The sequence below is a fragment of the Zingiber officinale genome, chromosome 1B (assembly GCF_018446385.1).
Source record: "Zingiber officinale cultivar Zhangliang chromosome 1B, Zo_v1.1, whole genome shotgun sequence".
Lineage (NCBI taxonomy): Eukaryota > Viridiplantae > Streptophyta > Magnoliopsida > Zingiberales > Zingiberaceae > Zingiber > Zingiber officinale.
The window spans coordinates 122,282,840-122,354,928 of record NC_055986.1 but is presented as its reverse complement, the minus strand read 5'-3'; the positions used below and the strand labels follow the sequence as shown (position 1 = coordinate 122,354,928).

General features: G+C 37.9%; 4 protein-coding genes, 1 long non-coding RNA gene and 1 other non-coding gene across 8 annotated transcripts; 3 read left to right on the top strand and 3 right to left on the bottom strand.

The window, feature by feature from the left end:
* Positions 1-8,308: 8,308 nt before the first annotated feature.
* LOC122041625 (protein ABIL2-like) lies at positions 8,309-20,194 on the bottom strand. The gene is made up of 5 exons (XM_042601379.1): positions 20,162-20,194; positions 9,043-9,128; positions 8,797-8,947; positions 8,486-8,606; positions 8,309-8,334 (listed from the first exon to the last, which is right to left on the bottom strand). Exons 1-5 carry the CDS (start codon positions 20,192-20,194, stop codon positions 8,309-8,311), a joined length of 417 nt encoding a protein of 138 aa, XP_042457313.1.
* A 14,429-nt stretch (positions 20,195-34,623) lies between these two features.
* LOC121993575 (protein ABIL2-like) lies at positions 34,624-37,358 on the bottom strand. Of its 3 annotated transcripts, none has more exons than XM_042548094.1 (11): positions 37,085-37,358; positions 36,854-36,997; positions 36,559-36,641; positions 36,316-36,466; positions 36,042-36,141; positions 35,774-35,872; positions 35,634-35,678; positions 35,499-35,535; positions 35,302-35,411; positions 35,111-35,214; positions 34,624-34,805 (listed from the first exon to the last, which is right to left on the bottom strand). In XM_042548094.1, the coding sequence occupies exons 2-11, from the start codon at positions 36,959-36,961 to the stop codon at positions 34,647-34,649; spliced, it is 996 nt and encodes a 331-aa protein (XP_042404028.1). In that variant the 5' UTR covers positions 36,962-36,997; positions 37,085-37,358; the 3' UTR covers positions 34,624-34,646. The 3 variants fall into 3 exon arrangements, with proteins under 3 accessions (XP_042404028.1, XP_042403986.1, XP_042403941.1); XM_042548052.1 differs by having other exon boundaries at positions 34,624-34,817; positions 36,854-36,989; positions 37,085-37,357; XM_042548007.1 differs by having other exon boundaries at positions 34,624-34,817; positions 37,085-37,356.
* A 2,033-nt stretch (positions 37,359-39,391) lies between these two features.
* On the top strand, positions 39,392-40,962 carry LOC121976130 (transcription factor MTB1-like). Its single transcript, XM_042528141.1, has one exon. It carries the CDS (start codon positions 39,525-39,527, stop codon positions 40,857-40,859), a length of 1,335 nt encoding a protein of 444 aa, XP_042384075.1. The 5' UTR covers positions 39,392-39,524; the 3' UTR covers positions 40,860-40,962.
* A 13,769-nt stretch (positions 40,963-54,731) lies between these two features.
* On the bottom strand, positions 54,732-56,345 carry LOC122041607. Its single transcript, XM_042601359.1, has 5 exons — positions 56,268-56,345; positions 56,068-56,207; positions 55,388-55,553; positions 55,125-55,293; positions 54,732-54,952 (listed from the first exon to the last, which is right to left on the bottom strand). The coding sequence occupies exons 1-5, from the start codon at positions 56,343-56,345 to the stop codon at positions 54,732-54,734; spliced, it is 774 nt and encodes a 257-aa protein (XP_042457293.1).
* A 4,400-nt stretch (positions 56,346-60,745) lies between these two features.
* LOC121976123 lies at positions 60,746-62,892 on the top strand. Its single transcript, XR_006110552.1, has 2 exons — positions 60,746-62,069; positions 62,603-62,892. It is a non-coding gene; the product is annotated as an uncharacterized LOC121976123 (long non-coding RNA).
* On the top strand, positions 62,275-62,366 carry LOC121994938. The gene has a single exon (XR_006115819.1). It is a non-coding gene; the product is annotated as a small nucleolar RNA R24 (small nucleolar RNA).
* Positions 62,893-72,089: the final 9,197 nt, after the last annotated feature.

The following is a 72,089-nucleotide window of genomic DNA, read 5'->3' as shown; positions in this document are numbered from 1 at the left end:
TCTTGGATATGGGAGCAACCACCACCGACTAGACAAAACCTTTTATGGAAAGCTAATATTTAATTTCCTAAAATAACTTTAGGTTAACCGAAAAGAACAATCAAATCACAAGGAAAAAGAAAACAAAAGAACACAACATCGAAAAACATATTCGAAATACTAGAATCGCATGCCTCTTGTATTTGGTATTATTTCCAAAAATAACTAGTATGATGCGGAAAGAAAAATTACTAGTTATACCTTTTAGAAAGACCTCTTGATCTTCTACCGTATCCCTCTTCTAACCTCGGACATTGTGTGGGCAACGATCTTCCGAGATGAGAAACCACCAAAGCACCTTCTTCTCCTTTCTTCAAGTTTCGGCCAAGCACTATGCTTCCAAGAGATGAAGATCTTTTTCCACCAATCAAGCTCCAAGGGATGTAAGCTTTCTCTCCTTCTTCCTCAAGCTAAAATCCGCCACCACTTGATCTTCAATGAGGGAAGAGGTCCGGCCACAAGAGAAGAAGAAGAGAAGAGAGGTTGGCCGGCCACAACACCAAGGAAAAGAGGGAGAGAAATAATAGAGGTTGTTCACCATGAAGCCTTCTCTACCCCCTCTTTTATAATCCTTGGTCTTGGCAAATAAGGAAATTTAATTAAAAACTTCCTTAATTCTTTTGTCATGAAAAGGAAAATTTTATTTTAATTAAAATAATTTTTCTTCTCACTTAAACATGGCCGGCCACTTATTTCCTCAAATCAAGGAGAGTTTTAATTAAACAAGAATTAAAACTTCCTAATTTGTTTCCAGAAATTTATAAAAATTTCTCCAATAATTTTATCCCTTCATGATTGGTTTATAAAAAGGAAATTTAATAAATTAAAATCTTTCTTTTAAACATGTGGATAAAAAGAAAGTTATCTCTAAAAATTAAAATCTCTTTCAATCTACAAATAAGGAAAGATATCAAATCTTTTCTTAATCTTTTGTAGAAACTTATAAAAGAGAATATTTAATTTTTAAACTCTCTTTTAAATCATGAATATGTTTAAAAAGGAAAGTTTTCTTAAAATTTAAAATCCTCCTTTAATCAACAAATAAGGAAAGATTTCAAATTTTAAACTCTCTTTTAATCATGTAGATGATTTACAAATAAGGAAAGTTTTTACCAAAAATTAAAACCATCCTTTTAAACTACAAATAAGGAAAGAGATTAATCTCTTCTCTTAATCTTTTGTAGAAAGTTATAAAAGGAAATTTTAATTTTTTAACTCTCTTTTAAAATCATGATATCCACATAAGAAATAATTTTAATAAAAATCCTTTTTAATATTCTAGTGGCCGACCACCTAAGCTTGGGACCCAAGCTTTGGCCGGCCACCTACATGGCTCATCCACTTGGACTTGGCCGGCCCTAGCTTGGGTTCCAAGCTAGCTTGGCCGGCCCCATTGGAAGAAGGTGGGTATGCGGTGGGTATAAATCTCTATATACTAGAGGCTACGATAGGGACCGAGAGGAGGAATTGGTTTTGGTCTCCCGATGAAATTAAGCATCCCGTGTTCGCCCCGAACACATAACTTAATTTCATCAATAATAATTCATTCCACTAAAGAACTATTATTGAACTACCGCACCAATCCCAAATTACATTTTGGGCTCCTTCTTATTATGAGTGTGTTAGTCTCCCTGTGTTTAAGATAACAAATGTCCACTAATTAAGTAAGTTACTGACAACTCACTTAATTAATATCTAGCTCCAAGAGTAGTACCACTCAACTTCATCGTCATGTCGGACTAAGTCCACCTGCAGGGTTTAACATGACAATCCTTATGAGCTCCTCTTGGGGACATTCTCAACCTAGATCACTAGGACACGCTTCCTTCTATAATCAACAACACACACTATAAGTGATATCATTTCCCAACTTATCGGGCTTATTGATTCATCGAACTAAATCTCACCCATTGATAAATTAAAGAAATAAATATCAAATATATGTGCTCGTTATTATATTAGGATTAAGAGCACACGCTTCCATAATAACTGAGGTCTTTGTTTCTTTATAAAGTCAGTATAAAAGAAACGACCTCTAATGGTCCTACTCAATACACTCTAAGTGTACTAGTGTAATTATATAGTTAAGATAAACTAATACCTAATTACACTACGACCTTCCAATGGTTTGTTCCTTTCCATTTATGGTCGTGAGCTACTGTTTATAATTTATAAGGTACTGATAACATGATCCTCTGTGTGTGACACCACACACCATGTTATCTACAATATAAATTAATTGAACAACTACATTTATCATAAATGTAGATATTTGACCAATGTGATTCTTATTTCTAGATAAATGTTTATACCAAAAGCTAGGCTTTTAGTATACACTCTAACAGTTACTCTTTGAAAACATAAAAATCTTTTCCAAGACCAAAAGGAGGTCAAGTGTTAAGGTAGCACATGACATTGGTATGGGAGGTGTTACCAAGGACAAGGGAGAGTCATCCAAGGCTAATAAGAAGGAATATGCTAGGGTAGCATATAACTATAGCAAGGATGAGGTGTCCAAGATTAAGGAAAAGAAGAAATTAACCAAAGACAAGGTGTCAAAGGTTAAGAAGGTGAGTTTAGTAGGCCAAGTGTCACCCGAGGTGCACCGAAGTGGCCTAGCCATAGTGGATAAGTCACCAAGGGAGGTGACTAAGATTAAGATTTCTAAGGATAGGAAGAGCCTTTGGGGCCCATGATAGATGAGTTATCAAATGTACCAATTGGTTAGGAGACAAACTTAAGTCTCTAACCTAGTGGGTTGGCACAATTGGGGTATGTTTCATGTATGAAAATATGATATTGGGGGTCATATTGCATAAAAATTAGTTTTTGATGTATATATGTCATATAAACCCATTCTAGGGAAGTAGTGTGGTTTAGTATGGGCAGATACATCAAGAGGAAGCCAAAACTAGGACTTTAGGTCAATGTTCAATTGAACTATTTAGCTAGTTTTGAATTTTATGTCAATATTGGGATCTGTGATAAATATATTTTTATATATATTTTTCCCAAGTAGACATGGATAAAATAGACCTCTCCACAAAATTTGAGATTTTTTGGAGGTCTGTAGATTTTTTGGCGCATTTATGAAAATAAATAAAAAGGTTGATTTTTGTCCAAAAAGAGTACTAGTCGACTGGTACAGTTACCAGTCGACTGGTAACAGTGTTTTTAAGCATATAATGTCTCTGTATGCTCATTTTGATGAAGGCAGTCGACTGATTCCGATACCAGTCGACTGGTAACAGTGTATTTCGAACACAAAAGGTTCTGTGAGTGGAAATCGAATGGGTCAGTCGACTGGTACCTAGTTCAGTCGACTGATACCAGCCTAAAAGTGTTTTTCAACATTGTTTGTGATCGTGTCAACTCGTTTAAATATATGAGATCTATGGGGGATAAATACATGAGTTTAGGGTCAATTTGGATGACAAGTCTTCAACAATTGGGGTATTGTTGTAGCTCTTTTTGATGTATGGCAAAGGGGGAGAAATTTAGGTTTAAGTGGGGAACCTACACACCTTTGCAAGAAATCCTAGCAAGGGGAGCTTAGGTGAAGGGGGAGCGATTGTTCAGGCAAAGGGGGAGAAGTTTAGCTTTACGAGAAATCCTAGATCAAGGGGGAGCTTAGGTGAAGGGGGAGCCTAGGGTTAGGTTCCATGATTTATGCATGTGTAGATTTTATGTTTACTCACATTGTTATTGCATTTATGTTTCCCTAACTTAAACAGGTTGCCAAACATCAAAAAGGGGGAGATTGTTGGAGCAATCTAGGTGCCCTAAGTTTTGATATTTGAGCAAAGGTTTAAGTTAAGTTTATTGTTGTATTTGATATGCATTGTGAGTGTGCAGGATACATGTACAATAAGGAAAGTCCAAGTGTAATCTTGGCAGAGGAGAAAATTCCAAGGATGAATCTTGGCGGTGTAAGTCCAAGTATGTAGTCTTGGCAATGTAAGTCCAAGTGTGACTTGGCAATGGATGAAGTCCCGGAGGTGAGGAGCTTCTTGGCAAAGGAAGACTCGACAATAAGGACAAGGTCGAAGGAAGCTCCAAAAGGCAAGACATGAAGGATGGGGAGACATCTTAGGGATGCGAGACTGATGGAGGAGGCTAGAAGGCTAGGTCTAGGTTGGTCGGGCGATGACGAGTGCTGAGTGATTGTACTCGGGGCGAAATCTTATGGTTTTAGGTTTCACTGTAGTAGTACTGTAGCGACACCGTAGCAGCATGGTTGCGACACTGTAGCAGTCGACTTATTACTGTAGCAGTCGAATATACACTGTAGCAGTCGACTGGTAGTCAACCGTTGGATAACGGTCAGCTTCACTTAAAGGACCAGTCGACTGGCAGCGGGAAAACAGCTTAGTGTTTTTCTCTTGAGCTCTATTTAATAGAGCTCGGGGTGCTTGGGCTTGATTGACGAAATAGACTTGGTTAAAGCCTATTAGAGTCTCCCAAGCCTTCGTGTGATCGGTGTGCTTGTATTCAAGTGTTTGTGGCGAGGTTTCTCCACCGACAAGGAGCTTGAGCTAGCCGGAGGTTTTCCGGGGAATCATCCACCGACGGATCAGGATCATCCACCTTACGGACAACCGTGGAGTAGGAGCTTTATCTCCGAACCACGTTAAATCAACGTGTTAGGTTTACTTTCTCTTGTTAGTATTTGTTTTTGTATTTCCGCTGTGAACTAACATTATAGGAAGCGATTGATTTGGGTGAGATGCTATTAACCCCCTCTCTAGCGAATGTCAAGGTCCCAACAGGACGTGAACTCGTGTTGGGCGATGCTCGGGGAGATGTCGGACAGTTCATGCGTCGACCATGCAAACACATCATGGTTCTGTTGGAGACAAGCGATTAGCTCGGCCTCCAAGTCGGACGATATGAAAGTCGTTGCCTCCGCTCGACTGGGATGGATATGCACTTCCTCTTTCTCTTCATAGTCTAGGGTAGGAGGCTTTTCAGTTATGGTGTTTACCTCTAGTCGGGGGGCTTTTCGAGCGAACTTGGCCTCGGTCTTGATCATCTCCACATAGCAGCGCCGCGCGACCAATTGGTCCCCCCTTGACTTCTCTAACCCGGCCTTCCACCGGGAACTTGATCTTCTGGCAATAGGTTGACACTACTGCTCGGAACTCATTAAGGGTCGGTTGACCCAGAATGACGCTGTACGCTGAAGAGGCATCCACCACGATGAAGTTCGTGGTCCCGGTTCTCCTGAGCGGCTCTTCCCCCAACGAGAAGGCGAGCCTGATCTCTCCGACCGGCAGAACCTCGTTGCCAGTAAACCCATACAACATAGTTATCATTAGCAGTAGCTCGGCTCGGTCGATTTGGAGTTGGTCGAAAGAATTCTTGAAAATGATATTCACCGAGCTACCTGTGTCAACAAAAATTCGGTGAATCATGTAGTTAGCGATTACCGCTTGGACGATGAGGGTGTCATCGTGGGGGATCTCTACTCACTCAAGGTCTCGGGGTCTGAAGCTGATTTCGGGCCCTCTTGCCTTTTCTTTGCTGCAGCCGACTGCGTGAATTTCCAACCATCGGACGTATGATTTTCTAGCTTGGTTGGAATCTCCGTTGGTCGAACCTCCGGCGATGATGTTGATTTCGCCTCACACAGTGTTACCTCTATTCTCCTCCTCCTGAGCGGACAGTCTACTCCGCTCGTGTTTGGCTCGGGCGGAGTCGACGCTTCTCCTATGGGGCTGATGCAGTGATCTCCTTGCGCCCTCTCGTTGTCCGACGTTTTGATGCCCGTGTCGCCAATCAAAAGAGGGAGACCGGCGGCGATAACTCCTGGGCGCTGGTTGGGTGACCGAATTGAATCCGTGACAATCGCGAGTGTTGTGAGTTACTGACTGATGGAAGGAACAGAACATAGGGGGTCCATATATTTCCTTTTGGTTTTGGGCGCTCGGAGGCCACGTGCTGAATGGCGTGTGGCCTTGCTTCTTGATGCGGTCGTGTTCTTTCGACTCGGGGTCCTCGTGGTAGCTGATGGTTGATCGACGACCTTCGTTCGGTCGACGCCGGTGGTTCGGATGGCGTTTCCTTCTTTCTGGCCGCCTGGGCCTCCTCCACGTTTATGTATTCGTTGGCCTTCTTCAACATATGGTTGTAGTCTCGGGGCGGCTTCCTGAAGAGAGATCGGAAGAAGTCCCCCTCCACGAGCCCTTGCGTGAAAGCATTCATCATGGTCTCGGACGAGACTGAAGGGATGTCCATCGCCACCTGGTTGAAGCGCTGGATGTAAGCTCGGAGGATCTCCCTAGGCCCTTGCTTCATAGAAAACAAACTGACGCTCGTCTTCTAATAGTGCCTGCTGCTCGTGAAGTGGTGAAGGAAGGTCGTTCGGAAGTCTTTAAAGCTTCGGATCGACCCGTCCGACAGCCTCTAAAACCAACGTTGTGCCGAGCCGGACAGAGTGATGAGGAAAACTCGACATTTGCCCCCGTCAGTATATTGATGGAGAGTAGCGGCATTGTCGAACTTACGGAGATGGTCGTTCGGGTCGGTCGACCCGTTGTACTCTCCGATCGCCAAGACAGCATAGTGTCTTGGCAGCGGATCTTGCAGAATTGCCTCGGAGAATTGACAGTTAATCCGCTCGGGAGAAAAGTCAGCTTGGGGCGCTTTGCCCTTCCTTGCGTCCTAAACGGGAGCTTCATCTGAAGAAGATCCCCTATCCTGATTGGCATGAGCAATCTCCGAGGGAGTCTGGAACAGTGCCCGGTGGAATAGAATGGGCGTGGGTGGGGCCTCTCCATGAGTGTTGGTCGGCATTTTATTCTGCCCCCAAATGGAGAGCTGCTCTGGTCGGCCCCAAAGCCGAGGTCGCTTGCTGGGCGAGCCGATGGACTAGCGCTTTCTGCTGCTGCTGCTCGATTATTTTTGCCGCTCGTGCCTGGATGAACGTGTCGAGCTCCTCTTGAGTGAGCGTCACGGCGTGCAGTCGTCCAGCTTCTTTCATCTTCTCGACTCGGATGCAGGCATGTTCCCACAGACGACGCCAAATTTGATCATGTCCGAAAATCGAGACGATGGATGCTGGGGATATGGCGCTCTTGCTGACTTTGTACGGGCCTCCGAGTGACGTGCACATGCAACCACAAGTCGTTAGTGCCAAGCCGGGGAGAGGTGCCTCGGCGATGACCCTCCGACACTCAAGTCAGAACACTGGCGACGAGATAAAGAAGTGGAACAGGAAGCAGCGTAACTGTGGCTACAGTAAAAAGATTGCACACCTCCATCGAAGCTTGGGGGTCCTTATATAGGGCCCCGGAGATGCGCGTGCATGCTTCTTAAAGCATTCCATGAAGAGACATGTCTGAAAAAGTACCTCTGACGCCATACCTCAATAATCCGAGCGTATCTTGACAAGACAGTGGAAGCTTCTGCCGTACGATTCTCTGTCTGACCATGCCGCCAACCATGCCATCTGTCGATGACACGAGTCCCTAAGAGGATGGCGATCAATCCTCCTTTTGTCTGCTAGCGGGTCGAGCGAGTGAGTCGCCCGGTCCACCTTCTATCTACCGGTGCCGAGTGAGATGGCCGCTCGGCCACTTCAACTGTCTGGTCTGGCTGTTTTGTTTATGGGCCGAGTGGAACAGTCGCTCGGCCAGACTACCACCGTCCAGTGCTCGGATATCACTCGCTTGGTCGTGCTGCTTCGCCGGTTACCATACGGTCTTCGGTTGAACGGGCTCGCCTCTCGGCACATGCCCAGCCGCTCGACACATGACCTGCCGGTCGGCGCCTGCCTTGGCGATACTGAGTCTTTAAGCATCGGAAGCTCGGTGCGAGACCGAGCTATGATAACGTCGAACCGACCCTTCCTTAGTCCGATCAGCTTATGGGGTCCCCTGGCCGGACGCTAGCCTGGGGGCGCTATTTTGACCTTCCACATGGCGCAGACCTTCTGCGGGGCAGGGCCCCACCTTACCACCGGATCAATGATGTTGATCAACAATTGAAATATTGATTATGAATGAACTATTAATCTTCCCCTGTATCTTGGCCACTTATATTAATAGTTAGTAGTCATCCGTGTTTTTTCCTCTTCCGTATTAACCTAGAGACGGATTGACGGAGGCGCTGGACCAGCAAATCATCTTTTTTTGCCACGTGAATGAACGATTAATGATTGATATTTATTGGAACACATCAAAGTTTACCAGATTCAAACTTGGGTGATTCAATGTTCTTCTTGGCAGTATTATGGATTTCAATCTTTGGCATTGCATATTTTCCAGATTCAGGATGGTTGGACCAGTGGACCTCCTACACAATACAATCAAACCAAACAGGAAACATGTAGAATCAGAATCATGGATTTGTCGCTAACGATGACTTTGATGATAAGTTGCAAGTTTTTACTATTTGGGCTGGTCAGCTAAAGGTATGGAGGTATAAACTATTGAATCAAACTAACGTAGAAGGAAAAGAGACTTGCCAGGTAAAACATATCGTTTGTGGTATCTAGGAGTTTTGATTACCAGAGACTGTTGAGTTAGCCCTTCGCGATCGACAAGTTCTTGAGTCGTTCGAAATTTCTGTGATTGACATAGAGAAGTACATCAGGTTTAATTTGTTAAAGATCCAAATTATTTGTAGCCTCTTTCTTTTTCAATCTGGTTCACCTTAAACAACACTTAAATAATTAGTCTATTACGCTGTTATGAAATATGCTGATCTAGAATTCAATTTCTTAATGAAACCATGGAGTGAAGATTCAAACGACACCTGTTCGATACTTGAAACTCGAAATTCTGCTACAGAAATAGCATCAACCTTCTCATTCAGAACACCATTTACCTTGTATGAAACTGATCCAAGATGGTCCACAGTGTTAATCAATGCCTTGATAGCATAGTCTTTCAAGGTGTTGACCACACTGCCAATGCCAAGCATCGTAGATTTTGATTCAGAAGAAAGAAGACAAGTTATTAAAGAACGTTTAATGAGTAATCAAGGAATGCATGCATCTACAATTGTTTGTAGTCATCAGTGATGTATGACAACTCAAAATACTCAGCAACAGAGTACAATTGTCTTCTTACTGCTTCACCACTTATCTGGAGTAGGAATTATTTCTGACTAAAAAGTATATTTCTTTTAGTGTTTTATTTTAATAATTATGGAAACCTATTGGTAACCACTAAATTAAATATTATGATTTATGGATGAGTCTTGATGTAAGAGTGAGTTTACGCTTCACCACTGTTTGTTTCTTTTACATTATACTTGATCCAGCGAAAAAATTGGGAACTTGAAGCTTATGATTTAATGCCATTGAGTTGGATTAACTCAGGTTTAGGGATATTTTTTGTATTACTATGTTGGCCGAGAGATTTCATTTGTTTTCTTAGGTTGGAGATGATGTGCAACATAAAATGTGCAATATACGATTCCTAGCTATATATCTTAGACTTTAACCTATATTTTGAAATACTAATAAATGATTAAAATCGATCGTTAAGGGTTGCGAAAACATTAAAGATATTTAACAAGTTAACAATAAAATTTGAAGAAATTTCGAAAACGAAGATTGACACCGGGATGAAGAGAAAATTTGCGAAATTATATTTTTAACTCTTCTACAACTTACCCAGTCACGTATCTACCGGTCCTACCAATTAACGAGCGAGTATTTCATAGTCCAGCCATAAAATTGTTGACGTCAGGTCGTCACTTCCTTCATCCTCAACTGCTCGACGCGCAGGAGTTTCCAGGAGCACCATCAAACTATACACAAGAAACTTCTCGTACACCCCACCCTCTAATACCATTCGACCTTAATGATGGTCCCATTGATATAGAGCTTGCTACTGATGGGGTGATTGAATACAAATATTTCGGTAAATTAATGATGTTTTTTTAATAATGTACGATTGGGGATTATAATCATTATATTAGTGCGCTCTCTGGCCCCTCTCTCTATCTCTCTCTGGGCTGCACCCGGCGAACGAGCGAGCGGCTGCACGGTGTCTTCGACATTGGGCGTCGGCAAAAGAGCGAGCGGCGTGTCTTCGGAGTTGAATGAAAGCATCTTGATCCTATTTCATCCTTCATTTTCTTCGTCTGTTTCCCGTTGATACAATATTCCCTAGATCAAGATTAATTTAATTAATTAAGTTTGAGATGACTCAAGTTTAAATTTAGATATTTGGATTTGATATTTGATAATATATGGAGACCGGACAATCATTCATTTGGGGAGATTATTGATACAATTTTTCTCTGGTCAAGGTTGACCAGTTAGATGTGAAGAAAAGTCAAGTAGGTCAAGACTGACTGAATACTTTACTGAGAAGTCCTGGTGAGTGAAGCCAGGCAGAGGAGAAGTCCTGGTGAGTGAAGCCAGACAGTTGAAAAATCCTGGTGAGTGAAGCCAAGTAAAAGACCTAGTGAGTGAAGTTAGGTGAAAGTCCTGGTGAGTGAAGTCAGGCAGATGTGAAAGACCTAGTGAGTGAAGCTAGGCAGTATGAAAATCCTAGTGAGTGAAGCTGGGTGAAAGTCTTGGTGAGTGAAGCTAAGTAGTATGAAAATCCTAGTGAGTGAAGCTGGGTGAAAGTCTTGGGGAGTGAAGTCAGGCAGATGGGAAGTCCTAATGAGTGAAGTTAGGCAGAAGGGAAGTCCTAGTGAGTGAAGCCAGGTATGTGGAAATCCAGGTGGGTCAAGGTTGACCGGACACCTGGTGTTGAGAAATCCAAGTAGGTCAAAGGGTTGACCGGATACTTGGCACGAGGAGAAAAGTCCAAGTGGGTCAAAGGAATTGACCGGACACTTGGTGAGGAAGTCTTAGCAGATCGAGGGTGACCGGATGCTAGGCATGATGCCCCAACAAGTCATGGTTGACCAGATGTTGGGTTTCAGGGGCTTGAGACTTGATTAGGGCAATTCAAGCTGATTCAATCGATCAACCAATCGATTGGTTCATGCCCAATCGACCGGTTAATCGATTGGGTGTGTCCCGCGACAAACTCTCTTCCCAATAGATCGGTGGATCGATTGGGAAGCTGGGGTTGTCGCACAAAAGCCCTCCTAATCGATCACCCGATCGATTGGGAGCCTCCAATCGATTGGGTGATCGATTGGGAGCCTCCAATCGATCGGGTGATCGATTGGAGCGCAGGAAATCGCGCGAGAACCTTGAATCGATCGGGCAATCGATTCAGGTAATTTCTAGAGAGCACAGAGGCGCTCTGGATCGATCGGTCGATCGATCCAACGCCTCTCTAATCGATTGAGAGCAATCCAATCGATTGGGATTCGACCGTTGACGTTGGATAAAGCCGTTGCGAGCATTTTCTTTAGGAGCTCTTCTCATACCTTCGCCTGATTCCTTCTCCGACATACAGTGATTTCTCCACAGAGCTCACCGCCAGTTCTTGAAGCTTCTTGGAGCAAGGTGTTCTTGCACTTCCAAGGTCAAGAGGCATTCCAAACAAGAAGGGGAAAGCAAGCTAGGGTTTCTACCGTGTAAATCTTATAAGGTTTATTGTTTTATCAGCTTGTAGTTTGTTATTCTTGTGTATCTTTGTGTGTGAGTCCTGTACAGGCTTTTCCGCCTTTGGTAATTACCTTAGAGGAGTGTTTTCATAGTGGAGAGTGCGTGTCATGTGTGAATCCTTGGATTAGTCACCTCTTCTTGAGGTGGATACCAAGTAAATCCTTGTGTTAGCGTTGTAATTGTGTTTCTTGTATTTTCCGCTGCATATCATCACCAAGAAGCAAGCAACGACGAGCACGACGTGCTATTCACCCCCTCTATCATATTTCAACCCTAACAAGTGGTATCAGAGCAAGGTCGCTCTTCATCAGAATCATCGCCGGAAGGGGCAACAAAGCTAGAGGGCAAAGAAGTTGGAGCAAAATTCATCAAGTCAAATAATTCATCAAAGGCTCAACTTCAAGATGGAATTCCGAGATGGACTTTGATTCTACACGAGGGTGCATCCACCATTTACTATGACGAGCTTCGATTCTTGGAAATCAAGGATCAAAAATTTTCTTATGATAGAGATAGAGCAATGATTTGCTCTAATGGAAGGCTTCGAAGCTCCAAGAAATTCAAAAGGCAAGATCCTCAAGAAGAGCAAATGGAGCCAAGAGCAAATTCAAAGGAACAAGGCAAATGACAAAGTGACCAAGCTATTGGTCAATTTATTGCCAAGCAATATTTTGGCTCAAATTGGAGAATTCGAGGATGCCAAGTAGCTTTAGAGCAAATTGACAAAGATTCATGAGATCCCCTCCATTGTACCAAGTCAAGAAGAATTCAAAGAGGGTGACTCAGTGGATCAAGGTCAAGAGCAAGAGGACTCCGAAGTTGAGAGATGCTCAACTTCTGAAGAGGAAGTCGAAGAAGCCTCATCTTCAAAGGAATGCAACGAAAAGAGCAAGGAAGGAGCATATTCCTTATTCCATGTACAAGATGAAGATGAAAAAGCCTCAACCTCTAGGATTGAGGGGGGAGAGACCTTCATTGACACCGGATCAAGAAGAAGGAGAAGCTTCTACTTCTAGGTCAAGTAGTGGAGAAGAAGATGATGCATCCTCCAAAAATCAAGAGACGTCAAATGGAGGATCAAGTGTCATCCCTACACATGAAGGTATAATTATTTCAATTAAAAATAAAAAACATATTATATGTTTTGAGTGTAGGGAACATGGGCACTACAAAAGTAAGTGCCCTAAATTGGCCAAGAAGAAGGGTCAAGTGACACCTAAGGGTAAGGAGAAGCCCAAGGAGACCGTCCCCACAATAAAGAAGAGTAAGGAGCACATTGTGTGCTTCTTGTGTCAACAAAAAGGACATTATCGGAGTCAATATCCAAAGGAGAAGAAGACAGTTAAAGTGAAGGGAGGAAGCACAAGTCAAGGGGGAGCTTCCAAGGTAAAACCCAAGGTATCATTTATTGAGCCTACCCCTTTAAATAATGGTAAAAAGCATGCTAGCTCTAATTTATTTCATTTTAATGCTATTTACCAAAAAATAGAAAGCATGATAGCATTAAGGAAAAACATGTAGCTCTTCATGCTAAAACTACCATACCTAAGGTTAGGAAGGTAGATAAAAATTTAGGCAAGAACTCTAAGGATTTTAATTATAAGCCTAAAAATAAAAATGCTCAAGGACACAATGAAAAACCAAAATCTAGGGATTTATGGAAAGAAAATCAAGTCTTGAGGTCAAGACTTGATAAAATGGAAAAGACCCTAAAAAGGATGGAAAATATCCTAAAAGGGCAAAATGAGCATAAACTAGGTCTAGGAAAACAACAAGAGTCATCCAATGGTCATAAAGGTTTGGAATACAAGCCTAAAATCAAAAAGGATGTGTCTTCTTACCATAGAGTTCCATATAGCTATGGAACCAAGTCTAGGTCTAGTGGTCAAGTCAAAAATACTAGGGAAGTTATCCCTGTTGGTTGCTACTCGGAAAACCTATAGGTTCCACTGTACAAAAATTTTGTACAAAGGTCTGAACCTTTTCCTAGCTACCATGTGTTCTTTTAAATTAAATTTTGGATCGCCTGCGGAACTTAACACGTTTGATCCAAAACTTAATCTATTTGTTCTTTTAGGTTTTGACTTGGATCTCCTGCGGAACTTAACACGTTCGACCCAAGTCTCCTTAAGTTATTAATTCCATTAAATATTAATTTCCATAAAAGGTTCCCAGTACTGACGTGGCGAGGCACATGGCCTTCTTGGATATGGGAGCAACCACCACCGACTAGACAAAACCTTTAATAGAAAGCTAATATTTAATTTCCTAAAATAACTTTAGGTTAACCAAAGAGAACAATCAAATCACAAGGAAAAGAAAAAAACAAAAGAACACAACTTCGAAAAAACATATTCGAAATTCTAGAACGTAAGCCTCTTGTATTTGGTATTATTTCCATAAATAACTAGCATGATGCGGAAATAGAAATTACTAGTTATACCTTGTAGAAAAACCTCTTGATCTTCTACCGTATTCCTCTTCTAACCTCGGACGTTGTGTGGGCAACGATCAACCGAGATGAGAAACCACCAACCACCTTCTTCTCCTCCAAGCAAGGTTCGGCCACAAAAGAAAAGCTTCACCAAGGAGAAAAACCAAAATACTAACCAAGCTCCAAGAGATACTAGCTTTCTCTCCTTCTTCTTCTTCTCCAAGTAGTATCCGGCCACCACAAGAGCTCCAAGGAAGGGAGAGAGGTTCGGCCACCACAAGAGGAAGAGAGGGAGAGGATGGCCGGCCACACCAAGGAACAAGAGAGGGAGAGGAATAATAGATGTTGTGTCTCTTGAAGGCACCCTCACCCCTTCTTTTATATTCCTTGGCCTAGGCAAATTAGGATATTTAATTACAATAAAATTTCCTTAATTTTCCTTGACATGAATTAATTGAGAAAAATAAAACAAAATTTTCCAATTAACTTGAGATGGCCGGCCACATCATTAGAAAACAAAAGAGGACAAGTTTTAATCAACAATTAAAACTTCCTAATTTGTTTCCGGAAATTTTAAAAAATAAAATTTCTCTTTAAAATCTCTTCATGGTTGATAAAAGGAAATTTCTATAATTTTAATTTTATCAATATGTGAATAATTTTTAAATAAAAAATAAAACATCTCTCCAATCTACAAATAAGGAAAGAGATCTAATCTCTTTCTTTAATCTTTTGTAGATCTTTTACAAGAGAGATATTTTAATTTTAATTCTCTTTAAAATATATCTTCCACATAATAATAAAAATTAAAATTAAATTTCTTTTTAATTTTATTTGGCCGACCCTACTAGCTTGTTCCCAAGCTAGCTTGGCCGGCCCCCATTGGGTGGGTATAGAAGGTGGGTATAGGTGGGTATAGAACTCTATAAATAAGAGGCTACGATAGGGACCGAGAGGAGGAATTGGTTTTGGTCTCCCGATAAAATTAAGCATCCCGTGTTCACCCCGAACACACAACTTAATTTTATCAATGATAATTCATTCCACTAGAGAACTATCATTGAACTACCGCATCAATCCCAAATTACATTTTTGGGCTCCTTCTTATTATGAGTGTGTTAGTCTCCCTGTGTTTAAGATATCGAATGTCCACTAATTAAGTGAGTTACTGACAACTCATTTAATTAATGTCTAAGTCCAAGAGTAGTACCACTCAACCTTATCGTCATGTCGGACTAAGTCCACCTGCAGGGTTTAACATGACAATCCTTATGAGCTCCTCTTGGGGACATTATCAACCTAGTATCTCTAGGACACAGTTTCCTTCTATAATCAACAACACACACTATAAGTGATATCATTTCCCAATTTATCGGGCTTATTGATTCATCGAACTAAATCTCACCCATTGATAAATTAAAGAAATAAATATCAAATATATGTGCTTGTTATTATATTAGGATTAAGAGCACACACTTCCATAATAATCGAGGTCTTTGTTCCTTTATAAAGTCAGTATAAAAGAAACGACCTCAAATGGTCCTACTCAATACACTCTGAGTGTACTAGTGTAATTATATAGTCAAGATAAACTAATACCTAATTACACTACGACCTTCTAATGGTTTGTTCCTTTCCATTCTGGTCGTGAGCTACTGTTTATAATTTATAAGGTACTGATAACATCATCTTCTGTATGTGACACCACATACTATGTTATCTACAATATAAATTAAATGAACAACTACAAACAAATGTAGATAATTAGACCAAATGTGATTCTTTATTCATAATGAATGTTTACAAAGCTTAGGCTTTCAGTATACACTCCAACAATCCCTAAGAGTATTTTTGTGACAAATGTGACTAAGACTTCAAAGAAGTTTAAGAAAGTCACTAACAAGGTCACAAGGGAAGAAATCCCTAGAGTTGACCTAGAAAAGGTGACCAAAGCTTCTAAGAAGCCTAACAAGGTCATTAGGAAGGTATCTAGGGAAGTTATCCCTAGTGAGTACCTAGAGCATCCAAGGAGCACCAATAGGTTTTGGGTTCCTTGGAGCATTTTCTCTACCCCTTAGATGAGTTAGAGAGTGTCAACTCTAATTTAAAGGGTAGTTAACCCAACTTTGATGAAGTTGATACTCAGAGAACATTTTCAAAGTTATTATTAACCTTTGAAAATGAAGTGGACTTTCATTTACTCTTTAAAAGAGCAAAATGCGCCATAATTTGAAAATTTTGATTTTATTTTAAATTGGCACAAATTGGGAAAGCATAAGAAATACCAAGTTGGGATTTTGGTATTTTCTTAGAGATTTAAAGGTAAATCTAAGCCTTAATTTAAAGTTATTACTCTTTGAAAGAGTAAAATGTGCCAAAGATTTGAGGATTATACTTAATTTTAATTGGCACAATTTAATCATGGGATAAAAAAATGTCAATCTGGATTTTGGCATTTTCATGAGTAGATAAGGGGCAATCTAGGTTAATTTTAGATTTAGCTAAGGATTTAAGGACACTTAGATAGATAATCTATATACTTTATTAAGCTAAACTAACATCCTTTGTTTGCCCATCACATGCCATGACATCATTTTTGCATTCATGTTTTATTATAAAAAACAAAAAAATATCATGTCATGTCATACATGCATAATGTAGTTATAGCAATTTTTTTTTTAAAATTATTCATTTTGATGTATGCTATAACTCATCATGCATTATTTTTAATTCCTTGTAATTAAGGACAAATGACATTCATTAACAAGTAACATCCTTGGTGGATATTCAAAATTCTTAAAAATACCTAGATAGAAATGCATGATCTCTAGTTTAGGACAAAACCAAACTTTACATCTCACAAAGACTTATAAGGTGACTTGTATGTGCTTTAGTGCACATTAGATACAAGTGAGATGTTAGGACAATGAACAAAACTCAAGATGTTGATTTAGTGAATTCTTTTGAGTTTTAGGTTCATCAAAACACATAGTTATGTGTTTTCCAATCATTGGGAAAGCTAATGTACAAGTCATGTGCATTTAGCCTAAAGAACATGGTTGGATTGGTTTTGAAAATGATTTCAAATACACTTTGGAAAACCTTAGTGAAGACTATCTCTTGATAGTAATCATCATTGAAAAGTTAGACACAAACTTGAAGAAAATACTAAAGTTTTTGCAAGTTTTCAAGTTTGTGTCAATCTTTAAAAATAGGAAGTATTTTCTTAGAAAACTATTTTTCCTTGATAGTGTATACCCTAAGTAATGTCTACACAAATTTTCATGTTTTTTAGAATTTTGTAGAATTTTTGGGAAGTTTCTGAAGTTCGCTGAAATTAACCTTCAAAAAATCAAGGCTTCAATCGATCACTCGATCGATTGGAATGCCTCAATCGATCGGGTGATCGATTGAGAAGGCAGATATCACGAACAAAAACTCGGTGGATCGATCCACACTGCTTCAATCAATCCATTGATCGATTGAAGTGTTGAATTTGGCTGGAAAAGCTTGTTTTCAGTATTTTAGACCATTTTTAGTCTAGGTAACCATTCCTAACCCCTTGGAATATATTTGTATATATTTAGGGGGAGTTTTCATGATGAAAACAAGATTGGATTAGTTAAGGAAGACTAAGTAGAAGTTTAGGTTGAGGTTTGGTTTCATTATTGAATTTTTGAACCTTAAAACTTCAAAATTTTGGGTTTCCTAAAGATTTAGGGATTCCAAGTCATTGTTGGTGCAATGACAGAAGTTACGTGCATGTCTTTAGGGGGATTTACTCTTTAAGGACATGGAATTTATTTTTCGACACCATTAAAGATGGTTAAACATTCGTTTAGAAAAATAATGCTCAAGGTTGAGCGTTGAAAAATAATGGAGAGTGGATATCTTCATTGTGGGGTTATGGATGCTCTAGGATGAGCATCATAACGTGGAATAATGCTCTAGAGTGAGCATTTAATACAGTGAAGGATATGAGACCTTCATTGTAGTGTTGTGTCCAACAAGTGAAGTTGTGAACAACAATGAATAACTCTTCAGGGGGAGAGTTCTTTTGGATGTGTGCCAATAGGGGGAGAATGTAGGGTTTAAGTTAGACCTTCATTACCTAAAGAGGGAGGTTGCCCTCTAGGAAAGGGGGAATATGAAGGAAACCCTCATTTATACTTTGGCATGAAATGAAGTTTGAGGCTATGGGATTAGCCTAACTTAAAGGTATTGTTAAACATCAAAAAGAGGAATATTGTTGGTGTAATATTCCCTTGGTCAAAGTTGACCTGGTTGACTAAGCTTGAGATGACTCAAGTTTGAGTTTGGATGTTTAAGTTTCGATGTTTGACAATACATGGAGACTGATAATACATAGAGATTGCAGGAGCAATCGTTCATTTGGGGAGATTGTTGGTACAATTCTCCTCTGGTCAAGGTTGACCAGTTAGATGTAAAGAAGAGTCAAGTAGGTCAAGACTGACTGGATACTTGACTGAGAAGTCCTGGTGAGTGAAGCCAGACAGAGGAGAAGTCCTGGTGAGTAAAGCCAGGCAGTTGGAAAATCCTGATAAGTGAAGCCAGGTGAAAGACCTAGTGAGTAAAGCTAGGTGAAAGTCCTGGTGAGTGAATCCAGGCAGATGTGAAAGACCTAGTGAGTGAAGCTAGGCATTATGAAAATCCTAGTGAGTGAAGCTGGATGAAAGTCCTGGTGAGTGAAGCTAGGCAGTATGAAAATCCTAGTGAGTAAAGCTGGGTGAAAGCCCTGGTGAGTGAAGTCAGGCAGATGGGAAGTCCTAGTGAGTAAAGCTAGGCAGAAGGGAAGTCCTGGTGAGTGAAGCCAGACACGTGGAAATCCAGTTGGGTCAAGGTTGACCGGACACCTGGTGTTGAGAAGTCCAAGTAGGTCAAAGGGTTGATCGGATACTTGGCACGAGGAGAAAAGTCCAAGTGGGTCAAAGGAATTGACCGGACACTTGGTGAGGAAGTCCTAGTAGGTCGAGGGCGACCAGATGCTAGGCATGATGTCCCAACAGGTCATGGTTGACCAGATTTTGGGTTTTAGGGGCTTGGGACTTGATTAGGGCAATTCAAGCTGATTCAATAGATCAACCGATCGATTGGCTCATGCTCAATCAATCGGTTGATCGATTGGGTGTGTCCCGCGACAAACTCTCCTCCCAATCGATCGGTGGATCGATTGGGAAGTTGGGTTTGTCGCATAGAAGCCCTCCCAATCGATCACCCGATCGATTGGGAGCCTCCAATCGATCGGGCGATCGATTGGAGCGCAGGAAATCACGCGAGAACCCTGAATCGATCGGGCAATCGATTCGGGTGATTTCCATAGAGCACAGAGTCGCTCTGGATCGATCGGTCGATCGATCCAAAGCCTCCCCAATCGATTGAGCAATCCAATCGATTGGGATCCGATAGTTGGCACTGGATAAAGCCGTTACGAGCGTTTTCTTTAGGAGTTCTTCTCATACCTTCGCCCGATTTCTTCTCCGACACACAGCGATTTCTCCACAGAGCTCACCGCCAGTTCTTGAAGCTTCTTGGAGCAAGGTGTTCTTGCACTTCCAAGGTCAAGAGGCATTCCAAACAAGAAGAGAAAAGCAAGCTAGGGTTTCTACCATGTAAATCTTGTAAGGTTTATTGTTTTATCAGCTTGTAGTTTGTTCTTCTTGTGTATCTTTGTGTGTGAGTCCTGTATAGGTTTCTCCGCCTTCGGTAGTTACCGTAGAGGAGTGTTTTCATAGTGGAGAGTACGTGTCATGTGTGAATCCTTGGATTAGTCACCTCTTCTTGAGGTGGATACCAAGTAAATCCTTGTGTTAGCGTTGTAATTGTGTTTCTTGTATTTTCCGCTGCATATCATCACCAAGAAGCAAGCAACGACGAGCACGACAAGCTATTCCCCCCCCCCCCCCCCCCCTTCTAACATATTGTCGACCCTAACATCCTCCTCTTTTTTTCTTAACGATTCTCCCGAGGTTTCAGGAAGTAGAGTTGGGTGTCACCATACCGGTTGACAAAGGAGCGAGCGGCAGCATTGCGTCTTCGGAGTTGAATGCAAGTCTCTTGAGCTTCCTATTTCATCCTTCGATTTCTTGGTCTGTCTCCCCTTTTATTCTCTCGAGGTTTCAGGAAGTGGAGTTGGGTGTCACCATGGCGGGCGACAAAGGAGCGAGCGGCCGCATGGCGTCTTAGGAGTTGAATGTAAGTCTCTTGCGCTTTAGATCTCGTCCTTCGATTTCTTCTTTTGATTTCTTTTCTTCTTCTTTTTGGATAGCCATATGGCGTCTTTGGAGTTGGGTTTAAGTCTTGTGCTTCCATTCGATTTCTTTTTCTTCGTCTTTAATAAATTATAGATTCTTCTTGTGAGGTTTCAGAAAGCGTTTTCGGAGTTAGGTGTAAGTGTCTTAGTTGCCTATTACGATTTCTTCATTTGTTTTCCCCTTTTTTTTCTTATAGTTTCTCCTGAGGTTTCAAGAAGCGGAGCTGGGTGTCACCGCCGTGGGAGACAAAGGAGCGAGCGGCCGCATGATGTCTTCGGAGTTGAATGTACGTCCCTTGTGCTTCAGATTTCGTCCTTCGATTTCTTTTTCTTCTTCTTCCTCTTTTTCTTCTTATGGATGACCACATGGCGTCTTTGGAGTTGGGTTAAAGTCTTGCGCTTCCATTCGATTTCTTTTTCTTTGTCTTTATTAAATTATGGATTCTTCTCGTAAGTGTCTTGATCTTCCTATGACATCCTTGCCTTCAATTTCTTCGTCTGTTTTCCCTTCTTTTTTTCTTATAGATTCTCCCGAAGTTTTAGGAAGCGGAGTTAGGTGTCACCATGGCGGGAGGCAAAGGAGCGAGCAGCCTCATGGCGTCTTCTGAGTTGGATGTAAGTCTCTTGCGCTTCAGATTTCGTTCTTCGATATTTTTTTCTTCTTCTTTCTTTTTCTTCTTATAGATGGCCACATGACGTCTTTGGTGTAGGTGTCTTGATCTTCCTATTACATCCTTCGATTTCTTCGTCTGTTTTTCTCCCTTTTTTTCTTATGGATTCTCCCAAGGTTTCAGGAAGCGGAGTTGGGTGTCACCGCGGCGGGAGACAAAGGAGCGAGCGGTCGCATGACGTCTTCGGAGTTGGGTGTAAGTCTCTTGCGCCTCCTTTCTCTTCTTCCGTTTTCTTCTTTTGTTTTCTCCTTCTTTACTTATTGTTTCTTATCGATTCCTGTTAAGGGTCCAGAAAGCCTGTTGGGAGATGGGTGTCACCATGGGGGGCGATAAAGGAGCGAGCAGCAGCATAATGTCTTCGGAGTTGGGTGTCACCATGGCAGGCGATAAAGGAGCGAGCAGTAGCATAATATCTTCAGAGTTGGGTGTAAGTCTCTTCTTCATATTTATTTTTCTTATATATTCTCGTTGAGGTTTTGTTGTCGAGCAAGCGCAGTAAATGTCTGAGAATTCGACAGAAGACGCCAAGTTCAAATTACTTCGAAGTCTTCGAGACGAGCACAATCGATTAGTCATGAAATATAATGAGGAGCATGCCGAGCCTCTTAAAAAATATGCCAAACTGTATGAACCCCTTTATGAGAAGGTATTATCTCTCTCGATATATATATATATATATATATATATATATATATATATATATATATATATATATATATATATATATATAGAGAGAGAGAGAGAGAGAGAGAGAGAATATATATATATATATAGAGAGAGAGAGAGAAAGAAATGTTAAGCTACGGACCATTATTTACGGATTGGTACGGATTAAATGTCATGTCATTATTTTATTAATTTTTTATAAAAAAATTTCTCTTTCTTTTTTTGTTTTTTTCTTCTGCTTCGTTCATTCTCGATTCGCCGAGAACCAGTTCACTGCGCCACCGGCCATCTGGCCACCGCCGACGGCCTCCGGCCGCCTGGACCCACCCATACTATAGGCCAAGGGGTGAACCCGTCGGGGATCGCGGCTGCTGCCGCTGCCCACCGCCGAGTTGAGAGGGGATCTAGTCGCGCCAGATTCCGGCGAGATCGCGGCCGGATTCCGGCGCGATCGTGGCCGGAATTTGGCGCGATCGCGTCCAGTCGCGAGCGCGTCCGGAATCCGGCTGCGATCCCGCCGGATTCCGGTCGCGATCGCATCCAAAATCTGGCGAGATCGCGGCCGGATTCCGGACGCGCTCGCGACTGGACGCGATCGCGCCAAATTCCGGCCACGATCTCGCCGGAATTCGGCCGCGATCTCGCCGGAATCTGGCACGATCGCGTCCAGTCGCGAGTGTCCAGTGGCGAGCGTCCAATCGCGATAGCGTCTGGAGTCCGGCCGCAATCGCCCCAGATTTTGGTGGGATCACGGCCGGATTTCGGCGGGATCGCGGCCGGATTCCGGCGGGATCGCGGTCGGATTCCGGAGCGTCCGGAGGCAGTGGGTCAGGCGGCCGGCAGACAGGCGGGTGGCAGCGGCGACGAGGCGCGGTTGCTTCGTTACAGCGAGAAGAAGAAAAAAATTAAGAAAGAGAAAATATTGTATTAAAAAAAATAATATAATATGACATGTCAGTTGGTCCGTAGCAATCCGCAGGATAGAGTCCGTAGTATAACAATCCTATATATATATATAATCCTGATATGTTGCGCGCCGTATAGTGCGTGACTATGCGCGCGCAGCATATCAGATTTTTTTAATTATTTTTTATTTATTTTGAATTAAAAAAATTAATAATTCCTTATATAAATTCATAATATATAAATATATCATCTAAACATATTACAATACTCTATAAATACTTAAATTTATTTCATTTTAAAATTTTCTTTTTACTAAACACTATAATCTAACTGGGAAGCCTAACCTTAGAGATAAAATCTTTAAAAAAAATAGCTTGAAAATTATAACCCAATTGAGAAGCATGAACCTAAAATAAAATCTTAAAAAAAATATTTTAATTAATTTTTTTAATTCAAAATTTAAAATAATAATAATAATAATAATAATAATAATAATAATAATAATAATAAATAACATACGATATATTATTGTTTTTAGTTTTTACTTTTTTAAAAAAATTAATATTTTCTTATATAAATCCCTAATCCTGAATATATCCTCTAAACATATTTCAATACTCCGTAAATACTTAAATTTTTTATTTTTTATTTTTTCTTTTTACTAAATACTATAATCCAATTGGAAAACCTGAACCTAGAGATAAAATCTTAAAAATAAAATTATCTTATAAATTATAACCCAATTGAGAATCATCAATCCTAAAATAAAATTTTAAAGAAATATTTTAATTATTTTTTAATTCAAAATAAAAAAAACAAAGCTGATATCCTGCGCGACGCGCACAGTCGCGCAGGATATCAGATTTGTATATATATATATATATATATATATAGTATTCTTATTTATTTCTATTCATAACAGAGATATGAAATTGTTAATGATGTGTCAAATTTTTGGCTCGTTGTACTCCAATCTGTTGAAGCGACGGGCAAGGAGGTAATTCTACTATGTAAATTATCTTTAATTTATCAGTTATTATTATTATTATTTTTTACAGTTGCTTATATGTATTTGTTATTTAGATTTCTGACGGGGATGTACAAACTCTTGAGTATCTAAAAGATATCAGATATATTCAACTTGACAGAGATGTTGGATATAATTAGAAATAAAAAATTTTCTTTGCTCCGAATCCGTATTTCTGGAATTTGGTATTAACAAAGATTTATAATTCTGTTGTCCCGGAGACTGCAACACGAGATCCATTTTTAGAAAATTCAATCGGGTACATTTATAAATATTGTTTTGGTTAATTTTTTTATTATTATAATTTTTAATTGAATTTCTAGTATTTGTTTTTTAGTACTGAAATACAATAGCTTCGAGGTAACTCCTTGACTGAGAAAGTGACCACAAAAATAAAAAGAGGTGTGCCACAATTCAAAATGGAAAAAATGTGCCAATTTTTTTGATATATATATTGATATATAATATTCTTATTTATTTTATTTATAACAGAGATATGAAATTGTTAATGATGTGCCAAATTTTTGGCTCGTTGTACTCCAATATGCTAAAGCAACGGGCAAGGAGGTAGTTCTACAATGTAAATTATCTTTAATTTATCAGTTATTATTATTTTTTTTTACAGTTGATTGTATGTATTTGTTATTTAGATTTCTAACGAGGATGTACAAGCTCTTGAGTATCTAAAAGATAGCAGATATATTCAACTTGACAAAGATGTTGGATATAAATTAGAATTTTTGTTTGCTCCGAATCCATATTTCCGGAATTCGGTACTAACAAAGATTTTTAATTTTGCTGTCCCGGAGATTGCAACACGTGATCCATTTTTAGAAAATTCAATCGGGTACATTTATAAATATTGTTTTGGTTAATTTTTTTATTATTATAATTTTTAATTGAATTTCTAGTTTTTGTTTTATAGGACTGAAATACAATGGCTTCGTGATAAATCCTTAATAGAGAAAGTGACCACAAAAATAAAAAGAGTTGTGCCACAATTCAAAATGGAAAAATGTGCCACTTTTTTCGATATATACACACATATATATATATTTTAATATATAGTATTCTTATTTATTTATATTCATAACATAGATATGAAATTGTTAATGATGTGCCAAAGTTTTGGTAAGTTGTACTCCAATCCGCTGAAGCAAAGGGCAAGGAGGTAATTCTACAATGTAAATTATCTTTAATTTACCGGTTATTATTATTATTTTTTTACAGTTTCTTATATGTATTTGTTATTTAGATTTTTGTCGGGATGTATAAGCTCTTGAGTATCTAAAAGATATCAGATATATTCAACTTGACAAAGATGTTGGATATAAATTAGAATTTTTGTTTGCTTCAAATCCATTTTTCTGGAATTCGGTACTAACAAAGATTTTTAATTTTGTTGTCCGGAGACTGCAACACATGATGCATTTTTAGAAAATTCAATCGGGTACATTTATAAGTATTGTTTTGGTTAATTTTTTTATTATTATAATTTTAAATTGAATTTCTAGTTTTTTTTTAGTACTGAAATACAATGGCTTCGAGTTAAATCCCTGACAGAGAAAGTGACCACAAAAATAAAAAGAGGTGTGCCACAATTCAAAATGGAAAAATGTGCTAGTTTTTTCTTTATATATATATATATATAATTGAAAATGGAAAATTGTGTTTTTTTTCTCTCTCTCTATATATATATATATTCTTATTTATTTCAATTCATATTAGAGATATCAAATTGTTAATTTTGTGCCAAATTTTTGGCTCGTTGTACTCCAATCTGCTGAAGTGACGGGCAAGGAGGTAATTCTACAATGTAAATTATCTTTAATTTATCAGTTATTATTATTAATTTTTATAGTTGCTTGTATGTATTTGCTATTTAGATTTATGACGGGTGTACAAGCTCTTCCGTATCTAAAAGATATAAGATATATTCAACTTGACAAAGATGTTGGATATAAATTAGAATTTTTGTTTGCTCCTTATCCGTATTTCTGGAATTCGGTACTAACAAATATTTTTAATTTTGCTGTCCCGGAGACTGCAACACACGACCCATTTTTAGAAAATTCAATCGGGTACATTTATAAATATTATTTTGGTTAATTTTTTTAGTATTATAATTTTTAATTGAATTTCTAATTTTTATTTTTTAAGACTGAAATACAATGGCTTCGAGGTGAATCCTTGACAGAGAAAGTGACCACAAAAATAAAAAGATGTGTGCCACAATTCAAAATGGAAAAATATGCCAATTTTTTCTATATATATATATATATATATATATATATATATATATATATAGTATTCTTATTTATTTCTATTCGTAACAGAGATATGAAATTGTTAATGATGTGCCAAATTTTTGACTCGTTGTACTCCAAGAAGCGACGAGCAAGGAGATAATTCTACAATGTAAATTATCTTTAATTTATCAGTTATTATTTTTTTTTTTTTACAGTTGTTTGTATGTATTTGTTATTTAGATGTTTGACGGGGATGTACAAGCTCTTGAGTATCTAAAAGATATCAGATATATTCAACTTGACAAAGATGTTGGATATAAATTTGAATTTTTGTTTGCTCCTTATTCGTATTTTCGGAATTCGGTACTAACAAAGATTTTTAATTTTGCTGTCCCGGAGACTGCAACACGTGATCCATTTTTAGAAAATTCAATCGGGTACATTTATAAATATTGTTTTGGTTAATTTTTTTATTATTATAATTTTAAATTGAATTTCTAGTTTTTGTTTTTTAGTACTGAAATACAATGGCTTCGAGGTAACTCCTTGACAGAGAAAGTGACCACAAAAATAAAAAGAGATGTGTCACAATTCAAAATGGAAAAATGTACCAATTTTTTCGATATATATATATATATATATATATTTATATATATATAGTTTTTTTTATATATAATATTATTATTTATTTCTATTTATAATAGAGATATGAAATTGTTAATGATGTGCCAAAATTTTGGCTCGTTGTACTCCAATCTGCTAAAGCGACGGCAAGGAGTTAATTCTACAATGTAAATTATCTTTAATTTATCAGTTATTATTGTTTTTTTTACAGTTGCTTATATGTATTTGTTATTTAGATTTCTGACGAGGATGTACAAGCTCTTGAGTATCTAAAAGATATCAGATATATTCAACTTGACAAAGATGTTGGATATAAATTAGAATTTTTGTTTTCCCCGAATCCGTTTTTCCGAAATTCGGTACTAACAAAGATTTTTAATTTTGCTGTCCCGGAGACTGCAACACGTGATCCATTTTTAGAAAATTCAATCAGGTACATTTATAAATATTGTTTTGGTTAATTTTTATTATTATTATAATTTTTAATTGAATTTCTAGTTTTTGTTTTTTAGGACTGAAATACAATGGCTTTGAGGTAAATCCTTGATAGAGAAAGTGACCACAAAAATAAAAAGAGTTGTGCCACAATTCAAAATGGACAAATGTGCCAATTTTTTTGATATATATATATATATATATATATATATATATATATATATATATATATATATTTTAAAATATAGTATTCTTATTTATTTCTATTCATAACAAAGATATGAAATTGTTAATGATATGCCAAATTTTTGGTTAATTGTACTCCAATCTGCTGAAGCGACGGGCAAGGAGGTAATTCTAAAATGTAAATTATCTTTAATTTATCAGTTATTATTATATTTTTTACAGTTGCTTATATGTATTTATTATTTAGATTTTTGACGGGATGTATAAGCTCTTAAGTATCTAAAAGATATCAGATATATTCAACTTGACAAAGATGTTGGATATAAATTAGAATTTTTGTTTGCCCCGAATCCGTTTTTCCGAAATTCGGTACTAACAAAGATTTTTAATTTTACTGTCCCGGAGACTGCAACACGTGATCCATTTTTAGAAAATTCAATCAGGTACATTTATAAATATTGTTTTGGTTAATTTTTTTTATTATTATAATCTTTAATTGAATTTCTAATTTTTTTAAAAAAACTGAAATACAATAGCTTCGAGGTAAATCCTTGACAGAGAAAGTGACCACAAAAATAAAAAGAGGTGTGCCACAATTCAAAATGAAAAAATGTGCTAGTTTTTTCTTATTTATTTCTATTCATAACAGAGATCTGAAATTGTTAATGATGTGCCAAATTTCTGACTCGTTGTACTCCAATCTGCTGAAGCCACGGGCAAGGAGTTAATTCTACAATGTAAATTATCTTTAATTTATCAGTTATTATTATTTATTTTTACAGTTGCTTATATGTATTTGTTATTTAGATTTCTGATGGGGATGTCCAAGCTCTTGAGTATCTAAAAGATATCAGATATATTCAACTTGACAAAGATGTTGGATATAAATTAGAATTTTTGTTTGCTCCTTATCCATATTTCCGGAATTCCGTACTAACCAAGATTTTGGAATTTGCTGTCCCGGAGACTACAACAAATGATCCATTTTTAGAAAATTCAATCGGGAAGATTTATAAATATTGTTTTGATTAATTTTTTTATTATTATAATTTTTAATTGAATTTATAATTTTTGTTTTTTTAGGACTGAAATACAATGGCTTCATAGTAAATCCTTGACAGAGAAAGTGACCAAAAAATAAAAAGAGGTGTGCCACAATTCAAAATGGATATATATATATATATATATATATATACTTGTACTATGTTATATTCATTTTGAAGACTATGTTATATTCAATTTTAAGTTAGTTACCCATTTAACTAAATTGAATATAACATATTCATAAAATGTGAATTATCACATAATGCATTCTGAATTGTAGCGTGAAACAAAGGCATCCCTCTTTCCTTCCATACAACGCCTAAAGTAAAAAATCGATATCCCAATTTTTCTATGTGCCAAATTTTTGGTTCGTTAATTATGTGCCAAATTTTTGGTTCGTTGTACTCCAATCTGCTGAAGCGACGGGCAAGGAGATAATTCTACAATGTAAATTATCTTAATTTATCAGTTATTATTATTTTTTTTACAGTTGATTATATGTATTTGTTATTTATATTTCTGACGGGGATGTCAAAGATGTTGGATATAAATTAGAATATTTGTTTGCTCCGAATCCATATTTTCAGAATTCGGTACTAACAAAGATTTTTAATTTTGCTGTCTCGGAGACTGCAACACGTGATCCATTTTTAGAAAATTCAATCGGTTATAAATATTGTTTTGGTTATTTTATTATTATTATAATTTTTAATTGAATTTCTAGTTTTTGTTTTTTAGGACTGAAATACAATGGCTTTTATATATATATATATATATATATATATATATATATTTTGACATATAGTATTCTTATTTATTTCTATTCATAACAGAGATATGAAATTGTTAATGATGTGCCAAATTTTTGGCTTATTGTACTCCAATTTGCTGAAGCGACGGGCAAGGAGATAATTCTACAATGTAAATTATCTTTAACTTATCAGTTATTATTATTTTTTTTTACAGTTGCTTTTATGCATTTGTTATTTAGATTTCTGACGGGGATGTACAAGCTCTTGAGTATCTAAAAGATATCATATATATTCAACTTGACAAAGATGTTGGATATAAATTAGAATTTTTGTTTACTCCGAATCCGTATTTCCAAAATTCGGTACTAACAAAGATTTTTAATTTTGCTGTCCCGAAGACTGCAACACGAGATCTATTTTAGAAAATTCAATCGAGTACATTTATAAATATTGTTTTGGTTAATTTTTTTATTATTATATTTTTTAATTGAATTTATAGTTTTTGTTTTTTAGGACTGAAATACAATGGTTTCGAGGTAAATCCTTGACAGAGAAAGTGACCACAAAAATAAAAAGAGGTGTGCCACAATTCAAAATGGAAAAATGTGTCAGTTTTTCGAATTCTGTGTTATTGTTGTCCACAGATCCTTTGACACAAACACCATAATTATAAGTTAATCTCCGTGAATCTCGTTGTGCCACGTGGAATTTAAGACCATTAACATAGTAACCAGAATACACCTTTATTTTACAAAGGGGTCCTGATGCAATATTCATTATCCTATCATCTTATACATTTGATATTCTACGGTCTTTCACCTATAAAAATAAGTAACATATATTTTAGTACACTTCTTAATAAACATGAATTTAAAATTTTCACAAATTTTCTAACTTACATATGTTTGAAACCACAATGCAAATTCGGTCTCTAACTTTGTAGCTACCTCACTTGCACCAATTGATGGGTTTTGTAGATATAATTGTTGTTCGTATAAGCTGAGAAAATAAGTAATTATATTAAAATTGGGATATCAAGCAAAATAATTAAACGAAAAGGATAAATGTTTAATTTAAGAAGTTAACTTACTTTATGTATGGTTTGACCTCTTCACAATTTAAGAGTATATATGTTCTTACAGCATGATATTCTTCCTCGGTTAATCATCTAGCAAGCGATGCACCCATTAACTTACTAGGAAACTTAAAAATAGAAAGCATCGATGGATCTATCGGCTGACAAGCATCATCAGAATTTCTAGGACACTTGTGATGTCTTGTTTGCACACTATCAACAAAATAATTATATGAGCAGAAAGAAGATGCTTCTTCTATTAGATAAGCATTGCATATTGACCCTTCAACTCTTGCTTTGTTACGAACATTATTTTTTAATTTCCTCAAAACCCGTTCAAATGGATACATCCATCCGTACTGCTCAGGACCTGCTATTTGTGCCTCGTAGGGTAAATGTACTGGTAGATGTTCTATTGAATCAAAAAAACTTGGTGGGAATATGCGCTCCAGTTTACATAATATGAATGAAATGTCTGTTTCTAGCCGAAGCATATCATCTATCGTAATACACTTTACTGTCAAATCTCTAAAAAATAGACTCAATTCAGTGAGTGCTTGCCAAACATTTTGAAGAAGCAAGTCATGGAAAACTACTGGAATAAGTCTTTGCATAAATACATGACAGTCATGACTTTTCATTCCAAACATCTTTAATCTATTCATATCCACGCAACGAGCCATATTTGAGGCATAACCATCTGGAAATTTGATTTCTTTCAACCAATTACATAAAGCTTGCTTGCCATCTTTGTCTAATGTATAACAAGCCTTTGGAAATCTATTAGTTATTTCATCTTGATGTAACTTTGGTCTATTGACTAGGTCTTTTAATTCCTCCCGTGATTTTGCAGTGTCTTTAGTTCTTCCAGGCACATTCATCACAGTGTTAAAGATATTATCGAAGAAATTTTTCTCAATATGCATAACATCTAAATTATGTCGAATAAGCAGATACTTCCAATACGGTAACTCCCAAAAATACTCCTTTTCTTCCAACCACAATTGCACATGCTAACAATATATTTATTTATCTCATCAAAACCAGATTGTGATACTGGTAGAAATCCATAACTATCAATTTGCTCAATGATTTGTTCACCTGAAGCATGGAGTGGAGGGGGTTTTCTTATTACAACATTTTTAAAGAAATTTTTCTTATTTCGCCTAAGAGAGTGATCAAGTGGTAAAAATTTACGATGATTATCAAACCATGACACCTTCCCACTGTAAGGTAATGAAAATGCATCAGAATTAGTCATGCAGTGTGGACATGCTAATTTACCAGCCGTGCTCCAACCCGATAACATTGAGTATGCTGAAAAATCACTGATCGTCCATAATAATTCAGCATGCAATCTAAAATTAGTTTTGCTTGCAACATCATAAATCACCGACCCTACATTCCATAATTCATTTAACTCGGCAATCAGGGGCTGTAAGAAAACATCTATCTTCTCTTTGGGATTAGTTGGATTAGGAATAAGTACTGTAAAGAACATAAATTCATCTTTCATACACATCCATGGCGGTAAATTGTACGGTGTTAATATAACCGGCCAAGATGAATATTGTTGTCCTGACTGTCCAAATGGCTGAAATCCATCTGCAGAAAGTCTCAATCTCACATTACGTGGTTCCATTGCAAAAGAAGGAAATGCAGCATTTAGATGTTTCCATGCAGGTGAATCAGAAGATGACACATTATACCTCCATCGTGCTAATGTTCATGATGCCACGTCATATGGCAAGCTGTAGCAGCAGATGCATACAAACGTTGAAGTCTAGCAGTTAACGGAAAATAATACATCACTTCCCAAGCTATTTTTTTCTTCTTCTGCCCTAATATGCGAGTACCATGCTTATAACGAGGGTGTGTACAGATTTTGCATTCACGCAGATCATTGTCTTCATTCTAAAATATCATGCAGTTATTTATACAACAATCAATTTTCTCCACAGGCAAGCCTAAACCTCTGATAAATTTTTTTGTACTGTAAAAACTATCCGTCATGATATTATCAGCAGGAATCAATTCTGACATCAACTGACAAATGTCGTCGTAACATCTTTCTGAAAAATGATATTCTGCTTTCATATTTAATAACCTTGCAGTAGCTGATAATTGAGAATGACCAGAGGGAATGTCTTTCCACACTTCTCTTTCACTAGCCTTTAACATTTCAAATAGTTGTTGATATTCAGGTGTTGGTGTTTTATCTATATTGGAATAATCAACTGCAGCATTCATCGTATCATGAACCATTGATTGCATTGCAATATCAATATTAATTGATGCTTCAGGAGCGGTAACAGTTGTCCTAGATGATGAACCACCAGAAGGTCCAATTGGTTCATATAAATAAGGCTCTCCGTGACAGTACCAATTGTAGTAATTTGGCACAAAATCGTTTCTACATATATGCATTTTTACAGTATCCTCATCACGGAAAGCTCTATTTTGACATTTTTTATGATTGCATGGACACCGTAACTTAGCACCATTCATACATTCCGGGTGACTTTTAGCAAAGTTCACAAACTGTTCAACTTCAGCAATAAAATAATCTCTGATAAATCTTTTTTCTAATCGATTGTACATCCAAGCTTTGTTCATAGACATTTTCACCTAAAACTAATATATTGAGAACTAAAAATTAACATAGATTAAGATACTAACACAAAACAAACAAACAGAATATATTATGTTATAAATTAACATACTAACATAACATATTTCTAAATTTAATCATGTTAAATGACATACAGTATGATTTAGTAAATTTTACCTGAAGATGTGTAGGTCAACTGGACAAGAGCAGCAAATGCTAACTGTTTACAAAATAAAAATATTTTAGCTAAAAAATTAAGACAATAATAACTCTCAAGTTGCTCGTAGCACCAGCAGCCAACCGCTGGCCGGCACAACCGCCATCAGCTAGCTGCCAGCCAGCACAACCGCTAGCAGCCCGCTGGCGGCCGATGACAACTGGCACAGCCGCAGGCGTAGGCGGCCGACGACAGCCGGCACAGCCGCAAGCAGGCGCAGGCGACTGTTGGCCGGCGCAGAAGGCCGCAGTCGGCCGCTGGCGGGCGCAAAAGGCTGCAGTCAGCCGCCACCGGCCGTTGGCGGGCGTAGAAGGCCGCAGGCGGTCGCCGCCGTAAAAACCCACTGCGGCCGAGGAAGCCCACTGCAGGCACGCGCCGCCGCTTGTGGGCGCAAGCCGGCGGCAACTGCCGATCGCCGGAATAAAAAGGAAAAAAAAACAAAACCTAACCTGCGATCGGGATTGGGAGAACGAAGAAGTGTCGGTCGGCCGCGGGCGTGAGGGAAACAGCGATCGAGCCTAGGGTTTTTTTAGGGAGTGTTGCAGACGGAATATGAATTCCGTCGGTATACTTAATTTTTACCGACGGAATGAGTTATTCTGTCGGTAAATTCCTTGGTTCACCGACAGAAATCTGAATTCCGTCGGTAACACAACGACTTACCGATGAAATGAGTCATTCTGTCGGTAAAAATTAAGTATACAGACAAAATATGAATTCCGTCGATATTCCCGTCGGAAATACTCGGTTTTTTTTTTTTTTTTTTTTTTTTTTTTTGTAGTGGTCAGTGTTGAAAACGATCATAATTTCTATATGATGGGGAAGCATTACAACATCGGGTAAAATTTTATTTTATTTTTTCAAAATGTAAATTTTATTTACATAGAAATAATATATATATTTTTTATTTTACAGGAATACGATAAGAAAGAAAATCATTCCTTATGTTTTTCTATCCTACGAAGCTAAAAAATTAGCACACAGTAGGAAAGAGGAGGATGACTAGCGCTTCAAGAAGAGGAGCAACCGGGTGAGGAGTTTGCATGTAAACTTTGAACTTTCTCTTTTCTGGTTAGGAGTTTGCATGGATATGTGAGAATGTCATTGGATGACGGTAAAGATAGAAAATCCTAACTCACTACGAACCCGTTGCAGTAATCTGTCAGTGTGATTGATCCAAGTATCCAACCCAACAACCTATTATAACAAACACTCCACCAGACCACCACCCAAACCTGCCTCGTTTGATTTTCACTAGCAACCCACCTAATATTAAAACTACTTTCACAAAGGGTTCCTCTCTGTCCAACAAAAGAAATATTCCTAATTGAACAAGGACTCACAAGATATCGAGAACTCCAACACCTTAGGAAGCTCATAAGATTTATAAACGAAAACCCTATTCATACGTAAGCATCTTGACCTTAGGAGCTCAGCTAGATGCTGAACGTTATCCTACCTTCCAACAAAAGAAACCACTCATAAGATCTCACCTTAGTATCCTTAATTAACCTCACACTTCACATGTTCTTCCCTCTTGATCTCTTCGATCACGAATTCACCCTCCCACCCAATGGTATCTATCTCTTTCTCTCTCACTCGATGTCCATCACTCTTTATTTGTTTCTCGATTTCTATGCTTATTCTTGTGTAATAGTTTGAGTAAGTACAAAGGTGGACCTCTAGTGCAGATCTCTTTGCTTTGTGTTTACCGACAACTGAAGTAGGACGCTTCTATTGTTGCGTGAACATGAAATGAATCATTTCGTTTCACGATACGCTCATGATGTGAAGGATTACTGCTCATGATCTAGTGCAGATCTTTGCTTTGTTTTTAAACTGCTTTACATGATATAACTTTAAGTATGTTTCACAAACAAAATTTGAGGTAGAAAAAATGCAAATATTTGATTCAATATTCCTCTAAATAATTATAAATTGTATCATCTTTTTTGGATTTGCGCCTGCTGAGCAGGGTCTTAAGCAATTTTTTGCCTCTGCTTGGATTCTGCTCGGTATCTTTTTGGTCATTCCTTTCAGCATGCAGCTTCATTGATATTGATTTCTTAGTCTGTGAAGGATACTGCAGAAAAAGAAAAATTAAACATTATATTGCAAAGAAATTTGAACAAACAACAAAGAAAATGTTCATTTCGATGTAATTGTGGGGACGAAACATTAATTTTTAAGAAAACAAGCCAAACAACTTTTAGCAGAGAATAGCATGGGAAAATATTACTTCCATGGCATTTCGCAAAGTTTCTCAAGTTATCAGCACATGATTAGGTTCCCATTTTAAGGCTCCAAAACGAACTATGAAGAGTTCAAGTGCGTGCCAGAATCATTTTAAGTTTTAAAATAGTGGCATTTTGATACCTGTTGCATGCTGAATGATGAGTTGAGAGTTTTGGGTCTTATTGCAAGCGATCCAGACCTTGCTAATGGATTAGACACTGGAACTGGGGATGGTGCTCTTTTATCTGAATTTGGAATTAGAAACATATTGTAAGTCTCAACTAATTTCTGTCAGCTGAATTTGATCCAAAGGATGTAATCTGAACTAGTACCAGGACTGAAGTATTTTCCAAAATGCTGTGAAGGCGAAGGAGAACGGAGTTTCCGAGGAGATACTGAGCGTGCTCGTACGGAAGGAGATTTCGACATGGTTTGCGTCTTCCTGGTTAATGCATTTCACAGGAACCTCAAATTTGTAGGAGTGCAAGCTCATGTTTTTAGAGTTAAATTAAAAATCTGATACGAGTACCTAAGTGAAGGTGCTTTATCCAGTGTTGGTTTTTGAACTGTAGAGATGGCAAAGATTGGTTTAATCAGCAGTTGGAAAGTTAATAGTGAATGAACTATTAATGTTTGATAATTGTTGTAGCACATCAAACTTTACCAGATTGTAACTTGGCTGATTCAATCTTCTTGTCAGCATTGTGGACTGTAGAGATGGTAAAGATGATGATCAGCAATTGAAATATTGATTGTGAATGAACTATTAATGATTGATATTTATTGGAACACATCAAAGTTTACCAGATTCAAACTTGGGTGGTTCAATGTTCTTCTTGGCAGCATTATGGATTTCATACTTTGGCATTGCATATTTTCCAGATTCAGGCATGGTTTGACCTCCTACACAATACAATCAAACCAAACAAGAAACGTGTAGAAATCAGAAGCATGGATTTGCCGCTAACGATGACTTTGATGACAAGTTGCAAGTTTTAATTATTTGGGGTGGTCAGCTAAATGTATGGAGGTATAAACTATTTAATCAAACGTAGAAGGAAAAGAGACTTGCCAGGTAAAACATATCGTTTGTGGTATCTAGGAGTTTTGATTAACAGAGACTGTTGAGTTAGCCCTTCGCGATCGACAAGTTCTTGAGTCGTTCGAATTTTCTGTGATAGACATAGAGAAGTTTTGTTAAATATCCAAATTCTTTGTAGCCTCTTTCTTTTACAATCTGGTTCACCTTAAACAACACTTAAAATAGTCTATTACGCTGTTATGAAATATGCTGATCTAGAATTCAATTCCTTAATGAAACCATGGAGTGAAGATTCAAATTACACCTGTTCGATACTTGAAACTCGAAATTCTGCTGCAGAAATAGTATCGACCTTCTCATTCAGAACCCCATTTACCTTGTATGAAACTGATCCAAGATGGTCCACAGTGTTAATCAATGCCTTGATAGCATAGTCTTTCAATGTGTTGACCACACTGCCAATGCCAAGCATCGTAGATTTTGATTCAGAAGAAAGAAGACAAGTTATTAAAGAATGTTTAATGAGTTAATCAAAGAATGCACCTACAATTGTTTGTGGTCATCAGTGATGTATGACAACTCAAAATACTCAGCAGCAGAGTACAATTGCGCCTTCAAATTCTTCAAGTCCTGGAGATAAAAATGCAAAACGCTAAGATCAAAAAAAAAAAAAGAAAGAAAGAAAGAATTATACTCCATCTCATATCAAAAACTGAAATTGCATTTGATTCTATATCACCATTTCTTCAAACAGTAAGGAAACATCAACACCTTCAGCAAGATCACACTTAGAATTAACAAATCCAAGAAATCGACTTTATCAAAGAGACAAAAAGTGGAACCTTGAGGCTATCCGAGAAGAGCAGGCTTTGCTCCATGGAGAGCTCATCAAAAGTGGACCCATCGAACTGGCAATAATTCAAGGAAGCAGATGGATAAATGGCCTCCATGGATGAATCAAAATTTGGCCGCTGCTACCTGCAACCCTTTCCGCAAGAAGAAACACAGGTCTCAGCACCATTTCTGCAGACACAAGAGACGGGATGAAGAAATTTAACGACTTTGTGACTCACCTTTGTCAATCGTGTGAATTGCAATGATGAAGAGGGAAGAGGAGATGGCAGAGCTACAGTAAAGAAACCGGTACTGCGACTTCGCCCAATCAAAGCATCAATCCAAGCGAAAAAGAAGGGGAACTGAATCAGATTGAGCGCTTCATTCTGCTAACTAAACTGACGAACGCTTCGTGTCGTAATTTGTTGCAGGAACCGAGGCGGATTTGGTTGTCGTTCTGTTCTGTTTTTAATCTCGGGGTTCAATTCGGAGTGCAATCACTTGCCGTGAGCTCACCCTCAGGATATTCTTCCGAGTTATTTCGATATTTGGCTCGAAGATTTATCGGGAGAGGCAGGGTCGGACCAGTGATTCGGCGTTAACGTCACGGGCCGGTGAGCGTAAACGCCGGACACGCCTTCATCATGTTTCGGTCGTCCGCGGGTGGAATTTGGGGAACATCAATCACGGCGAGCACGTCGGGGGCATGAAAGAAGCGACCCCACCGGTTCACGCAACTGGTGGTCCCCTTGTCTAATCATTATGCCTACAGGTGGGACCTCCAATTAACATAACGCTGACATATATCGATTTTTTTTAAGTAAAAAAAAACAAACAAAAAAAAGGAGGTTCTTGGAGTCGTAAGTCGTTGGTCACCGTTCTTGCACGACTCCGCCATTACTAATTGAATTGACACAGCAATTTGTTTAATTATTTGTCAATTATTTTGAAGACTTTTGTGTCATCTACTCTGTCTTCTTTAAGAGTTTTGTTTTTAAAAAAAAAAGCCGGGTATTTAATTTTTACGAGTTGATTAGTCTGGAGATAACAGTCAGCTCCTATATTTTACTCATCAAATAAATTCAGGATTTTACTCAAATAAATTCAAGTATGATGATTTCTAATATAGCGATCTAGTATCACCAGTAATTTAATTGTCATAGATAGTCATATATTTGCTAGCAGACCTATAGCAGCTAACCATCCATAATTAATAAAGTCAAATAATTAATCAAAAAATTAAAATAAAAATGGAAAAAAGAGAGGCTAAATTAAATCATGATTTGTCATTGTCTCAACTAACTCATTGATGATATGTTAATCCAATCAAATGACAGAAGATGAGGCAAATATCTGGATAATGAAAGACATCTAGATTGACCCAGCCCAATTTTTGAGGCCTGCTAAAGGCCCACTAAAGTTGAAAAGCAAGATCAGACAAATAACAATTAGGTTTATTCCTTCAGTCAACAGAACAGAAGATTTTTTTCAAGTCATGGTTCATGCACGAAACTCATTCGAGGCACGTGAAAGAATTTCTATGCGTGCACGAAAATTCAAAAGTCAACGGATTTGATGCTCACTAATTTATTAACTCCCCTCAAAGTCAAGTCGTTCGACTGATTTAAATAAATTAAGTTGTATTTAATAATATGTACAGAAAAAAAAACTTAAGAAAAAATTGAAAATGATCCTTAAATTTTTTCTTAAGTTTCCATATTATTACTCTTTTATATAAAAAGTAAAGTAAAAAAAAAGAATACGAATTAAATTAAAAGGATTATTTCTAACTGTGTACAATATTTTGACTTCACATTTTTTGAATTGGCGATGTTGTAATTCAGATGCAATGGACAAAAATTGGCGCACGTGAAAAAAACCGACCCGATTCGAATTCGGTTCACTGAATCTCGTGCAGGGAGTTGGCGTGGTCTGAATTGGTGCGTGCATCGATGAAAAAAATAAAGTAGATTCAGTTAATTTACATGTAGCCGTCACAGATTTAATATCATTAACGAATTGAAAATTGGAACATGTGTAACATATAGCTAATATAATAAAATAATATATCTCTAAAATAAAATAAAATAACAATCTGGCAAATGATACAAAGATGAAAGATGTCATACTTTAAAAAAAAAAAAAAACAAACCAACCATCGAATAATCAGATTATAATATTCATCGGATAACATTCGTGAATTTCCAAAATAATATGTACCACGCTGCGAATCGTAAACCCATCGCCGTCACCCTGAATTCTACCTGCTTTAATTCACGGGCCAGGCGCTCCCTCGTGATGGGGCCCGCGTGGATCATGAGTGTGGTTACAACTTTAGTGACTCCGCAGATTCCATGGTCACAAATCCAACGAGGCAACGACTCGAAAGCAACTGATGCCTTGCAGTGTATCGACAATATTTTGTTATATAAAATTTTAAATTAAAATTAAAATTAAAATTTCTGATTTATTTTTTGTAAATTGTAATTCCCCTTTCGTCGGAGCCAATCAACTGTCTGCCAAAAGATGTTTAACTGTATCGACAAGTTTTTTGAGGTCCCATCGTCCTCCTTTTTATTTCGACTGTGTACGCAGTTTGTTCCTTAATCTGCGTGACGAAATCCACGTTTCTCCAGATTGGGGATATTTCCGCATTGGTAGTTCGAGTTGGAGACGAAGATGAGGTGGTCCGACGAGGATCGGGCGGCGGCTGCGGCCGTCCTCGGCGGCCGCGCTTTCGAGTACCTCCTCGACCCCCGGCGCGTGTCATCCTCCGACCACCTCGCCGTCGAGGACGGTGTGGTGGAGATCCACGCCAAGCTCCGGGAGCTCGTTGAGGGCCGCGGCTCGCCCTGGACCTGCTGCGTCTTCTGGCAAGCGGCCCGGTCGCCGGAGGGCGAGCTCATCCTCGGATGGGGAGACGGTTGCTTACGCAACCTCGATGGCGGGCAGTGCCTCCAGCTGGACGCTGCTCGACAGAGGAAGCGGGTGCTGGAGCGGCTCCACGAACTCTACGGCGGCGGCGGCGAGGAGAACCGCGCGGTCGAGCTAGACCACGTGGCGGACGCGGAGATGTACTTCCTGGCCTCCATGTACTTCTCGTTTCCCTGCGGCGAGGGAGCGCCGGGGAGGGCTATGCTCACGGGGAAGCACGTCTGGATCGGGGAGGCGGAGCTCGGATGCTGTGACTACTTCGTTCGGGCATATCTCGCGCGGTCCGCGGGGTTCCGGACCGTCGTGCTGCTTCCGTTCACGACCGGCGTGCTCGAATTGGTCTCCACCGACGAAATCCCGGAGGACCCCGAAGCGTTAAAGAGGATTAACACTCTGTTAACCGCCGGACACGACGGCTCCACATCCGCCGCAAGCGCCGCCGCTTCTTCTTCGACGAAGGGTCCTAAAAAAATCTTCGTCGGCGATTTAAACGAGACGCTGATGGAGAATTTAGATCTGTTCCACCAGGACAGCTCTGGCAACCTCAATGCAATTCCGACAGCGGAGGAGGAACGGAGGCCGAAGAAGAGGGGACGGAAGCCAGCGAACGGGCGGGAAGAACCGCTGAACCACGTGGAGGCGGAGCGGCAGAGGCGCGAGAAGCTCAATCAGCGGTTCTACGCGCTGCGGGCGGTGGTGCCCAACATCTCGAAGATGGATAAGGCGTCGTTGATCGGCGACGCCATCGTCCACATCACAGAGCTGCAGCGAAGGGTCGGGGAAATGGAGGCCGCCCGCGCTTACAAGTGCGTGGAGCATCAGGTCGATGTGGGCGTGGCCGGCGGGGAGGTCGTCGTCCGCGTGGGCTGCGAGTTGGGTGCGCACCCGGCGGGGAGCGTCATCCAGGCCTTGAAGCGGTCGGAGGTCGAAGTGACAGACTCGAAGGCCACCGTGAGAGGCGACAGAGTGGTGCACACCTTCGTCGTCAAGTCTGCCGGCGACGCGGAGACGACCAGAGAGAAGCTGATGACTGCTTTAGGCCGGGGACAGAGCGCAACTCAGCAATCGACCAGCCATTAATTAATTGCTTCTTAATTTATTTTAATAAATCCGATGCTCGTGATGTATATTAAGAAGTTAAAGTTAAAATTTCATGTCGATCCATCTCTCGGCTTTGTGTTTACAGACGACTGCAGTAGCTAGGATGCTTCTACAGTCCACTGTCGCATGAACATGAAAGGGTTAATTTCGAATGTCACGCTCGTGATTTGTTGTTCCAATCTAATCAACTTATCTAACCAAATAAGCCTATCCAATATACAACTTGTTTGCCTTGCCATGCTCTTCTAATTCAATTGATTTTTTTTTTTTTTTTGTGTAATACTCAATTTAATTTAAGAAAAAGTGATGCGTCACCGGTTCCATACTATCCGAAAAAGATAGATTACAGAGGGCATTTGTCCTAAGCACAACTGACCTTTATGATCCTATTTTAAATAGGTGAAAATTAAATATCAGTAAGTTGGAGTTGACTGGATGGAAGAATACGTTGAAGCAAGGACACCTACAAACTCACAAAGAAAAAGGGGGGAAGGCAAGCATTAGCAAGTGGCACTACAAAAAAAAAAAAAAAAAAAAAAAAAAAAAAAAAAAGTAGCAAGTGCCACAGCATAGTCATTCCGACATTCAATTCTGACTAGGGGTGGGCAAACCTACGGATCGGATCCGATCCGGTATTTCGGATCGGATTTCCGCTTCTTTTTTTAAAAAAATCTGTGATCCGTATCCGATCCGGTATCCGACCACTATCCGATCCGAAAACACCGGATCGGATCGGATCGGACAGCCGGATATCCGCTGATCCGATTTTTTTCTATATTTTAATTTTTTTCATAGGCTTGAAAATGAATTTAACTCATAACTTCAAATGCCAAAATTACATGCATATTTCTTTTAAAACAAAATTACATGCATATTTCTTTTAAAACAAAAAGACATTGGTTCACCCAAATGACCCAATAGTTTATAATCTTTAAAGCTTGATCTCAATGGCTTGAAGTTCCGTCTACTCTGGTCTACTCTGGTTTCTAGTGGCTTCATCTCAAGTTGAGCTTATATTCTAGTATTCTACAATAAACAAAACAACACAGTATCACAACAACTTCACATATTTTATCTCAACAATTTATTCAATCAAATATTACAAGATGATGTACCTCGACAATTTTCTAGTTCTAATACGATAAACTTAAGCCATATAACTCTCATCATCAATTATAAAGCTTGGTTGCTCCGTAGTTAACTCCTTCATTCCTACAAAAATCAACAATGAACAACTTATAAATATCAATATTAGTATATTTTAAACGATATTAATCAATTAAAAATTAAATAAAATAATTAGAATATTAAACCTTCTTCGAGTTGCTCCAATGATGCCAAACTTTCCTCAATTACTACAGCCTTTGTTGTACGTTCCCAATCTTGAGTGCAAATAAGGGCCTCAACTATTCTTGGGGTTAAAGAAGTACGAAATGAGTCAAGGACGCGACCCCCAGTACTGAAAGCCGACTCAGAAGCAACAGTTGTCACAGGTATAGCAAGTACATCACGGGCCATCTTTGCAAGAATAGGAAATCTCCTTTGATTATCCTTCCACCACGACAATATATTAAAATTTTCACAATCATTCTCAAGCGGTTCTTCTAGATATTTATCCAACTCAGATTTGTTCCTCTGAGGATGATCAAAACCAACCTCCATTTGAAACCTTGAAGTCAACAACTTTGCAAAATCCATAACTTCCCCTTGACGATTTTCATTCCTATTATTCAATGCACTATTTGAAGCGGAACTTTTTTGCTTGTCTTCTTGAGGCATTGAAGAAGTATAGAGCTTGAACAATTCATCAATAAGAATCTTCACATTCAAATTCAAGAGTGTACTTTTGGTATCATCAAAGCAATTACGCACAACCCAATCAACTAGATGCATCTTATGCCTTGGATCAAGTAACATGGAGATAAATATCAAATAGTTGATGTTAAGAATGTCACCCCAATACTTATCATACTTTAGTTTCATTTGTTCTGCCATTTTCCTACATCCTTCATCATCACTTTTGCACAAATTAGAGATCTCTAAACCAATGGCAAACACACTTTGTGCACAACTATTGCAAGTGACATAACGAGAACCGGATAACATCAAAGTAGCATCATAAAAAATCTTCAAAATTGGCAAGAAATGACTAACCCTTCTCCAATCCTCATCATTAGGACCTCCACTCACCTTCATCATCTCCTTATAGCAAGAAGAGTCCCTAATTATCAAGTTATCAAATGCTTTCTTAAACTTCACAGCAGACTCAAGCATCAAATATGTTGAATTCCATCTTGTTTCAACATCCAAACAAACAAGACTTTTACTTTCTATCTTCTCTTCTTCTACACAAGATTTAAATTTTTGAAGTCTTGCAGGAGAAGATTTAACATATTTCACTATAGTACGAACTTTCACAATAGATGAATCCATATCCTTTAAACCATCCTTTACAACCAAATTAAAGATATGAGCAACACAACGAATGTGTAGAAATTTTCCATCCAAAATACTAGATTCCCAATGATTAAGTCTTCTTCTTAAATAATCAACTGCCAAATCATTAGAACTAGCATTGTCTACCGTTACAGTCATAATTTTCTTAAGTCCCCAATCAATCAAACACTTTTCAACCCCTCGACCTATCAAATGGCCAGCAAGAGGACAAAAATTAATGATCCTTTTATGCAAAACCCAATTCTCATCAATGAAATGAGCGGTAAGACACATATAGCTCAAGTTTTGACCGGAAGTCCATGCATCAGTTGTCAAACTAATTCGAGAAGAGAGCGTCTCAAAAATAGTTTTCAACTTTCTCTTTTCTTCAATGAAAAATCTATAACAATCTCTAGCAATGGTCTTACGTGATGGAATTGAAAATGCAGGATTCAAACACTTGCAAAAGTATATAAATCCCTCATGTTCTACAAAAGTAAAAGGTAACTCATCCACAATAATCATCCTAGCAAGGGCTTTTCTACAAGTTGTTTGATCAAATTGCCAACAAGATGGAAGAGAGATTGTTTCAAAGACACCATCATCACGTACAATAGTTTTTGTTTCAACTCTCATAAGTTTTTGCTTTTTATCCATATTAGCAGGAAGTTGCTTACATCTCTTGATATGATTAGCTAAAGGAGTTGTTCCATTTTTTGCAGCACAACCAATTTTTGTATCACAATATTTGCACTTTGCATAGTTTATATCATCCACCATTCTATCAAAATGAGACCACCAAATAGAACCCTTTCTCTTGTTGCCATTGCTAGAATTAGAAGAAGAAACATCACTAGAAGGATGCTTCGTAGGTTTTTGACTTGTAGAATTAAGAGATTCTTTTTTCTCAGACATAGATTTTTCACTCATACCTATAGATTGATGTAGACTATAAGTTTATAGCACTGATAAATAGGAGAATCACAAATCCTAACGAACTAATCTAAATTTAACACAATACAAATAAACACGAAGATTAATATAAATAAAACTCACCTGACAACAATTGTCAAGAAATAACCTTGAACTGGAGATAGATTTTCTTCTTTTCTTCCGTATGTTCAATGTTCAGAAACCCTAACCAGTAACCACCGACCGTCCACAGCCACCTTTTCTTAAAACCCCTAATGTTCAAACTCTTCCAATAACCAATATTTTAATAATAATATAATATTATTATAATAGCAAATAGATTAGCCACAGGCCCACATGGCCCAGGCCCACGTGCCACAGCCTAAATGTATTAGGTATATAATATTATCATAATTAAAAGTATATAATATATAATATATAATAATATAATAATTATTAAAAGAATAATATCATAATTAAAAGTATATAAAATAATAAATATTTTTTTATCGGATCACCGGATACCCGATTTTTTTTTCCTCGATCCGTATCCGATCCGATTATCCGGTAAAAATATCGGATCGGATCGATATCCGAATCCGATCCGTCGGATTCGGATTTTTTCGGATCGGATTGGCCGGATCAACAGATCGGATCAACGGATCGGATTTTTTTTGCCCAAATGGAAAAAAAATATAAGATGAATAATGAAGAAAATGAGTATAATTGGCACCACTTCTAAAGTGTACATGTGCCCGCGAGAGTAAAACTCTTTTATAATGTCTTTACTTTTCTCCTTAATCTTTTTCATTAATTGCATATCCTATTATAACCAAGGAAATATTAAATCAGTGTATTTTTACTATACTAAGCTATCTCATCGCTCATATCTCGTATCTGTATGATATCATAACACGTGCCCTTTAACATCCCCACACATAACATTTAAGCTACGTTTGGTTAAGTGTAATGTAATATATTTTTGATGTAATCAAATTTGTAATATTATCTTGATTAACAACCAGCGGCCGCCACCGTTGGCAACCGGCGGCAGTGGCGGCTGGTGGCAGGCGGTGGACTAGAGATATATTCAACATTCAAATTTTGGTTAAACAATGACCTCGTAATGTAATCGAATTACATAGTATTTGTTTTGTAATCCAGATTACAAATTTCATTATATTTTGTAATCGAGATTATATTACATTACAAATTTAAAAGTAAACCAAACAAAATAATCAGTCTTGTAATATAATCCTGATTATATTACAAGACACATTACACCATACCAAATGCCACCTTAATGTGATTAGGTTTGTAAACTTCATAGCCTATTGGATTTTCTGAGCTTAATCCTCATAAGAGGAATATAATGAGGGCCCAATTGGCTAATGCGAAATATAAGGATCAAACCTTGGGACATGAGTGAGTGGGTTAGATGGTGTGGTTGTTCATCTATAAGGATTGGAGGGGAGTTATACCACTAGAGTTGAAGAAATCTTGTTGGAGTGTGATAAAATGAGTTGATTAGACGAGGAAATTGAGGAAGCATTGTGGGTAGTTTTGAGAGCATGAAAACTAAAACGAAGTAATTAAAATAATAATGCAGAAATCATAAACACTCACATTGATCTCCCGAAGAACCGCAACCAAAGACGCCGGTCGATGAAGTCGTCGATGAACCGCCGGAGACGTCGTTGTTGCTGTCGCCGAGAAGATCACCACACGGAACCTTCTCGGACTCTTCCACAAACCAAATCCCGTCCCTAGCCGTTCTCTCTTTGCTCACTGATCACCTCACGCCTCTACTCGCTGATTACCTTCGCATCAACCTCTGCCCTCTCTGATTGCCTTGGACGCCTTTTATAAGAAGGCTGAGGAAGATGAAAGGGAAAGGACGCCCCTTCGTCTCCTTGGCGTTTCCAGCAAACTGCCGTTTGCGGCAGCGAAAGGGACGAACCCTTTCGTCTGCCAAGTATAACGCCCAACATCTCCCACTCGTCCAAGTCAATCCATATGGTCACATAGACCATGTCAGTCACATAGACTACAAGGTGATCAAGTTACGAAGACTGGAGCGAAATTAGTCACAAAGACCAAATAAGTCACGAAGACTTTATGAGGATCAAGTCACGAAGACCAGAGCAAAATTTAGTCACAAAGACCAAATAAGTCACACAGACTTTATGAGAATCAAGTCACGAAGACCAGATCAGAACATCCATTTCATACATTAGGGAAAATGGTTCGTGCGACAGCAAGCACAGTGAGCATTCAATTGCTAAGAAGATTGACACACCTTACTTAGTTGCTCCATAGAATAAATCAGAGACATAAATGTCCATAGAACGAATCATAGACATAAATGACTTGCCTTTACCCCAGATTAAATTATTTACATCATCATGAACATCTCTAATCCCTCATATTGACCATATGTCAAGAGCATGTTCAACACCTCCATCAAACAAATTATTCACAATTACATTTTATGTACTGAACTAAAAATGTAACCGGTACCAGTGAATAAATGTCGCAGATGTAAATCAATCTTAATCTTCCTTTTTAGCTAGAATCCATTCACTCTAATCAGTTGCTTTCCTAGTTATGCTCCATAGACCGAATCATCCATAGCCAATAGGAAACATGCTAAAGTAGCAGACACTGATCAGAACTTCAAGTAGACAGCTAAATAGTCACTTAGGGTAAAATTGAGATTAACTTATAATCTCAAGGGTCTCACATAGTAGAGAAGCAGGGATCCATTCTCTTACAACCCTTCTTGTCGCCATAGCACATGTGGTATGAATCACATGCTACGATGTTATTTTCTTTACCAAAAAGAGCGCATGTTTTTCCCAATTTTAACATCGTACAGATTTCGATCTAGACATTCCCAATGTCTAATCCTGAATTCAACATATGAATTCTAATCCGGCTTCAAGCAGATTCAGTAAATGGTGGGTGCATTTACTCCAATCATTACACAAATGATCTCATCTTGACACAAATATCAAGGCGACCTTAACTTATGGGTATGTCTCTATTCACAGCTACAAAAGCTGTCCCATAAGCAACGGTCTTACCTCTATTCGTACTTAACAAATAGAGATGATTGTCCATGTGAGTGGACCAATCCTAATCTGCCAACATGCTTATCGAGACTTTTATTCGAATGTAACAAAGACACATATACACTGAATAAATCATGGCATTTTATTTATCAAAATGTCTTTACAATTAGTTACATTCTTCGAAGTCCCAAAGACTTCATATGCCCATGAAATGACTCTTTAGTCAATGGCTTAGTAAAAGGATCAGCAAGCATATTTCGTGTAGGGATGTACTCAAGAATAATCTTTTTCTTGTCAACAATATCCCTTACAAAATTATACTTAATTTCTATATCCTTACCTTTGCTGTGATATTTGGGATCCTTAAAAAAAGCTATCGCAGCTTGACTGTCACAGTACACATTAACAGGACTCCCACTATCCTCAGCAATCCTCAGATGCTTCAGGAACCTTCTTAGTCAGATAGCCTCTTGCACAGTCGCTGCACAAGCCACATATTCAGCTTCCATTGTCGACAAGGCTACACAAGCCTGCTTCTTGCTGTTCCATGAGATGGCGCCATCATTCAGCAAGAAGACATAGCTAGATGTGGATTTTCTGTCATCAAGGTCCCCTGCCCAATCTGCATCTGAGTAGCCACTTAGGTTTATATCTGATCCTTGGAAATAGAGGTAATAATCAGCTGTTCCTTTAAGATATCTGAATATCCTCTTCATCGCTTTCCAGTGTCTCGATCCTGGGTTTGACTGGAAACGACTAACTAAGCCAACAGCATAGCTTATATCGGGACGAGTACACAACATAGTGTACATCAAACTACCAATAGCACTGGCATATGGTTTCTTCTTCATTTCGGCTATTTCCTCAGGAGTCTTTGGATACATACTTTTGCTCAAGACAGTACCTTTCGCAATAGGTGTCTGTTCAATGTTGCAATCTGACATATTGAAGTGTTGTAGCATCTTAGTGATATAAGCTTCTTGAGACAAATCCAAAAGCCTCTTTGATCGGTCTCTAACGATCTTCACTCCTAAGATGTACTCTGCTTCTCCCATATCTATTATGTCAAATTGTGATGAAAGCCAACTTTTGACTTCTATCACACACTTTATGTCACTTCCAGCTATTAGCATATCATCAACATATAATGATAAAATGATAAGCTTTCCTTTTTCCTTCCTTAGGTAAACACAATGATCCTCATTGATCATTTCGAAACCATAAGATAATATTACTTCATTAAATCTTATGTTCCATTGTCTTGACGCTTGCTTTAGCCCATATATAGACTTCCGAAGTCTACATACTCTTTTCTCTTGGCCTTCAGCAACATAACCTTCTGGTTGTACCATATAGATTTCTTCGTCAAGATTACCATTAAGGAAAGCCGTTTTTACATCCATCTGATGTAATTCCATGTCATAGTGTGCTACTATAGCTAGGATGACACGTATTGACACAAACTTTACAACTGGGGAGAATGTCTCTTCAAAGTCAATACCCTCCATTTGGGTATATCCTTTTGCAACTAATCAAGCTTTGTATCGATTAATCGATCCATCTGCTTTCCTCTTACTTTGAGAATCCACTTATTCCCAATAGCCCTTCGGCCCAGAGGAAGATCGACTAAATCCCAAACTTGATTCTTTCTCATTGACTCCATTTCTTCATCCATTGCAACTTTCCATTCTTTTCTAACTGAGCTGCTCATAGCTTCCTCAACTGTTCGAGGTTCCTCATCGTCAACTGGGAGAACCATTAATGCCTCATTCTAAATATCAAACCTTCTTCGAGGAATAATCTGACGACTACTTCTTCGAAGGTTAGACCGTTGAGAAACTGACTCATTCAGTGACAAATTACTCCCACTCGGTTGACTAGATTCAGGCATCTCCTGATTTGTTGATAAAGGAACATTATTCTCCTCCTCTATCTCATATAGAGGAATTGTCTTATCAACTTCACCTCGTGTTGGGAACTCAGTTTCTAGAAAAGTAGCATCTCTTGACTCTATTTCAGAGATGGTTCCATCTTGTCGCTCACCAATAAAAACATAACCTTTAGAGGTCTCAGAGTACCTTATAAAGATACACTTCTTACCTCTGGGTCCTAGTTTTCTATATTCGTGAGTCTTATCATGAACGTAGGTAGCTGACCCCCAAGGTCTCAGATTACTCAAATCTGGTTTTCTGCATGTCCAACGTTCATGTGGGGTAGATGGAACTGACTTTGAAGGCACTTTGTTAAGTATATAGGTCGCTACTAGCAATGCATCTCCCCAATAGGAGATTGGCAAATTAGCTTGCGCCATCATAGACCTAACCATTTCAAGAAGAGTCCTATTTCTTCTTTCAGCAACCCCATTTTGCTGTGGAGTTCCAGGGATAGTTAGCTGTCTAATAATCCCTTTCTCATTACACATTGTCTTGAACTGATCAGACAAATATTCCCCTCCACGGTTAGTGCGCAAGGTTTTAACCTTACGTTCCAATTGATTCTCAACTTCGTTCAAGTAACGAATAAAGCAATCCAATGCTTCAGATTTGTGAGAAATCAAATACACATGACCAAAACGTGTGAAGTCATCGATAAATGTAATGAAATAAGAACTCCCATTTCTAGCCTTCACATTCATTGGACCACAAATATCCGAATAAATTAATTGCAATGGTGAATCAGCCCTAATAGCCTTACCAAATGGTTTCCTAGTCGTCTTTCCAGCAAGACAATGCTCACATATAGATAAGTTAATCTTAGCATGAGTGCCTAAGATGCCCTCCTTAGCTAATCTATTCATTCGTTCTTATCCTATATGTCCCAATCTAGCATGCCAAATTTCATCATTAACATCAGCATTACTAGTAAGAGCAATGTTTGAAAAACAACTATTATTATTTGGTTCTACATCAAGAACCATAAAACCATTTGTTACATAACCATATCCAATTAACACAGAGTTAATTCGAAGTTCCACACAACGGCTATAAAAATTTACATTGTAACCTAAATCAAGAAGACAAATAACGGAAACCAGATTCCGTCGAATCTCAGGAGCGTACAGGACATCATGTAGAAACAAGGTGCCTCCACCACGTAGGTTGAGCTTGCAAGTGCTAATTCCTTTGACTTCAATTCTTGCATTGTTTCCTACATATATCCATTTGTTGCCAGCTGGTACCCGACGGTACTCCACATATGTAGCTCGATCACGAGCTACGTGGTTCGTTGCTCCTGAATCTACAATCCACAAAGGATACGAATCAGCTAACAACACTGTACTTGCAACATATTGCTCATGGAAAGAAGACAAAAATGGATTTACCTTTTTAGGCTCAGTACAATCCCGAGCAAAATGGCCCTTCTTGCCACAGTTGAAGCAAGTCAACATGCTCTTAGGTTTTTGTCCATATCTCTTTCCTTTCTTCTTGATTGGTTTTTCACAGCAACAGCATTAGCTTCCTTTCCTTTCCCCTTTCCTTTCTTGAACCACTTGTTCTTATTCTTAGAACCAGAACTTTCAGCTACAAAAGCTTGACCCGAAATCCTTGCGGATTCAATCCTCTCCGCCTCAAGTTCCACATGGCGTGAGACATCAGTGAAAGTCTTAATACTCTCACTATGGGTTAGGTTCTGTTTCATCGTTTCCCAAGAATCAGGAAGGGAACGGATAACTGCCTGAACATGTTGTTCATCGGTCAACGTATAACCTGCAGTCTTAAGCTCTCGAATCATGTTACCCATCTCCCTGAGATGTTGGGCCATGGTAACATTCGAGCGCTTCTTACAACTATCAAACTTGATAGTTAGCTGACGGAGCTTACTCAGACTGACTCCACTGTACTTCTCTCTAAGGGCTACCCAGACAACATGAGCCGATGGTAATGGCTTATATTCAAATACTAGGTCATCTACCATTGAACTAATCAATATGCCCTTAGCAATGGAGTCCTTCCTTTTCCATGCCTTATAGGCATCAAGGTCACGTCTGTGCTGTGCTGTAGAACCATCAGCTGGTTCTTCCATGATTTGGTTTACAGCCTCCAGAACTTCTTGTTCCTCAAGAACATATTGTATCTTGAGGTGCCAGATTTTGTAGTTATCCTCATATAATTTCTCACCCTTATTGAGTTCAGCTATGATGTTTTTAGTTGCCATGATCTACATAAATAAACAAATTATTTATTATTTCAGTGTAATTCATATATGTGCAACTATTTATTGACTCAGTGTAAATTAGAGTTAGTTTACAAAATCAAGTGATAATATTGTTTCCACTCATCATTTGTATGTTCTAATCTAATCAACACTGATCAATTATATTACACATATCCCAACTAATGAACAAATCATTTTATATGAACGAATCATATTTATATGAACTAATCATTTCCAAGTTAGTTAACATATAACATAACTTTTATTATATAATTCTGTTCGTACAAACCAACAGAAATTATTACATGACTCAAAAACTAGATAAGCTAACACTGTTCGTACATAACGACAGTAACAGAATACTAATAAACTAGATAAGCTAGCACTACTCCCACTAGGATAAATGCTAGAGCAGTGGGTAATTGCATCTCGTTTCTTCCAGATTCTATGATAGGTGGATCAGCCACAGATGTATCCATCAGATCCATCTCTGGATCTTCTACACACTCCTGAGGATCCTCCTCTGATCCTTCGGGATCCATCTCTAGATCCTCCTCAGGATCCATCTCTGGATCGTCCTCGGAATCCATCTCTGGATCTTCCTCAGAATCTTCAGGATCCATTTCTGGATCCTCTTCAAATTCTTCAAGGTTCATTTCAGGATCATCTTCAGATTCTACAGGATTTGAATCCTCCTCTAAATCTTCAGATTCCATTTCTGGATCCTCTTCAGATTCATCAGGACCCCATTGCAGATGAAGTAGCTGTCTGCACATCTCTGAGTATGAGATGTGCCCATCAGAATCATCCCAAAGTTGGAATGCTATCTGCCTCAGATGTTCCGATAATGAATAAACCAGAGAAAATCTTCTTTCTGTTTCCTGAACGGGATACCCTTCTTGCTCGAAATTCCAGAACAACCAATCGAGCCGACCAATAAGCCTACCGACTCCGTGATCCAGGTCATATTCCAGCTTCTTGATCTCCTCCCACAGCTCATGTTGTCGTTCATAGCGACCAGTCATCGTGTATATCGTTCTTTGTATCCGGAATTGAAAAACATGATGTCAGTACAAAACCGACTGACCAGTACAAAACCGGTCAAATTCAATTCCCACATATAGAACAAAATATACAGTATACACAAGCAATTAAGAAAAACAAATTTCCTTATTTTGGGGAGTCTTATGTGACTGGCACATTGGATTGGTCGATCATAAATCTGAATCTTAAGCTTAATCTATTGTTCTTATTAGAACTAATCTAATTGGACCTATGTTCTGTTTTCGTTTAAGCTCATTTGAGTCAATCACAGACTTATTAATCAAACTCAGATCCGTTTGATTTATTCAAATGCCCATTGAATTAAGTCTGACTCATTAGAACAAATCCAATGTTTCTGATCAAATTTGACACAACGGAACTAATCCGGTCATATTTGATCAGCCCAACTTCTGTAATCAAGAATACCCAATTAATTCAATAATAAACCGGACTGGTTAAACCAACAAATAATTTAAACCAGCTTTAGGTATCATTGAATCAAATTAGTCTACCTAAATCAATTCATAATTTAAAATAGACCTGGGTTTGATTGATCAAGTTGGTAGGGTTCTATTTTCTGTAAATTGAACCATAATTTAATTAAATATTTATTTATTAATTAATAACACATTTACTATATGTATTTAATTAATTAATAAAAATATTTAATCAAATATGCCTACTGTTCGGAGAAAAAAAAAATGTGTGCATGCCCTTTTTTTTTTCTTACACGTTTTTTATTTTATTTTATATATTTAATCGATTCAAATTCGTAATTGAATCGATTCAAAAATAAAAAAATTTGCATGCCGCACTGTGCTTCGTCAAATACCAACACTGTTCATTCCTTTTTCATTCGATCTTTAATCGATTCAGATTTTGAAATGAATCGATTCAAATATCGAAAATATTACTGTGCATGATTTTTAATCGATTGACGAATCGATTCAACAAAGCACTGTGCCGTCATTTGAATCGATTCAATTTTTTATTCAATCGATTCAAATATTTGAATCGATTGAACAATCGATTCAAACAAAAAATACACGCTGTTCGCGATTTTTGAATCGATTGAAACAAAATTTCAATCGATTCAATTCACTGTTCATCTTCTTCTTCGCAACAGAAGAAGAAAAAACACGAGCTTTTCGGCGTCGTTTTTCATGCTGTCAAAACTATACATGCTCTGATACCATTGTGGGTAGTTTTGAGAGCATGAAAACTAAAACGAAGTAATTAAAATAATAATGCGGAAACCATAAACACTCACATTGATCTCCCGAAGAACCGCAACCAAAGACGCCGGTCGATGAAGTCGCCGATGAACCGCCGGAGACGTCGCTGCTGCTGTCGCCGAGAAGATCACCACACGGAACCTTCTCGGACTCTTCCACAAACCAAATCCCGTCCCTAGCCGTTCTCTCTTTGCTCACTGATCACCTCACGCCTCTACTCGCTGATTACCTTCGCATCAACCTCTGCCCTCTCTGATTGCCTTGGACGCCTTTTATAAGAAGGCTAAGGAAGACGAAGGGGAAAGGACGCCCCTTCGTCTCCTTGGCGTTTCCAACAAACTGCCGTTTGCGGCAGCGAAAGGGACGAACCCTTTCGTCTGCCAAGTATAACGCCCAACAAGCATGACCCACACTGATTGGGAAATCCGATCGGAAGAACACTTCTGAGTTGATTAAGGGTGTTATCTCAAAGAGTGTTATCTCTTGGGATCGGGAAAATCCAATCGACAAAGAAAGCCTGAGTTGGATGAGTGGAGCCTCAATTTAGAGAATGTTAACCCTTGGAGTCAAGGGAGTTCGATTACTAGATCTTCTCTAAGCTAGGGTTTGAGGAAATTCGATTAGCAGAAATTTTCAAGTTAGTAGGACGGACCCTTGATTTAGAGGAAACATAATCGTTGGGGATCGATAAAAACCAACTGGATAATCGGATTGGGAGTCACTAATTAAGGAAGATGGGGCCGAGAAGATTAGGCCACTGTAATCTAATCGGCAACAAGTTTCTACATCTTGAAGGAACTTCAGTGAATCACTATATACATGGGCGGATCCAGAGATAAATTTTAACAAGGGCTAACAGAATATCTTTTGTAACATAATAAATATATTTAATAACAAAAAGTTCAATTTGACATCATAAAAAGATAAAATACTAAATTAATAAATTGCAATTAGACTATTGCTTATTGAAGTATCGGTTAACACTTGGTGACATATTAGGTGGTCATTGGATAAGAAAGAGGAGGCAACTGCATCCTGTGGCTTTTCATCTTTTGGAAACGCTGCAATATTTGCTCATTTTCAATTGTTGAAAAGATATCTTTCTCAATGTATATGACTAGACTGTCATTCATCCACTTGTCTCTCATTCTGTTACGTAAATCAATCTTTATCATCTTCATCGCAGAAAATACTCTTTCAACAGAAGCGGTCACAACTGGTAAAACTAATGACATCTCAATCAGACGATAAACCAATGGATAAGCTTGATTTTTTTAGAGTTTCAACAATTTTCTGAGCAAAACTTTCCAAATCTTCAATTCCAGAAAAATTTGGATCCTATCGTATATTATGAATGAAATTCTGAAGTTGTTGTTCAATAACTATACAATCATTTGTTAAGAAGTCCTCAGGATATAAATCACAAAGTCGACCGAGTTTCTGAACATTGAATTCAGAAAAAGAATTCCTTGGATGAAGACATGCTATATAACTAAGCAATTCTGTGACAACTTCTGAAAAACGAGTATTCATATCTTGTATAACTAAATCAACAACCTAACATTGTAATTTGCAAGAATAATAATTAATAAGTAAAAAAATCTTATTGATGAATATAATAATAATAAATTTCCTTTTTTAGAAATAATACCTGATAGAAAATCTCCTCATGATAATAATGCAGATTGGTGATGACTTGCCTTCTACGTCTACTACAACCACCAATCAAACAATTATCTTTCTTCTCCGGCACTGGGATCTCATTCAACTCACAAAATGTGTTGACTTTATCTGTAATTGTATGCCATCCTTCTTCCCTAAATATTTGAAATTGATCTTTCACACTCTCAATCAAACTTATGACTTGGACAATATTTTGATCCTTTTGTTGTAACACAAGTGACAACTCATGTGTCATTCCCAATATCATCTTCATCAAGTGCAACATAAAACAAACTCATAATTCTCCATTTTCTGAATCAAACTTTTGGCAACCCCTCTACTATCAAAAGAACTAGAATCATCACAAATATTCTCCAACACTTGTATCACTGAAGGCCACATAGATAATAGACGACCCAATGTCAAGTAGTGTGATCCCCAACGAGTGTCTTTTGATTTTTGCCACTGCCCGTACTAATGTCTCCACCCTCCAACATTGCAATAATCCTATCATGTTCAATTTGCCTAAGTTGATCTCTCCTTTTACATGATGCTCCCGTCGTATTGACAATCATAGTGACATAGTTAAAAAAATCACTCATATTGAGATTATTCTTGGCAACAGCAACAATAACTAACTGTAATTGGTGAGAAAGACAATGAATATACCTTGCATATGGATTTTCTTGCAAAATGAGAGATTTCAACCCATTGAATTCATCCCGCATATTTGAAGCTCCATCATATCCTTGACCTCTCAGTCTAGATAATGATAATCCATGTTTCACAAATAAAGCATCAATAGCATCCTTCAAAGAACGAGAGCTAGTGTCAGATACATGTATAATTGTAAGGAATCATTCAATCACCTGTCCTCTTTTGTTCACATATCTCAAAACAACTCCCATTTGCTCCTTCACTGAAATATCTCGAGATTCATCAACCATTAAGGAGAAAATATTGTTTCCAATATCTTCTGATCCGGTGGTAAGAACAGGGACCCCCCCTCTTAGGGAGGTCAACGCCACGTGAGAGTCAAAGGGTCAAACTACCGACCGGAGAAGGGGAGACCGGTCAGCCAAACGGGGTCACAGCGGAATCAAAAACAACCCGACGGGGAGTCGGGTCTCCGACCCTCATGGGGAACAGGATCGTCGGGCCGATCGGGGAGCCCACTTGGCCGAAGGCCTAAAGTAGCATTACTGTGAATAGTCAGCAGAGCACACGACCAGGAATCTCCCGAGCGGACCAGCACATACGACCGGCCGGATGTGAGGGGACTGCCGATCGACCAGACGCTCGGCAGGGCGTAAAAGGAGAAAAGGACAAGGGAACATCTTCTGACAGCGGGTATGTTCGATGATCAGGCCATACGCAGGATCTTAGGACAGGGTTCTGCTGTCCCATCAGAGGTGTGCTCGGACTGTAGCAGTATGGTGTCAGGTAAGCTTTTCTGACAAGCCCATACTGAGGTATGGGCTGAGGACACGTATTCGCCTCGGTATGTGTGCATGAACCCCTTCACAGCTCTATATAAGGAGCCTCACACTTCGCTGGAGGTACACATTCTCTGATATTGAGAGCCACTTCTTTGTTGTCCACTTGCCTGACTTGAGCGTCGGAGGGTCGTCGTCGGGAATCTCTTCCCGGCCCGACTTCTTTACAGGTTCGCCGGAGCGTCGTACGACCGGTCGGAGATCTACGTCAGCAACAAGGAGAGCGCCACGTGCCCAGCGTCCGTTGATTCAGCGATTCGGACAGGATCATCTTCGATTATGGAAAGTGTGATCTCAGAGGCACAAGCACACGTAAGGTCTTTTTGAATTGCTGGAGAAATCATTTGATTGTTTCCGGGAGCATTTTGATTAACAACTTTTGAAACTTCCTCATTTCGTTGATTGTACCATTGAAGCAATTCAAGAAAGTTCCCTCTATTTAAAGAATTATTTGACTCATCATGTTCACGGAAAGACAGTCCCTGCTTCAAAAGAAATCACGTAACATCCAACATTACTATTAAACGGGTGCGATAAGAAACCTCTATATCTCACCCATGTGCTTGTAATATATTTGAAACACTATGTCTTTGACCTTGAAAAGATTCAAACTGTACTCTAGCATGATTGTGACAACTATCTACGACATCATTATGCAAATTAAATCTTTCTAAAGCATTTTTTCAATTAATGAATTCTGTTTTTACAAAGACATCCTCTTTATATCGACCTCCTTTATTTGATGATTTAAAAAGATAATACCATAAGCAAAACACTGCATCTTTTGATATGCTATATTCTAGCCATGTATATATTTTATACCAACTATCTTGGAAACTCCTTTCTTGATTACCAAAATATTTTTTTGGATACATATGCCCAATTGGTTGGTAGGGCCCCCCTAGTCAAGTACTCTCTTCGGACTTGATCTCGAATAGAAATATCAAACTCTTCAATTAATTTTCGTAATCCAGGATCACTAACAATATCATTTAAATCTAATTCCACATGAGATTGAATTCTCACAACTTCACTAATATTAGGATCATTGGAAGAATCCTCACGAAAACGTTTAGGTTTAAAAAACCTCTCCATAATCTACATAAATAAATAATTAAAAATAAAGTCATGTATATGATGTAATTAAATTAATATTCACAAATCACAATTAATTTAAACCCTAAACCCTCTCATTTAAATTGAAATAAAAAAGTAAAAAAAGAAATAAGAATGGTAAAAAAAATTAACCTTGAATTATGTGAATGACTTGAGCAATGGTGGCCTAGTGGCTAGGGGCTTCCCAATAAGACAATGACTCTACAAAACAAGTGAGAAAACAACCCCAATGAGTTTACTATTTACCTCGAATAGCACTGTACCACTGAATAATATTAATTTTCATATTTGGTAATAGTAGTCAATAGAACAATTTAAAATAGAAGAGATTTTGAGAATAAAGTCACACATAATCCAATTAATGAATCAACACAAGAAAAAAACAGTAGAGAAAAACACAAGAGACAGAGGCAGCGGACCTAGTGGGCGGTTGCTGCAGTCGGTGGGCGATGGACCAGCCCCCGACGAGTGGCAGACTGGTCGACGACGGACTGGCAGACAGCAGAATCAACACAAGAAAAAAAAACAAAACTAGAGAAAAAAACAAAACTAGAGAGAGGCAGCGGACCTAGTGGGCGGTTGCTGCAGTCGGTGGGCGGCGGACCGACGGGCCTAGGACTGGTCGGCGACGGATTGGTGGGTGGCGCCTGGCGGACCGGCAGACAGTGGAATCAACACCAGAAAAAAAAACAAAGAAAAACAAGGAGGCGGCGGACATAGTGGGCAGTTGGCGGTTGTTGCAGTTGATGGGTGGTGGACCAACGGGCGGTAGATTGGTCGGTGGCGAACCGGCAGACAGCGGAATCAACACAAGAAAACAAAATAAAAGTAGAGAAAAAACAGAGAGGGAGGCGGCAGACCGCGGGCCTAATGGGCCACTGCTGCAGTCAACGGGCGGCGGACCAACGGGCGGCGGACCGACGGACTGGCGGGCGTCGGACTGGTGGCCGGTGGACGATAGAACGCAAACGACGGACGACGGACAGCGGAATGAAGCGCCAACTGCTGACTGCTGAGGCGGAGTCGCGATTCACGATCGCGAGGAGGGAGAAAGCACAATTGCCGAACTGACTAAGGCCGAAAAAACCATATGGATGACCTATTGGGCATTGAGCTTTAGGTGCAGCAAAGTGAGGCTTTTAAATTTTATTTAAAAAAAAATAAAAAAAAAAGATGAAAACCTCGTTGCTTCCGTTTTGTCCGATGTCGGACGTCGAACTTCTCACGCCGGACGCTGAACTTCTCATGTCGGACTCCTCTTTAGCTCTTTCTCTGATAAATCTTGGTGAGGACTTTAACCCCTTCCAACCCTCGCATAGATCCGCCCCTGACTATATAACTTTCGGAGTCTATAAAGTTCAATCGGTTATATAGTCACATTATGAGATCGGGCTTTGACCGTCGTGTCAGTAAGATGATTGACTATTTGATCTTACATGGAGACTTTCGTTATTACCTGTATCACTTTGCATGAGGAAGGTTGGGCACGCATATGGTTTAATACTCTTATCGATTCTTTCCCTCATTCTATCCACTCGATTCATAATGTTGTTTGACCGATTTGACCTCTTGGATTGATTCAATTAACTTGATAGACTTGACAAGCTCACTCTATCTTATTTTTGACTTGACCAACCAACTTGACTTGTTTCCTGTTGACAATTCAACTTGACTTCGTCTATTCATATCACATGACTGACCTATTAGCCTAATTCACTTGATTATTGGGTCCATTTAACCTGAATTAGACTAATTAACATGTTTGGTTCTATATTTTAACTTACCCAACATTTTCCAAACCCCAAATAACATCGCCAGTGGGCCTATCCCTTAATCCACACTAGCCAATTCACTCAATAGATATGTACTATTAATAATCGAATTACCGGATCTTTTCAAATTAATCGAATCTATCAAATTTTTTAATAAAAATTAAATAAATTAAACCAATGATTATATCAGTTAAAATTTAAAATAATTAATTTTTTCATCATACAAACAATAGACACTAAATATTCTATTAAACTTTTTAAACCTAGCAATCAATTACTATTTTCAATTTAATGAATTTAATCAAATTAAGTTTTTTAAAATTTAGATAATATTAGATTATCTGAATTAATTCATATTTTTTTATATAAAAAATTGAATTCTGAATCAAACTTTTAAATTTGATTCATGAATTAATTTGATGTAATTGACTTTTATCATCCTTATTACTCTATAATTTATCATTGACGCCATTTTTTAATAAAAAAAGATATTATTTTTGTTAGCGATATTAAATATAAATATTTTTACATATTTTTTTTTTTATAGAAATAGAGAAACTTGAAATTTTAATAGAGGAATAAATAATAAGAGAAAAATGCAGAATTTTTTTCCCATTTATTGGTAAGAATGTGATTTACCATCTGTAATTAAACAGAAGGGCCAATATGAGAGGCCCATTTATTAGTCAGGATCTGATTTCCCATCTTTAATTAAATAGAAGGGCCGAATGAGAGGCCCATTTATTAGTCAGGATCTGATTTACCATCTTTAATTAATAGACGGGCCAATACGAGAGGCCCATTTATTGGTCAGGATCTTATTTCCTATCTTTAATTAAATAGAAGGCCAAAACTTGAGGCCCATTTATCGGTGAGGATCTGATTTCCCATCTTTAATTTAATTCAATACAATCCAGCAGGATACAAGCTCTATAAATATGACAACTAGGGTTTAACGTGATCGTCGATTAGTTCAGAGCCGCTGCTCGAATATCGTCTCAATCTATCTTCATCCAGACATGGTCAGTCTTCATCTATTCCAATCGTCGATCCTTCTTCGATTTCATCGTCCTAGGGTTTCATCTCCATCTGTTAGACGCCGCTGTCGTTGCTATTCGTGCTAATGATATTTTTCTCCGTCCCTTTCGTCGTTTCGTTTTATTCTGATGTGGTCTTTGTTGGAGTATTGGGTAGTCGGCAAAGGGGAGAGCTGATGAAACTGTAGCTCTGGAAAAACCCACAGGTTCTCTGTGGAATCCCAGCCCTTTCCGCCCTAGATCGAATTCTATGGCATCATAGTACGGGATCTGCGCTTTTCGTTCCTCGCAACCCCGCCTCCAATGGCCATTACATTCTTATTCTCTTTCTCGACTGTGGATCTTTGTTTCTTCCTGGATTCTTTATTTGGATCTAAATTCACATTGTCATATTTGTTTTAAGTTGATTGATTCAAAAACTTTTGTTGATTTCTATTGCGTCCATTAAATCTTTTCGATGCTTTAACTTATTTCTTTTCTGTAAAAATGGTTTTTTTGAATGATTGAATCGATTCTACATTGGTTGCATCTAGATCAATCAAAATCAAAATTCCATTTTTGAAGAGTTAGGAAATGAAAGAAATCGAAAGCCTTGGCTCTTTCAAATTATGCTTTTTTTTTTGTTAGGTGGAACCATTTTTTCGGCTTCAACATTTCTTTTTTTTCTCGTCCAACGTCACATCGGACGGTGAAATTCTTTCCTAAACGCTACGCAGATTTGTCTCTCTCATATTCGGCATACGTCGTTCTAGGGTTTCCTTACCCTCCTGTTCACTGTTGCCGCCATTGACGTTGGTGCTTCTTACTGGCCTTTTGTTCTAATGAGGCAACCCCGCTGGATTCCTCGGCGCGGATGATGAATCGCGGAGAGTGAAGGGAGAGAGGGCCAGAAATTCTTCTTCGGGTCAAAGGCCCGCAATCATCAGATCTTGCCGCCTCCGCTGTCCTCAACAGGGCGTCTCCGGATTACCACCATGTTAGTTCACTTCTATGTCGTTTTGATCCTTCTTACGTAAGACGCTCATCCTCTAAATTCTTGTCCAGTGAAATCAGTTTCTTTGGACAGATTGAGTTTGCATTTGATCATTCCTCGAATGCTAATTTGATATCAAATTCTCTCTTATATCTTCCTCTGTCCGTAGATGGTGATCAATTGCAAGTTTGCAGCTTTGTTGGATTTCTATGTGCTTACATGTTCTCTATAATTTTGTCTTCACCCTGATGGAAAAATGTGACAGTGCGATTCCCAGGTCTTTTTTACTTGATTTAACTATTTAGATTTTCTGATCCTGTTTAGTGAACAATTATGTGTTTTATTCTGTGCTATAAAGTTCCGTGTATTATTTTTGTTTATTTTTTCTCTTGTTTTCTTTTGTTGATTAACTAAATGACTTATTCATTCAATTGATTTCCCTAGTTTTCTTCTGCTATGTTTTTTCCCTTGTTCCCCCACAAGTTGCTATGAAGAGCTGTTAACATGTAAGGAGAACTCTCGACAGTTCTGTTCTCCAATGAGATTTTCTTGTTACGCTTGGCTTCTGAGCTTAATTTTGCTCTTCTATTCATGAGTCCCTTTCTTGTTACATTTGTCTCATCCTTTTTCCTTTTCTTTTACCTGTGGTGTTCTATTTTATCTCCTCTATTCAATCAATTTTATAACTACCCTGTGTAAGTAAATACTACCGACGTGTTTTTCATGTACTCTTTTCTTTGCATTGCTCTTTTGAAATAAGTTTTCACCAATTAAATGCGATCCAATTTCTGTTAGTTATTTTGTATTCAGGTGACTGATAATTACTACAGACCGGATCTAACTAAGGCTGCTCTTGCACGGCCTAGTTCAGTTCATTGCAGTCTTAGAGTTGCAAACAACAAAGAAATAGGTCGAAGGGTGGTGCCTGGCCACCAATTTAGTTCTCCCTTCTCTATTGGTGTTTGCGTACTCACTCTCAATGCCCTATCTTACTTTAGAAAATATTTTCTATATTCTGTCTTGTTTTATTTAGAAAAGATTTTTGTTATTTTTATTGGTTTTTAGTGTATGGATGTGGGGTCTTGATTTTTATGGGACAATCTGTTTGCATGTTTTGAATTTGACAAAGCGGCATGGTGTTTTACTACTTTTTTGTTCTGAAGTATTGCTTGATTTCATTTCTAATTTAAAAATTATCGTGAAAAATGTTATAAAATGAAAATGTTGAATGACTGGAAATATTTTTTTTAATATAATTGTTATTTTTCAGCGACAAGTGTTATTCCTCGTTTTCTTAGAAACAGAATTAGTGTTACTTCCTCCGTCTTCTTCTTCCCAACCCAAGATTCCTTAGCCTTCGTTTCTTTGAGATGGTTTTGTGGCTAATATATGAAGTGTTGTCATTATGAAATTTGAAATTGAAGTTTGAATCTTGACTTAATCAAAGTACATATTTCACTCATGAGGCGTTGGGATGAGTCGCCTATTGCCATTAAGATTCCTTAGCCCCCGTTCTTTCCCTCCGCTTCCTAGAGAGTGATCATTGGCGGGAGCTCCAAGTAAAGGAGCAAGGTGGTGATGGGGGAGGGGAACCCTTCCGGCAGTGGCTAGCAGTCATTGGTGCATTGTACGTGACTGTTTTCTAATGGAAATCATATAGGGTGTCTATCGGTTGGCATGACATTTCAAATTCTAATTCAGAGCTGAGAAGGCACTTTTAAAAGTTGAATTCAAATTCGAACTCAGAGCTAACATGACACTTTCAAAATTTGAATTCAAATTCAAAATCAAAGCTGATACGATAACTTTAAAATTCGAATTCAGTTTTGGCACGATATTTAAATTTTGAATTCAAATTTGATTTTAATTTCTTCCCCCTCTTTCTCGGTGACAGTTGGATAACATTTGAAGAAAGATTTTGCTGTGGGCTTGATCCAACCCACTGCAGGTGGCTCACGGACATATCTCCACCGAGGAGAGTAGATCTCCTTGATCACTTTTTTGTGGTATAGTAGATGTGTCACTCATATTTATAGTCGGATTATGGTCACGATCTGACCGCAATTGGTTGCGATCCCTTCTTGGATTCACCATCCACATTAGGTTATAGTTTGGTTCGGAGCGGGCGGTCGGAGGATGCTTGAAGGCCTCCGGTGGTGGATAAGTGGTCAGGTTACTGGGCGTCGAGCGAGGATGTCCTCCGGACGACCTCCGGCCGCTCGCTTCGAACCAAAGTATAACCTGGTGGGGACGGCAGGAAGAGATCGCAACTAATTACGACCGGATCACGGCCACGATCCGACCGCAAATATGAGTGGCACATCCCTGAACCACAAAAAATGGTCCAAGAGATCCTGCCTCCTTCACCAGGATACCTCCACACCGATGGTGGTAACCTGCTCCGGCCACAACCGAAGCTACTCCGTTGGTGAAGAAGCCCCCTTGCTTAGGTTTTATTGATGAAGTGAGTCTCCATTGTTGGTGTAAGATTGGACCTAAGGAGCGCATTTGGAGAAGGGTGGAGGATGCAACCGACCATGGTAGATGTTCCGGCGAGGCGACGAAGTGGAGAGGTTGCTGGTGCTCCAGTACAATGAGGAGGGAAAGGAGGGCTGTTGGACTTTGGGCACAAATTTAAAGCATGCACAGAATCTTCTAGCACAGTACGGAAAACGTATCAGATTGTTTCTGCCATTCACGGTGTCGTCTCCAGCCATGGTCGTCGACTGTTCCGCTAGGTGAAGGATGAAGTGGCAGGGAGAAGGCCAAAGATGATGCTGCGGTGGACTTTTGGGTTGGTGAGTAGACTGCTGCTGGTGGCCAGAGCTCTGGAGTGGAGGCTGGAACTTCATTGGTTTCATGGAGGTGCAGATCGGAGTTGTTTCTGGACGGAGGAGTGCTAACCTCCTCATCACCAAGAGGTTGCTTGAGGAGCTGCCAGATCAGATTGTTTTCTAGCGTGGAGGATGGCCGGAGTCAACTTGCGGAGATGGAAAGGCAAGGGGCACGCAATCAGGGTGACAGTGATGACATTTGTTAGTGATAATAACACATGTTAGTCTGGTTGTATGATAAGTGTGTACCTGAGATCATGTGAGATTGTGATGAAAGTTGGTGTTTGCATACATAACCTAGTGCTATCTTTGTACAAGTGTCAATCTTCATGTGCGACACTATATCATTAGGCCGCCCTATGGACATTCTGCTCCTATTTGGCATTTGTCCGGACGTGATGGGTGGTAGTCATATGCCATAGGTTGCTGTATTTCCCTTTTGCTTCATATATATATATATATACCTTTTATCATAAAAAAAAAGATTCCTTAGCTCTTGTTCGAAAGCAAAGAAGATGATAAGTTGAGAATGTGACTCGAAGTTTGACGAAGTGAAGACTTTAAGTAGTTCTGCAACACAAAACGTTAGTGTTGGGTCGGGAAGAGATTTCCGGTGTGGTCCTTTGATGCTCAAGTCAATTTCCGGTGATATGAAGAATAACAAGAAATGTTGTAACAAAAAACGTGTAAAATAATAAAATTATGCATACCTCCGCTTGTAGATGGGAACCTCCTTTATAGTATCATTGTAGTGTCTGTACATATATCTCAAAGTTTACTTATGGTTTTCCAAACATTCTATGAAAAGACAAGTTAAAAAGTGTCCTTGATACTTTTCTTATAAGTGAGCATGCATATCTCTGATGCAACACAGTGAGCATGCATATCTCTGATGCAACATGCTAAAAGCTATTAAGGTACGATTTGCCTATGAAACATACTCAGTTATCAGTGACACAAACCTTAAAAAAAAAATACGAGGAGATATATGGATGAATCCCGCTATAGGCCGATTGGAGTACACTGACACATCTTGTTTTGGCAGGTGATAATTCTCTCAAGTTCAAGAATAAGAGTAGCTCGACTATTAACGCATTGTATTATTTACTTTATTGTCACTTAATATGAACAATTTTTGTCTGAATGATTTAGATTGATAGTGCTACTAAGGATTAGGCAAAGTCAGGTAGATACAATCTCATAACAATTACATAATAAACTATTAAAAGCACAAAAAAGGAAAATCGCTTAAGGTTTTAGAATGCTGTTATGGAAAAATTCAAGTACAGAAGACGGCCAGCAACAAACATAACAAAAAGAGAAAAAAATGTGCACCTTAAAACTAATGAAGTACAGAAATTATCAGGGTATTACATTTTCTGTTCGGCAGGAGCCTCATAAAACCTCTAATGATCTCTCATTCCGCTCCTCTGTTTCATTCATGATCAAACTAAACTAAGTTTGTTCAAAATCAAACCATTTCATTCAAAACCAAACTTCCTTTTAATTAAAATTAAACCATTTTAATTTATAATTAAATCAAAGAGGGTCCATTATGTCTTCAAAAAACATGGTCCATTTGTGCTTCTCTTCCGATAAAATATCTTCCATATTTGTCCTTTGTCTGATTCAACTAGTCTCAATTTCTCTCGTCATAATCTACTTTTTAAACTCATTTTAAGTTTTTCAATAAATTTATAGTGCATGTCACCCAATAAGTCCCGGTTATGTTGGTCATTTGTAATTAACCATTAATTACGAAGAGATCATGAATGACACCTAATAGTATATCATGATCCCCAAATGACAGAAAAATCAATTGTTGATCTCAGAATCACTTTCTGAACCCTTCAGTAGCTATAATGAGTTGTGTTTCATTCCTTTCATCGTCTTATACCCACTTGGTTCATGACATGGTCTATGTGACTATGTCATACCTAGCTTAAGCCTTACTTCCTTATCTTGTGAATTCAAATTACTCAGACATGTGTCCAGGATTATTATACTCTTGTCATGAGATGCTTTGGCCAAAGATTTTAAGTAACAATCATACAAACGATCGCAGGGCATACATCTTCTTTTGCAAGGAGTGGTGAATTCATTATGAGTTATCCAAACACTTTTGAACACTTTGGCTTATACTCAATCATCCCGAGTCCACACATTCAAGGAGATGTTTGATTAAGATATCAAAGTATAATTCTACCAAGATGACTTGAATACCTCAAGTCGAAGGAAATTCGCACTTAAGCTGCAATGAGTTCTTTATTAACATATCCATATATGTATAGAATCATATGAAATCTCATGATAGGTCACTCCAATGAACTAATTACCCTTAACTAGCATCCACGTTTAAATTTCGACATCCTAATATCTTCATCCAGTGAAGAACAACTGCTTGTGTTGCTGCAATCGACCTTTAGGGTTTCGATGCTTGACAATGTACCTAAATCTGGTTAGTTTGACCAAGGGTTGATCTAAACATAACTTAATGTTTGAAAGAGAAAAGTCTAATCAAGACTAGATGACTAGAAAGGGTAAGTCCTAACCGAAGGATAGGCATGTGAGAAGTTTACTGAGTGACTAGTTCTAACTGGAGGTTAGGTAAGAGGAAGTCCTGTTGAGTAAAGTCGGGTCCTAATGAGTGAAGCTAGGTAGTGGAAGTCCTGGTGAGTGAAGTTGAGCCCTAGTGAGTGAAGCCATGTGGTGGAAGTCCTGGTGAGTGAAGTCGGACCCTAGTTAGTGAAGCTAGGTGGTGGAAGTCCTGATGAGTGAAGTCAGGCAATGGAAGTCCTAGTGAGTGAAGTCGGACAACTCTAGGGGGAGCTATCCCTAGGTAATGAGAAGTTTTGGAGAAGTAAACTCTAAGCATGTGTGACCGACTAATTTTCTATCAACTGCGCGCAATCGATCGAACCAGCAAATTATTAATAATACTAACACTATTTCTCTTAACCATTTTACATCTATTATGCTAACTCAGTGTTACAAGCAAGTCTTAGTAGATCAACTTGGTCAGATACTAAGTAACACTAGAGAAAATTCAAATAGGTATGAAAGACCAGATGTTTGGCAGGTAAGTGAAGGTAAGTCACTGGACAAAAGTGACTTAGTGAGGACGCGTCCAGGTTGAGGGGACAGTAGGCGTCAGTCCAATTTAGGTCCATTTTGGAAATCTAAATTGAGACCCTAACTAGATCCTAATCTGGAGGACAGGGTCTAAGTTATAAATCAATCATATTATTATTGTGCTAACCTTGTTTTGTAGGTTAAATATTTTTATGTTGGACTAACATATTTTATAGGGCAAAAGAAGCACAAAAGACCTCGAGTGAACAGTACCCAAGGCGCCTTCCAAGTGACTGAAGGTGCCTTAAATACTGTTCATGGAAGACACCTTCCAAGGCTTGGAAGGCACCTTCCAGAAGATAAAATCAGCAGGATGCAGATGTTATCATCTTCGAAGCGAAGGGGATAGAAGTTGCTACTGGAGGCACCTTCAAAGTGGCTGAAGGCACCTTCCATAGGTTATATATGTCCTGTTCGAGCAGCACACCAAACAGTACTTCAATTACAATCTTCTACGTGTCCTTTTGGCATTCTGACTGCTCCTGCTTCTTACTGTTGTCTTGCTACGACTCTACTATGCCCAACTGCCGTTGAAAACTCATCCACCACCTAACGTGATCTGATCATCTTCGAAAGTGTTGGATAACAAGTTTCAGTATTGTACTTAATTATTGCAAAAGGAAAAGTGTAGTGTGTTACACTTTCTCCTATTCTTTTTTACTGGATCCCCTCTTCCAACGGTTCCAGAAGAGGTTATTAGTGGATTGCCCATCGATACGATTCGCGGGATTGTGGGTCTTGCAGTAGGAGTTGCCGAATGCTCAGAACTAAGTAATCGCTTGCGTTCTTGTGCTTTCCTATTTTTTTTCCAACTACGCATACTTTGCTTTTAAAAAAGAATAAAAAGAAAAGTTTTAAAAATCACATGATTCACCCCTCTCTCACATAGGGGTGGGATCAGGTCGGGACTCGTCCTGTAACCCCCTTACCCAATACCCGTCCCGATAAGAATTGAGAATTTTTTTCTCCCGATCCCGTACCCGAAAAGTGTTGGGACCCGAATGTTCGGGATCCTGAATATTCGGGATCGGGTAGGGACCCGTAAGAATATCCCGAAAAATATTTTTTTTAAAAAAAATCTATGGAAACTCAAACAATTTTTTAGTACAATACAAATAAATTAAAATGACTTCGTGGTACATAACCATTAAAAACTAAAATATCTTCTTAGTACATCATAAATATGTTAAAACTAATAAAAAAAATTAAAACTACTACTTAGTTTATACTTTATACCTAATACAAGACCGTCCAAAAATAAAAGTTATCATGTCTACCAATAATGAATTGATGATATGGTGACCTTAGTCTTTAGAAATGTTTGGATTCAACTTATAGAAAAAAAATCACAAAAATTATTCTTTATATTATTTATCAGTTTTCATATGCTAAAATAAACTAACTGACTATCTTCTTCACACATTGCTAATAAATTATTTAGAAACAAAATTATGATGAATTAGGTGAAAAATGGAGAGACAAAAAAAATAACCATAATGGTTAGATGCTTAATATATAAAAAATAATATTTTAATATAAAAATAATATTATAATATAATCGGGTCGGGACGGGATTCCCGTCGGGAGAAAAAAAAATTCTCGATCCCTTTCCCAGATAGTGATCAGGGCGGGAAAAATCCCGAACCTTCGAGTCGGGAAAATGTCGGGTCAGGATATTTTCGGGTCGGAAATGGGATGAGATTTGGGAAGGGTCAGGATTTTTTCCAACCCTTCTCTCACATGCGTCTCGATCCAACAAGTGATATCAGAGTGAGGTTCTGCTCTGAATTGGTGCAACCACCAATTAAGCCGGGGGAATTATTTCTGTTCAGATTTCAATTTTTTCGTATTATATTTGAATTGGTAAAGTTTATCTCTTCAAATAATTCTTTCTCCTTCAATTTTTACTTGAAGTTAGTGCAACACCACTTAAGATATTTTTTCCTCCTTTTTTCTCACACTACTAATCCCAAGACAAAGTCTTGGAAATTATTTCTTGCCTATATCTGTCTTGCAAGATCTTCTCACATCATTGGCTCAAGGCGAAGTATGAAGCGTTCACAAACCTCCACTATTCAAAATTGGTTACTTCAAAATATGGAAGCATATGATAGAGTGCTTCATCATGATGGGCGATTTCAACTGTGGAATATTATTAAAAAGATCCACCCAAAATTTAGAAGGAAACCAAAAGGTAATAAACTTTATTTTTGAATTATTGCCTAATAAAATTGTGTACAGAATCGGAGAATTCAAATATGCTTACGATTTTTGGACCTAGCTGAATGAACTTCATGAGGATATGCCACAACTAGAATATCAAGTCAAACTCGAGCTCGGATCTAAGTCTGAATCCTAGAGTCATCCTCATAATTAGACTTAGGAGAATCAGATCAAACCGGCTTCATGGCATTAATGGCAAAGGAGGAGGTAGAAGGATCTGAATTAGAGTAAGAACAAAAATTAGAATCTGAATATGAGACGATGGTGGACAAGAAGGAGAATCCTAATGAGGATTCAAAAGGTAAATTTGTAAATTCAAAATTCAAAGATCATATAATATGCTTTAAATGTAGAGAAAGAGGGCAATACAAAAGTAAGTATAAGGCTCGAACCGCACAATCGGAGGTAAAGGAGAAGTCAACACCAAACGTTCAAAAAGAGAAGGAGCACATTCAATGCTTCAAGTTCAAAAATATGGGTTATTACAAATATCAATGCCCCGAAAGAAGACCCAAAGATCCATGGGGAGCAAAGGTGAGTAATTTTACAATACATGATTTTTTTTTTCTACACATGTTAATAACTTAGATAATCATTACTACTCAAGTTTAGATTCTCCCTAAAAATTAGATATGCATGCTTGCTCAAATTAATCAGTTAATTTACCCGACTAGGTAATTAGGACTAGTTTAAATAGGGATAAAAGTTTAACTTGATAAACAGTACTGGAGAAGTTTGAAAGATAGTAGGTTAGGGAAGCTTTGTCTATGCATGTCTAGAAAGATATGACTTTGACCTGGTGTATTTGACTTAGTGGAACTAACTGAAGTTACCTCTTACTAATCATAACTGATTAAACCAAAGTTTTGTATTAAACTCAGTGGATAGGACTATTTAGAAAATTTTGAAGGCGTTATTACTCTAATGATGTTCAGATGACTCACCACAGCTTAAACGTTTATTCAAAGAATGTCTATTTGTTGAACCTAAAGCTAAACCATGAAATTCAACTAAGCTCATCTCACAAAATTATAGGATTCATTAATTAAAAATATAAATCGGGTGAGATGAATAAAAATTAAATTAAATTAAAATAGATAAAATTAAAATTAAATTAAAAATAAATAAAGTTAAATTAAATTAAACCTTAAACTTAAAATTACAATTGAATTAAATGTAAAGTTAATTAATGTATTATTAAAATATTTAAGAAACTTTTAAAAATCTTCTAATTTTTTTTTAAAAATATTTTAAAAATTGTTTTAAAAATTATTTTTAAAGTTATTTTATTTTTTAAAAAATATTTTAAAAATATTTTTAAAATCCTTTAAAAATTATTTTAAAAATCCATTAAAAATTATTTTAAAAATATTTAAAAATTATCTTAATTAATTAAATTAATTAATTGAAACCTAAATCTTAATTGAACAAATAACTAAATCAACTTCAATTGAAACTTAAACTTAAACTTAAACAAACTTAAACTTATAATTTAAACTTAAACTTAAACTTAAACTTAAACTTATAATTTAAAGTTAAACTTAAAACTTAAAATTTAAACTTAAAATTTATCTTAAATTTAAACATAAATTAAAATTCAATAATTGTTTATCTCAGTCAATTATTTTAAAATTTATTTAATAGATTTTAATAGATCACAATTAACTTAAATTTTAATTAATAAATAATTAATTAATCCTAATTTAATAATCCATTTATTAATATGAATTTAATAATTTTGATCAATTAATCAGATCAATACTAGTGTAAATTAATCAACTGAATAAATTGAATTATTCTCAATAATTAATTCAATGATTATTTTAATTCAAAACTTAATTTAATTTAACTATTTATCTAAAAAAATGGTAACTTATCTAATTTAAAACTTACAATTGATTAAATTATAGTTAATCTTAATTAATAAGTTAATTAGAAATTTAACTATTATCTCAATCTTAACCTAATACATTAATAATTAATCAATTCATTTACTCTAAAATTAATTTAACTAAATCATTTAATATGAAAACAATCTTAAAACTTAACTTAAATACCACTCGAGATTAATCTGAACTTTTATTTCAAAATTTAGAATAACTAAGTAA

Coding starts and splice junctions, on each gene's coding strand:
- LOC122041625 (XM_042601379.1), bottom strand. CDS start 20,194: ATGCGGCCGCTCGCTCCTTTGTCGCCCGCCATG. Junction 8,607..8,796: donor GAGTTTCAAGTATCGAACAG/GTGTCGTTTGAA, acceptor TGTCAATCACAG/AAATTTCGAACGACTCAAGA. Junction 8,335..8,485: donor CAAGTCTCTTTTCCTTCTAC/GTTAGTTTGATT, acceptor TGTATTGTGTAG/GAGGTCCACTGGTCCAACCA.
- LOC121993575 (XM_042548052.1), bottom strand. CDS start 36,961: ATGGAGGCCATTTATCCATCTGCTTCCTTGAATTATTGCCAGTTCGAT. Junction 36,642..36,853: donor TCTTCTCGGATAGCCTCAAG/GTTCCACTTTTT, acceptor TTTTATCTCCAG/GACTTGAAGAATTTGAAGGC. Junction 36,467..36,558: donor ACTGATGACCACAAACAATT/GTAGGTGCATTC, acceptor TGGCATTGGCAG/TGTGGTCAACACATTGAAAG.
- LOC121976130 (XM_042528141.1), top strand. CDS start 39,525: ATGAGGTGGTCCGACGAGGATCGGGCGGCGGCTGCGGCCGTCCTCGGC.
- LOC122041607 (XM_042601359.1), bottom strand. CDS start 56,345: ATGGTTGATGAATCTCGAGATATTTCAGTGAAGGAGCAAATGGGAGTT. Junction 56,208..56,267: donor ATGTGAACAAAAGAGGACAG/GTGATTGAATGA, acceptor CGTTCTTTGAAG/GATGCTATTGATGCTTTATT. Junction 55,294..55,387: donor ATGAGGAGATTTTCTATCAG/GTATTATTTCTA, acceptor TTACAATGTTAG/GTTGTTGATTTAGTTATACA.